This window comes from Neltuma alba, unplaced genomic scaffold (genome assembly GCF_004799145.2).
Source record: "Neltuma alba isolate B1F8T4 unplaced genomic scaffold, ASM479914v2 tig00012712_pilon, whole genome shotgun sequence".
In the NCBI taxonomy this organism is placed as follows: domain Eukaryota; kingdom Viridiplantae; phylum Streptophyta; class Magnoliopsida; order Fabales; family Fabaceae; genus Neltuma; species Neltuma alba.
The window spans coordinates 197,951-269,469 of NW_021637138.1; the positions used below are offsets into that span (position 1 = coordinate 197,951).

General features: G+C 33.8%; 6 protein-coding genes and 2 pseudogenes across 9 annotated transcripts; 2 read left to right on the forward strand and 6 right to left on the reverse strand.

Moving 5' to 3' along the window:
* Positions 1–1,701: 1,701 nt before the first annotated feature.
* On the forward strand, positions 1,702–5,936 carry LOC114730130 (uncharacterized). The gene is made up of 3 exons (XM_028917151.1): positions 1,702–1,744; positions 2,209–2,881; positions 5,768–5,936. The coding sequence occupies exons 2-3, from the start codon at positions 2,216–2,218 to the stop codon at positions 5,831–5,833; spliced, it is 732 nt and encodes a 243-aa protein (XP_028772984.1). The 5' UTR covers positions 1,702–1,744; positions 2,209–2,215; the 3' UTR covers positions 5,834–5,936.
* A 16,033-nt stretch (positions 5,937–21,969) lies between these two features.
* Positions 21,970–27,736, forward strand: LOC114730110 (transcription factor bHLH155-like). The gene is made up of 11 exons (XM_028917133.1): positions 21,970–22,144; positions 22,567–22,955; positions 23,656–23,829; positions 24,316–24,409; positions 24,513–24,554; positions 24,807–24,866; positions 25,235–26,344; positions 26,437–26,538; positions 26,974–27,108; positions 27,228–27,353; positions 27,500–27,736. Exons 2-11 carry the CDS (start codon positions 22,858–22,860, stop codon positions 27,587–27,589), a joined length of 2,031 nt encoding a protein of 676 aa, XP_028772966.1. The 5' UTR covers positions 21,970–22,144; positions 22,567–22,857; the 3' UTR covers positions 27,590–27,736.
* A 6,711-nt stretch (positions 27,737–34,447) lies between these two features.
* On the reverse strand, positions 34,448–41,332 carry LOC114730116 (ultraviolet-B receptor UVR8-like). The gene is made up of 11 exons (XM_028917139.1): positions 41,028–41,332; positions 40,681–40,754; positions 40,505–40,589; positions 39,201–39,332; positions 38,870–39,100; positions 38,460–38,699; positions 38,155–38,198; positions 36,833–37,015; positions 36,194–36,284; positions 35,239–35,282; positions 34,448–34,884 (listed from the first exon to the last, which is right to left on the reverse strand). Exons 1-11 carry the CDS (start codon positions 41,233–41,235, stop codon positions 34,762–34,764), a joined length of 1,455 nt encoding a protein of 484 aa, XP_028772972.1. The 5' UTR covers positions 41,236–41,332; the 3' UTR covers positions 34,448–34,761.
* A 5,356-nt stretch (positions 41,333–46,688) lies between these two features.
* Positions 46,689–49,059, reverse strand: LOC114730117 (tropinone reductase homolog At5g06060-like). Of its 2 annotated transcripts, none has more exons than XM_028917140.1 (6): positions 48,963–49,059; positions 48,463–48,731; positions 48,013–48,220; positions 47,718–47,934; positions 47,430–47,542; positions 46,689–47,009 (listed from the first exon to the last, which is right to left on the reverse strand). In XM_028917140.1, exons 2-6 carry the CDS (start codon positions 48,549–48,551, stop codon positions 46,833–46,835), a joined length of 804 nt encoding a protein of 267 aa, XP_028772973.1. In that variant the 5' UTR covers positions 48,552–48,731; positions 48,963–49,059; the 3' UTR covers positions 46,689–46,832. The 2 variants fall into 2 exon arrangements, with proteins under 2 accessions (XP_028772973.1, XP_028772974.1); XM_028917141.1 differs by having other exon boundaries at positions 48,967–49,052.
* A 10,566-nt stretch (positions 49,060–59,625) lies between these two features.
* On the reverse strand, positions 59,626–62,412 carry LOC114730114 (tropinone reductase 1-like; annotated as a pseudogene).
* A 221-nt stretch (positions 62,413–62,633) lies between these two features.
* Positions 62,634–64,547, reverse strand: LOC114730111 (tropinone reductase homolog). The gene is made up of 5 exons (XM_028917134.1): positions 64,390–64,547; positions 64,083–64,290; positions 63,702–63,918; positions 63,482–63,594; positions 62,634–63,022 (listed from the first exon to the last, which is right to left on the reverse strand). The coding sequence occupies exons 1-5, from the start codon at positions 64,470–64,472 to the stop codon at positions 62,852–62,854; spliced, it is 792 nt and encodes a 263-aa protein (XP_028772967.1). The 5' UTR covers positions 64,473–64,547; the 3' UTR covers positions 62,634–62,851.
* A 1,393-nt stretch (positions 64,548–65,940) lies between these two features.
* LOC114730113 (uncharacterized) lies at positions 65,941–67,706 on the reverse strand. 3 transcript variants are annotated; one of them, XM_028917137.1, is made up of 4 exons: positions 67,599–67,706; positions 67,159–67,302; positions 66,892–67,040; positions 65,941–66,652 (listed from the first exon to the last, which is right to left on the reverse strand). In XM_028917137.1, exons 2-4 carry the CDS (start codon positions 67,282–67,284, stop codon positions 66,535–66,537), a joined length of 393 nt encoding a protein of 130 aa, XP_028772970.1. In that variant the 5' UTR covers positions 67,285–67,302; positions 67,599–67,706; the 3' UTR covers positions 65,941–66,534. The 3 variants fall into 3 exon arrangements, with proteins under 3 accessions (XP_028772970.1, XP_028772971.1, XP_028772969.1); XM_028917138.1 differs by having other exon boundaries at positions 65,941–66,380; positions 67,159–67,349; XM_028917136.1 differs by having other exon boundaries at positions 67,159–67,349.
* Positions 67,707–70,103: 2,397 nt separating this feature from the next.
* LOC114730112 (tropinone reductase homolog) overlaps positions 70,104–71,519 on the reverse strand; it is a 2,527-nt pseudogene continuing 1,111 nt past the window's right edge.

A 71,519-nucleotide genomic window follows, 5' to 3' on the forward strand; every position in this document is an offset into this window, starting at 1 on the left:
ACTAACATCTAAGAACTACAAAACTCCAACTTGACACTCTCTGAAAATTAGTGTCAAAATAATAATTAAAATCTTCAAATCTCTCTGTTTTTTTTTTTCCTTATTTGGTATGATGCGATTGGGTCATCAATGACCTAACAAAGACTTGAAATTATAAAATAAGTCAATAATTTAAATTGTTCACCATTGACCCAAGTTTTATAATTGCACTTTGATATTACATTACAGAAAAAAACGTCAACTGCTAATCATAAAGAAAATACTATTAAATTAAATCATATCAAATACATATGCAGCTTACTGCATGAAGATTAGTTTGTACATGTAAGTTTGATGTCATTAGCATCTTCGTCTGACTCAGAACTTCGCTGTCTATAGTTTCTGGTTCCTTTCATTGCAGAGTGGTCGGTTTGCTTTTATTAATTACTAAACGCATTAATGAAACTGCATTATGATAATTAAGCAGTATTATGATCTAACTACCGTAACTTTTTATTAGCATAATTTTGTATTTTTGTGTTAATGACACGTAAGTTTTTTAATCATTTTATTTTTAAAAAAACCTCTTTTTCATTTTGTACTTTTATAGCAATTTATTACATCTCATTTAATCAGCATTCACATCAGTTTTAATTAATATATTACAAGAATAGAGATTGATGCCTGTAATTGAAGAAACTGTAACAGCCCAATATCATTAAAAGAAAAGCCACAAGAACTTTAATTAGAAATTCTATGAAATTATAAAAACTTATAAATTAATTTCTCCTGTTATTTATGATTTATAACTAGCACGGCTTTCCATAATTTGAAAGTTAAATGGTACTAGCTTTCATTCCGTGCCTATGTGGCAGGACTTTCGTTGAATATTAACATTACTACTTTTGCTCATAAATATAAGAGTTAGATAATATGTTTATTTTGATTTAGATAATATATTTATTTTGATCTTAAATATAATATTTAAATTCATTTCGCTTTTCAAATTTATAATTTTTGCCCACAATTTCTTTGTTAATTGCTTATGTTAAGAGATTCCCAAATAGAGAGTAGTTCTAATGTACATAATTAAAAATAATAGTTTAAAAAAATCAAGATATATTTATTATAAATAACTAACATACTTAACAAATGAGAAAGATATTTCCTGAAGAATATACGTAACCCATGAAGATCTCCTTGTTGGGTGATACTATTCTGAAGCATTTGGAAGAATAATGAAAGGGTTAATACAAATTTTGGTCCCTCAAATTTAAGCCCAATTTGGTTTTAGTCCCTGAAATTTAAAACGTGTGGTATTGGTCCCTCAAATTATGTCCGCTTATGTCCGTTGGTCCCTGGCTTCTTGGCACCGTTAAATCCTGCTGATATGGAATTAACACCATTATGTGCTGAGTTGGACCACATGACCTGGTAATGAACCGCTGAGCTGGCATCCTGGTGTCATGTTAGCTAGAGATGGACCGAAAAAAGAAAAAAAAAGGGGGAATCAGAGGCAAAACGCAGGGGCCGACAAACATAACGACAAACACAGTTTGTGGAGGAAAAAAAAAGGGGAAAGTGCTAGGTCAAGAGGACCCACTCGTCGTCGGCGATTACTGACGTGGGCGTCACCGGAAAAGTGCTTTTACCGGCGGCCGTCGTGGTAAGAAGGTTTATAACTGATATTCATTTGCTTTTGTCCATTGAAAGGCAAGGAAGACATTGTTGATTACCATTGTGTTCGCATCGCTGTTGTCAAAGGGTAAGTGCTACAAATATGAACCTTTAAATATATTGATTGAAAATCCCGTCCTGTTCATCTTGCAATCTGTTTGAAATAGTGTTGACATTGAAGTTGCATTGTGCATTTGAGTTCAACTAACTCAAAGTCCCATCTTGTTCATCATGCAATCTGTGGTCAGTGTCTATGGGTGCTCTGTTTTGATTTGTGTTAGTTGAACCCATTGGTGCTCTATTTTGATAAGTGTCTGTGGGCAGTGTTAAACAAAACCAGAGCACAATCATGTATAATTTGTTTATGTTGCTGTTCATTTCGATGATATGGTCTGTGGGTACAATGTTGTTGCCGAACAATGGGTGTGGTTCATGCATTGCTTACATTGTGCTCTGTTTATTGTTAAATTAATTTTGATATCATGTTGACTGATGTTATGTAATGTTTTGTTTCATCTTGTCGTGGTTTAGTTTACTATTTTGCCATGACAGGTTAAATATGGATAGGGAGGAAGGGAAAAGTGATAGATGTGATACTGGTGGGGAGGAAGGGAGCGAAACAAACTCAGGGTCTGTGTTCTCAGACTTTGAGAACAGTGAAGAGGAGGAAATTGATGATGATGATTTTTCAGAATATGTAGATGTGGGAGTAAATGATGTGTTAGAAGAAGTTGTAGAGAGTTCAGAATTTTGGAGAGCCGAACCTGATGGTAGAGGACAAAATAATGTTGTTGAGGCAAGGGAGGAAGATATATTGGGCTTGTTATCTGATCATGAGTCAGAGGGAATTGATGAAAGTGCAAGATCAAGTGAAGAAGACGATGAAGGAGAAGGCAACGTTAACAGAGTAAGATATAATCCGGTAGAGATGTGTAAAGAGTTTAAATTTGTATTAGGTATGGAGTTTACTTCCATTGGTCAGTTTAAAGATGCAGTTAGAGAGTATGCCTTACTCCATGGATATGAAATCAAATTTGTGAAGAATGATAAGGTGAGGTGTAGGGTCAAATGTGCACATGTTGAATGCAAGTGGTTAATGTTTGTGAGCCAAGTGAGAGGTGAGTTAACATATCGGTTGAAGACATTACACTCAAAACATACATGTGGGGTATCCTTAAAAGGGAAGAATGCTAGCTACAAGTGGATTGCAGAAAAGATAGTTCACATCATGAAGAGAAACAAAAACATCAAGTTGGCAGATATAATTGCGTCAGTGAGAGAACACTACATGGTTGATGTTTCTGTGTGGAAGGCCTACATGGCTAGAAAAAAGGCTAAGGCTTTGATTGATGGTGACTATAAGGAGCAATATCATAAATTAAGAGATTATTGTAATGAAGTGAGGAAATGTAACTTAGGAACAACATTTGCATTACTTACTGATCAGCCTTGCGTAAATCATCCTCCTGTTTTCAAGAGATTATATGAGTGCATAGGTGCTGTGAAGCGAGGTTTTGTAGCGGGTTGTAGACTGATCATTGGGTTAGATGGGTGTTTCTTAAAGGGTCCATATGGAGGGATATTACTTGTGGCTGTGGGACGTGATGCTAATGACCAGTACTTTCCATTAGCATGGGCCGTGGTTGAGTCAGAAAGTAGAGACTCATGGACATGGTTTTTGAAAAATCTGTTCGATGACATTGGGAGTATGCAGGAAAGGAGATGGGTATTTATATCAGACCAACAAAAAGTAAGTTTTTTTTTGTATTATTTGTATCTTTCCATTAGCTTTTGATATTTTGACCGAGCATGCTTTCAGTCGTTCATCACCCTTTTTTTTATTTTTCTTTCCCAACACGTGGCAAGAGGGGTTCACATTCAGATTCAAATATATTAGGTCATCAAGGTTAGTATCTAGCTGTCACTCACACGTGGTAAAAAGGGTTCACATTCATATTCAAATTTTTTTGGATCCGGACTGGTTTAGTATGAAGCTGTCATTTTCATAGAAGGTGTGGAATATACTTACGGTTTGTGTTGTGCAGATTCATAGTTGTGGCTTGTGTTGCGCAGGGTCTTGTGCCAACATTTGAAGAATTATTAGAAGGTGCGGAACACAGATTCTGTGTGCGCCATTTGTATTCTAATATCAAGGTCAAATATGGAGGAGGCACTCTTATTCGTGACTTAGTTCTCCATGCTGCAAAGGCAACCGTGCAATCTAATTGGAGAGACCGTATGAATGAGTTGAAGGCTATTTATAGTGGAGCTCATGATCATTTGATGGCAATCCCTCCAAGTTGTTGGAGCAGGTCTCATTTTGATGCATACAGTAAATGCGATACGATCACAAACAATATCACGGAGTCTTTCAATGGAAGATTACTGGAGGCACGAGAACTTCCAATTATTAGTTTGCTTGATTGGATCCGGACATATCTCATGACTCGGTTTGCAGAAAATCGTGTCAAAGCCGATAAGTACCGTGACAAGGGTATTGTGTGTCTGCGACCTCGCAAGCGATTGGACAAAGAAGTTGCAGAATGTCGAAAATGGGAGGCTAGATATGCGGGAAACAACCGGTATGAAGTGTCATTCAATACTCACAAGTTCAAGGTTGATCTCACCGCCAAAACTTGCAGTTGTTATTGGTGGCAACTAAATGGAATCCCGTGCAGGTAAAATTATATATGCTTGCTATCTATATTTCACAATAAATCTGTTTTTTTCCCTCTATTGCTTGAATTCTAAGCATTAATTATGTTACAGACATGCAGCTGCTTGTATTTATGCCAAGAGGGAGGATCCACATGATTATGTGGACAAGTATTTAACATTGCAATCATTTGTTGCGTGTTACTCACCTGTTATTGAGCCAATCAATGGTGAAGCATTGTGGGAGAAAGCTGATGGTGAGCCCATTGAACCTCCCGTATATCACAAGCGTCCTGGGAGGCCAACAAAAAAACGAAAGAAAGGATTGGACGAACAACAATCAGCTGAGACAGAACATGAGAAGCGATAATATCGCACCTTCTTATGCTCTAATTGTGGAAAACAAGGACACAATCGGCAGACTTGCAAGCAACCCACCAGACCTAACAAGCTTCCAATCAAGAGAAAGCAATCATCTTCTACTCAAGAGTCAATTGTTGCAACTCCTCCGGGTAGCAGTCAACCTTGACATTAAAAATTGCAATGGGAAGCATATACACAGCAACCACCCCCTCCACCTTCATAGCAACCACCCAATTCTACTTTACCCTCCCAACAGTCGACAAATCATTTAAGACTATGTATTTGACTATTTTGTACTATGTATTTCGTTACTTGGATTATAGTTACCTTATTGCCTTTTACATGGGATTATCACTTCCTAGGTCTATATTTTGGTGAACCAATGCTTAGTCTTTCAGATGGATGCCTTCTTATTTTGCAAGTCCTATGTGATGTAACTCTTTTCGCAACATTAGTGGCATGTACAAATGTCCATTATAATTAATTAAGGTTATTATCTTATGTTACATCTTCAGTTCCTCATTATTAATTAGGTTACCTTTACATCTTATTTAATTCATATGTTCTTCTATTCTATTATTTCAATTAACATTATTGCCATCAAAATTACCACCCTTGTTATATAATTGTTGGATCAGTAATTGCTTCACCACGTGAATAATTCTTGAGAGAAGACCAAAGATCAGTTCTCGAATATGTATTGAAGAAGACCAGTTCTCAAATACATATTCGAGAAGACCAAAGATCAGTTCTCGAATATGTATTCAAGAAGACCAGTTCTCAAATACATATTCGAGAAGACCATTTCTCTAATATATATATTCAAGAATATATTTAAGAATATATTCGAGTAGTTTATCGATAAGTTCATTTATCAAACAGCTTATCGATAAATATATTGTTATTTATTCTCGAATATATTCTTGAATATATTCTTGAGAAATGGTCTTCTTTTTCCCATCCTTCTAGCCACAGTCGACGATGATGAGTTCCTGCTTGACCCCATTCCACCTGACTACAACCTAAGTTGAATCAGATGTTGAAGACGAGATGGAGAGATATGATATTGCAAAAATTGAAAACCCATATCAACAACCTACCAAACACCAGTCATCCTTACCTGCGTTTGCCGAATGTTCGTCGCCTTCAGCGGATCTAGGTCGCGTTTGCTGACTCTTTGTCGCCTTCACGGATCTTTGTTGCCTTCGCCTTCACCGGATCTTGGTTTCCTTTCTCCACTCGTCCAGATTCTATCTAAACTCTTTCCCCTTTGTTTTTTCTTCCACTGTTGTCCCCTGCGTTTTGCCTCTGATTCCCCTTTTTTTTTTCTTTTTTCGGTCCATCTCTAGCTAACATGACACCAGGATGCCAACTCAGCGGTTCATTACCAGGTCATGTGGTCCAACTCAGCACATAACGGTGTTAATTCCATATCAGCAGGATTTAACGATGCCAAGAAGTTAGGGACCAACGGACATAAACGGATATAATTTGAGGGACCAATACCACACGTTTTAAATTTCAGGGACTAAAACCAAATTGGGCTTAAATCTGAGGGACCAAAATTTGTATTAACCCATAATGAAATTATGAGAATGGGAAAGAGATGTAAACTCGCTGTGATTTTGCTTTGGGAAAAGTAAAAAGACACAGGCGACTAGGCGAGAGAGATATATATGTATATGCATGCGTGGTGATTGCCTGCTCAATTAGGAAAGCATGTTTCTGATTTACGCTTTTAGTTGTTTTTCTACTTAGGTCGAATAATACATTTTATTTCTGTTATATATGTATTTATTTATTATTCATTCTTGATGCCTTCATCTTCTTCTTCTTGGTTTTTTCTATACCCGCATGGACCGTGCATGGACCAACCCTATCGATCGAAGTCATTTTCGCTTCGATTTCAAGCTTGTTTCTATGGAATAATTTCACTCATAAAGTATATTTAATACTCCTCTGGTCCTAATTATAAGACCCAATTGACTTATTTGAGGAGATTAAAGAAGTAAGTTAAGTTGGTTATTTATAATAAATAAGTGTTGTCATTCCTAAAATATTCTTGCTAATTAAGTATATTGGCTAAAACTATCATTATTAGAAGGATTATCTTGGAAAAAAATGCATAAATATAAGAGACAAAATGGATTGGGTCTTATAATTAGGACCAAATAAAAAGTCAAATTGGGTCTTATAATAAGGACCGGAGGAGTAACTTGAAAACTTTTACTCCATCGACCACTTTCTAGAATCTAGCTACGAAAATTGTTTCCTTCAATTTTCTTTCTTTTAATTTTCGGCATTTATAATAATGCTTTTAGCCAAAGCAAAACGGTGGATTGCTTTCTTTATAAATCAGTTTTTTTTTTGGTCGTATTTTTCATCCAACCCAAAAGAAGAAACTCAGGCACCCATCACATTTATGAAGGGATAAATACGCAGCCTAATACTTAAGTAAAATTCAACAATGTGCTAAGTATCACTTGAGCCAAACAATTTTGACATTTTATAAATAAGTTTACTGTTTATAAACAATGAATTACAAAATTCTTCTATATATTATATGTTTTCGTGGTTGTTTGAAAGAGATGGTAAAGATAATATGCTTTTCGGAATGCTGTAGGTTTTGAATTTTAATCTGCTCTATAGAACTCAGAGCCAAGGCTCAACTTAGAGGGGGATTTCTAAGCTTTTTATCTTAGTCACTGTATTAATAATAGAACTCAGAGCCAAGGCTCAACTTAGAGGGGGATTTCTAAGCTTTTATCTTAGTCACTGTATTAATAATATTACATACTCTTCCTATTCTTAATATAAAACTTAATTATTAAATTAATTTTGGTATTAAATATAAGACCTATTTTTTATATTTATCAATTTTTTTAAAATTATCCCTGTATATACTTCCTCAATAATAATCAAATAAATGAGAGAGGGAGGATATTAAGAAAGATAATTATGGTATTTTAGAAAAAATATGTCATATTTTTTATAATTAATTAACTTACCTAATTTTTTTAATCTAATCAAATTAGTTAAATAGATTTTATATTAAAAACTGATGGAATCTCTAGTTTTTGGTGTTAGGAGAGCCATTCATTAGCAAGGATTATTACTCATTTGCTCGAAAAGTCACTTGGGAGCCTACCCTACACAGGAAATCCAAGGAGTTCACGAAACTTCAAGAAAAACAAGTTTATAATTTTAAAAGTGAAGGGTATTGTCATATTTTAAGGGATTACCATTAATTTTTAAAGAAAGCTTTGTTTTTAAAATATTTTTTTTTAACATTTTCAAAACTGAATCTGTCAGGTTTTTAAAGCTCCTGTGAAACTTAATAATAACAACTTTATTTCTAAGAAATAATTACAAAATCTTGTATATCAATTAAATTACTTATAATTTATTTTAAATAAAAAAATTTAGATGGGTTGAGTTTTTTTTTTTTTGGCCAACAGATGGGTTGAGCTTCTAAAGCATGCGCGTACTATAAAGATTTGTTGATTAAAAACCTTCATTCCAAGATATTTCACTCATTTTGAAGATTATTTTTGATAATTTAAAATAAATATTTAATTATTAATGGGTTGGATTTAGTAGAAAGAATTAGTTTTTTTAACGAATTAATTATGACTGGCAAATGGGAAGGAATAATAGTTAGGCGAGATTTTAACAAGAAGTGGTGGAATCACAAGTGAGAAAGTGGGTAACACATGATGAGGCAGAAGAAGACAGATTGTGGGGGCCGGCAGAGTGGATGGTCCGGAAAGGATAATGGTGGACCCAAGGGAGGAACAGCGAGGGAAGGAGGCGCGTGAGGGGCACGAGAGGGGAGGGCGAGAGGGAGGGAAGGGGAAGGGGCAGGGGCCATCAAGTGGGCTCTAATTCTGTTGCGAGTGACTTATGTTGCAAACAAACAGAGATCAAATGATAATATGACAGAGAAGGAGAAGGAAGGGTCTCTCTCCAATAATACTGTCACCGTCTCTCTCTCCATTCATAATTCCCTCACTCCCAACACTTTGGTCTCCCTCCGTACGCTACACAACCTGCCCCTTTCTGTTCCCCTCTCATTCCTCCTTTTTCAGCAAACAAAAAATAAATAGATAAAAAGAAAAATCTCAAACTGATTCAAAATTTTAAAATTTTAAAATATTTTTTGAGAATTCTTTCAAAATAAAAAACCAAACACCTTCATTATAATTGATTTAACTGGCATGAAATATAATTGAAGTCATACTAATAAAAAATAAACGAGTAAAAGAGCATCATACTTTAAAAATGGACAAAACTTAGGTCCAGTTAATTAGGTCCATTAGGTCTAGTTAGCCAATGAGATTTTACCACGTGTACGAGTTTAACATATCACCGCTCCACTCCACCCCACCGTTAAACCGTCGTTAGTGAGGGTGCGAGGTTTGGACAACTGTGCAAGGAGAGGACGGCCAGACTGCAAGTCGACTTGCGGTCAAGGAATTTTACGAGTTATTTGATTTTTTTGAATGCTGAAAATCAAATGTTTTCTCTGATTTTTTGTATGAGAATGCTCCATTTCGATTGGGTCTAAAATTGGGGTCTAAGTTTGTGCCATCTAAAACTCTGTACACTACAGTATGTTCAATTGCGTCACTGTGGAATCCATCTTTTATTTGATTAATTCTCTTCAGACATGAAATTATTATTTATCAATAGGGCACACATCATTCGACTGGGTTTTAAACATTGATTGCTGAAACAATGTTATTCTACTCAAAACATTATCAGAATCTGCTATTGCAATGGCAACTTATTGCAGACTCATTGTCAGCTCAAAGAAGCTCCCCTAATTTTTTTCTCAGAACTAGCGGTGGTTTAACCGAGTTCAGGGTTAAGCCATGGTGTGTTAAATAATCCATGTGGCGAAACCTAATTGATTAACTAGACCTAATGGACTAATTAACTGGACCTAAGTTTTGTCCTTGAAAAATTACAATAAATATTTTATCACATGTCCTGTGATAAGATAAGGAACGGATATATTTCTTTTAAAAGTATTTCATAAAGATGTCACAAAAGACTATATTTCCTCCTGCTCTATTTATTAAGTTTTAAATTTAGGGATATGGTTTGGATTTTTTTCAACATTTAATTTGTTTTTTTTTCAATTTTATTCTCAATTATTTTTTTCACTACTTTATTTCTTATTACGTTTCTCAATATATTTTTTATTTTTTCTCATATATTATAACAGCATGTTTGCAAATAAAAGTATATTTTTTTGTCTATTTATTACTTTTAGTTAATTTTAACTGGTTTTTTAGTAGACATATTTAAAATTTATGCCGAGAAGCTTAGGGAGTATTAATTAATTTTAGAGATCCTGAAATCTAATTAAGGAGTTAGATGTTTGAACATATATAATAATGTTTGTGTTGGATGTCTCATTTTTGAACCTTCAGTTCCTCTCATTGCCATTTTGATGGGAGAGCTTTGACTTTTAATGTTGCGAGATGCTATCATGACATCCATCACCTTCGACAATATTGACTCCTTTCCTCCAGAGCATGCACGGCCTGCTCATTAGAGCTTTTCCTCAGTTCTAATGGGACTTCTTTTTGTCTATTATAAAACTCGTCATATCATCTAAACTTATTATTAAGTCATTAATTTTGTTTAAAATAACATAAATTTTCAATTTCACTCATATTTGTATCACATTTTCTTTCATAATTGTCAATGATTTTAAATAGGAGTGATATTGAAAAAACTTAATTAATTAATACTGCTTAAGACATAATTAACTAATTGAGTAGATTAAGGATGTTAGTTAAATTAGTTAATGTGATATATATTTTTTTTAGAACACCTTGAGCAATCTTTCTTAATTTCCTTCTTTCCTCTCCTACTTGATTATTGTTGAAGAAATATCAATAGGGTTAATTTGAACAAAAATTGATAAACATGTGAAATAAATTTTACATATAGGACCAATATCAACTCTTCAATTAAATCTTATATTAAGAATTGGAGAAGTACAATATTAAGTGAGTTATAATGAGAACCATCCATATCTTTTAGGAAGTGTTTTATAATAAAGATGGGTGGGAATAACTTAGTATATAAACATTATGACGGATCATAATGAAATTATATATACATGTTATGATGCGAATAATACATTCTTCTCGGGCAAAAAAGAAAAATCATAACGAGAAATTTTCCTTTGCTTCCCAAGGTATTTTGGTATATCAATGTCCCAGCCTTGGATATCTCACATTTGACATATATATTACATTGAACTTGACGTTCAGGTTCGACGCCTTATGCACTTTTTATATGTTAACACCATAGTTATTTAAAATTGGTTTGGTTTTTTTCTTTCTATATGTTAGAGCTCGTTTGGTTCAACCCCACTGCAAGCATGCAATAGTAATTCTTATTGCATTACCATAGATGATCTGCTTGGTTGGACTGATAATAAAAATTGTATCAGTAATAAAGATTGCATATTTTTTTGATAATATTTATTCATAAGAAGGACCCTATGAATACTCATTGGAGTCTTGCAATTTTTTACAAAAGGTCAATTTTATCCCTAATAAAAAGACAACACTTATCCCAAAAACAAATCAAGCCGTCACATGAAAATCCCTTACACCATTTTGTTTGCCTCAAAATTTTTTCAAATAAAAAAGTCTTTAGCCCTTTTCATCAAAAAATTCACACTGCAAATCAATAAAAAAATTGCAGCTCTTTCTTGTGCGTGAATTTTCATGGAGAAATCCTAGCATCTGAGTCGTCGTGGTCGTCATCGCAAAACCTGAAACTGAAGCCTCATTTGAAATGTTTATAAAACCTTAGGAAGTCACTAATTTTTCAACAGGTTGAATCATTGGGGAGACAATGTTCAAAATGGGTCTTGCTTGGACATTGAAAAATGAACTCATTATTCAATCCCCTTCATCTTCGTTTTCGTTTTCGTTTTCAATTTCTTTTCCATTCGGTCTCAAATCTGTTTGCCGTGGCTCAAGCAACCATCGAATTGCTTTGAGTCTCCTGTAATTGCTTAATTGGTGAACAATATAAAGTTTCTAGACTTTCTGTTTAGATCTGGGTTTCATCATGTACTATCTATGTAGGGAGTCCGAGGGCTCATTTGAAATTGCTTATAAATAATTTTTTAATCGTGATTTACGAAATACAATATGAGTATATGAGGAGAGTTTTGTCTCGACTTATATGAAATGTGCTTATAAATCATTTCTAATGCCATGCTAAACAAGGCCTGAAACATAAGATGTACTTATGAATAATAATCATGTTATATAGATTCGATATTTGATTATATTAGCCATAAAAAATGAGTGATTATAAAACCATCATTGAAATTTGGCGAGGAAGTTGGACGGATTGCTGTATTATTGCCTTATTTAATCTGTATTATTTTATGTTATATTATATAAAGGTCAATGATGGCGCAATATTTATATGTATATATAGTGGAATCTTTTTTTGAAAAAAGGTCTGATTTTCAACCACTACTGGAGCGAGCATATAACTCAAAATTTGATGAATAATACACCAACTAATTAAGTTACATGAAGAGAAAATTTATCATATATATAATGGTACACAGTGAAACTTAGAATAATAGGAGAACCATTCAATTTGAAGGCCATACATGGGATATGATGCCACTATATCCTACTTGAAAGCATTTTTCTTCCTGTTATATAAATATCTACATAATATAGGAAAATTTGTTAAAATTAAATTTTAAAGTGTCTCGTCTACATTACATGTAATTTTGTATTCGAAAAAACGATAACAGAGATATGTTATGCAAAGTTTCAAAAATAAGTCGAACTATTTATAATTTGTAAGTATGATTTACATTTATAGACTCGGAAAACCATGAAAGCACGTGTTAATTAAAAAAATATAAACACATATAAACAATTGTATGATTTCTTTTGACCGAGATTTATAAAATTAATTGAAATTTGTGAACCTAAGATCTGGACGGACAAAAAACCTGAATGCAAAATAATGCATATTATATTAATGATAAAATAATGTCTGTAATATTTTATATAAGTTCTTGACCTGAGGGTTTCAAATTAATTAATGACAACTACTATGGGTTTTATTCGTTGTAAAATGCTCAAGAAACAATTAAGCATGACTCTTAAATAAATAATACGTTTCGTTAGAATTTTGGCATGATGCTGATGCAAGTGCAGATGAAGTCAATGAATAATTAGCTGCTAGTAAATTATTACTTGCTATTATAATTAATTAGTTAAAACAACCCCTTATATAATTAATTATGTTTGATGTATATGTAACTATTTATTGAAGACATAAAAGAAAATAACTTGGAGTTGAAAACCAATAAAAATATTAATGTGGAGATTCGCGTTGTACCCTCAAAACAGCTGATTCCATGCATGCATTTTAAGTCTCCCCCACATGATTGGATCTCATAAAATAAGCTTGAATCTCAAGTCTGACTAGTTTAAAATACAATTGGACGGTCTAAATTTTGGTATATTTTTATTTTTAAAATTTTATTTTGTTCTTAATATGAACAAAATACAAAATAAAGATAATTCTCTTATTCTCAATTTAAGATAAAAATTTATTATTGTTTATATTGTGGCATCTCAACCCGAAGATCCTTTAATTACATGTTTCTTCTTCTTAAAGAAAGGAAAACTATAAATATTTAAGCAAGTGGATAATAAATAAAGAAGCCTTTGATTCAACCACATAGAGCCTCCACTGTATAGGCGAAATTCTATTATATAAATAGGCACAATCATGTATACATAATAATTTTTTTTAAAGAAAGGATAAAAATAGTAAACAAATTAATGTTTAAGCGCATTAAATACATTATTTTACTATATATTATAGTTAATTTAGACTAATTACTATATGCATGTTGAACTAATAATTAAGAACTTCGCTTTCAATACATAGATATATTACTCTGATTGGAGCAGCTAATTGAATATCTAGTCACTTTCATCGCGAAGTGGCTAGTGATCAGTTTGTCTTCATTAATTAGGTATTAGAAAAATACTCTGTGATAAGGTGGGTCAGATATAATTTATATGATCTCACACTTATAATTATATGAATTTGTTACATATCAGAAGATAAAATTTGTTCATTATCTTAAAAAAAAAACAAGAAGAAGATAACATTTGTTCTACACAAGTTAGGAAAACTTTTTCTCGTGAATTTCCTGTACTGATGAGATCGGGGTCCCATTTCCTCCTTTAATTTAAAACGAAAAAAGATAGGCACTTCACTAGTAGTAGACAATTTTTCCTTTCGCTTCGGTTCCTTTAATGTTGTGTGACTTTCTGATGCATTATTGTTATAAATTATACGCAATAAAGTACACAACCCACTCCCCTACTACTTTAATTTTGGTCTCTAATGAACAAGTTATTAATAGTTGAGGAAAAAAGACTCCAATTGCACAACTTGGGCCACATAGGATCTTGCGATATGGAGATCTCAATTTCCAGTAGCTTTTCTCATTTTGTAATATATTTATTTTATATTTTTTCTGGTCCTTAATATAAGAGTTAACTAATTGATTTGAATTGATTAAAAAATTAATTTAATTAATTATTTGTAACAAATATAAGTTGACCTTTCTAAAGTATCGATTATGATTGCCTTCGGATGGATAAAATGAATTACAAGTTTGAGGAACAAAATAGATTAAGGTCTTATGTTTAGGACCAATTCAATTTTTAATTAATTTTTATATTAAAGACAAGAAGTAGTAGTTAATAGTTAATTATGTCATAACTAGAAAATAGAGCAATTATAATTAAGGACATAAGATGATGAGTCTATTAAATTAAAGAGTTCTATGATGGGTCATGATGGAAGTTTCTCTTTAATCACTATCTCTGGTTTTAATTATAAGACTTCGTTTATAGGTTATAAATGAAATCTTATAAATAAGATCAGAGGTAGCAGTTTAGAGTTTCGGTCTAGTATTTTAAGTTTGATATGGTGAAGCATTTTCAGTCAGCTGCCACTAGAATTAAAGCTTTTTAGTATATATCTTTAGGTATACGTTCTTCGATCCTATATGTTTGTAATATCTATTCTCTCAATCTTTTGTGCAAGATCATTTGTTATAACTTATTTTTAAAATTCCTTATTCCTTTTGCTCTAAGTCTAAAGTATAAACAATGATTTTCCCCTATTTTTAAAGTAATTATGAAAAATTATAAATAAATAAAAAGATAGCAGCTCTTTATAATAAGGATATTATTATTCAGAATGTTTGCCTCAAAAGTTAAAACAATTAATATAGAATACACTAAGAAAAAAGAATATTTTGCAGTGGCTATTTTTATATTTAGAACCGCTATTAAAATGGACGTGATGAAATATACTTTGTATTGATTTTTTATAACCACTACAAATGTGGTCAAACCCACTGCAAAATTTTGTAGCCGTTGTCAAAAACTGCTACAAATATTGCATGTTAGAAACAGCTACAAATGTCAGTTAAAAGTGACAATAAAATATTTAATATGCAGTGTTTTTTTTTCTCAATTTGCAACGGTTCTTGAGAACCGCAAAATATGCTGTCAAAATTTTCATCAAAAAATTGAAAAGTTGGCATTTGTAGCAGTTTTAATTTATTATTTACAGCGATTTTCAAGACAGCTACAAATGAAAATATTTTTTTAAAAAAATTACTGTCAAATTACTATTTATTATTTACCCATTTTGTTACTTATACATCTAATTCTATATTATGATTTATTTATTTAAATATGTTTTACATACAAAAATTATTTAAATGTGTGAGAAATACTTTTTAAGTATATATTTATATAATTGAGTAATAAATGTTCATAAGATAGAAGAAGGAATATTTTGTTTTGTGGTAAGAATCCATAAGAGAGATAAAAAAGTTAGATAATGAAATTTTTATTTTTATTTTACCTCTAATAAACCAATCGAGTAAGAAAGAGAGAGGAATGAAAAGAAGAAAGATAGAGAAGAAGAATGAGAAAGGAAAAGAGCAAATGAAAAGTAGAAGATGGAGTATTTATAATAAGTACGTGACATTAGCAGCAGTTTAGGTATATTCAAAAACCACTGCAAATTATTTGCATTTGCAACAGTTCTTTAGAAAACCACTACAAATATAAGATCTTATTTTGATTGACCCCTCACTGACCGCTACAAAGGTTCTTAACATAACCGCTGCAAATGCATTACATTTGCAGCAGTTCTAACAAGACCCTACAAAGTGGTTCTTAACATAACCGCTGCAAATGCATTACATTTGCAGCAGTTCTAACAAGACCCTACAAAGTGGTTCTTAACATAACCGCTGCAAATGCATTACATTTGCAGCAGTTCTAACAAGACCCTGCAAAGCGGTTCTTAACATAACCTTTGCAAATGCATTACATTTGTATTGGTTCTGATAAAATCTTGCAAACATTTTTGAAATTTAAGTGTGACATTTTGCTACTACAAATATTTTTGAAATTTGTGGCGGTTTATTTAGAATTACTGCAAACGTGCATTGTCTTTTTCTTGGTAGTAGTTTTTTTTTCCTGAACCGCTGTAAAATTTTGTTACAACTGTTTTCACCATGTGGTGTGAAGCTTGCACCTCATAATTTTGTTGCGGTTCTGAAAAAGCCGCTACTAATACGCAATAAACTGCTACTAACATTGTCCTTGCAGTCAAACCATTCCATATTAGAAGCGGGTTTTATAAAACTGCACAAATGCATAATTTGGTAGCGGTTATTTCAAATTGCTGCAAAATAACCACTGCAAAACACTTTTTTTTTTTGGGTAGTGATATGGGTTTTTGGTTTGAAAATGTGAGCAAATCACAACATTTACCCAAGTAATTTTAATTACGTCTAAAAATATCTCAAACAAATGGGTGGACAGTAATTTATGGAACCTCTACAACAGAACCATTTTAAGTTCAAAATTAAGTAGTAATTACACCTTTTGAAAAACTCAAATATATCTTATATTTTTTAAACAGATCATTTAACAAAAGATGTCCTATAATTTTAAATGCTAATAGTATATGTTTCCATGGATTTGTATATATCCTTCTCCTTGTTTTTTTTTTTTGGTGAAAGGTTTTATATTCTATATCTACAGAATACTATCTTTTTGAGAATACAATAATTAAGGATGCCAAAGCCTAAAACCAACTCAACATTGTGCAAAAAGATCACCGACCAGTTATAAAATCACATATAATAATGAACCTAGATGCATTGAAGTTATAAGATGTAAGTAATTACTGCAAATTTCTAAATTTAGTTATAGTTTAGTTATTTTTATTTCTTTTTTATGTCTAGGTTTGTTCTTCATTTAGGAATCCATCAAATTCATCTCATTAATTAGATCATAAGATAATTAAGCATATATCCCTATATGCATTGCGCAAAAGAAAAAAAATAATTGAAAAGAAATATGATTATATAAAAATTGCCACGATCAGTTCAAAATCAAAACAAAAAGTAACTAAATGGTAGTAGGCTTTTTTTTTTCATAAAGAGTTTTTGGCCTAATGAAAGTAATTAAAGAATTAAAAAAAATGAATTTGAATTAGTCTGCATCCTACCCTTTAATTGAAAGAGATTTCTTAGTAAGAAAGAACGAATCTTATTTTAATCACTGCTCAACTCACCACTTCATATTGCGTCTAAGAATATTCCAAGAGAACCCAAAATTATGTTTTCTCCACCAAAATATTGGCGCATCTTGTCGTCAAGGAGCTGTTATATTTATGATTTTATGAAAAGCCCTAATAACTCTTGTAGCTTATAGGACCAAAGAGCCGATTGACCTTTTTCACAAATAAATATGAAAAGTAAAATACTACCTCCGGGCTTTAATTCTTAATATAAGACATTGTTCGACTTTTGTTTTGGTTCTAAATATAAGGCTCCAATTTATTTTGTCTCTCATATTTATATATTTTTTTTAAAGTCACATTTCTAATAATGGTAGTTCTAATTCATACACTTGATTAATAAGAATATTTCAGGAAAGACAACACTTATTTATTACAAATAACTCATTTAACTTATTTTCTTAATCTACTCAAATTAGTGAGCTAGCTCTTACATTTAGGACCTGAGGCAGTATATAACATCACTTGGATATATATCCATGCAAATCCATATAAGATATATTATTTTAATTACATTTTTGGTTTTTAATGCAGGACCTAATGTTAAGTTTATCTTGGTGTTAAATGTAAAGCCTATTCCCATATTTATTAATTTTTTTTCTTAATTACCCTTATTGATACCTCCTCAACCATAATCACGTAGGAGAGAAAGAAATGATATTAAAAAAATAATTATGGTGTTTTTAAAAAAATTATATTTTTTCTATTTAACTAACTTATCTCATTTTTTTTAATTTAATCAAATTAGTTAGATATATATTACATTAATAACTGGAGGAGTATAATAATGAAATCATGTCAAATTGAGTAGATAAAACCATATACATCACTAATAAAACATCTAATTAAATACTACCTCTTCTTGATATAAGAGTTTCTTTTACTTTTATTTTGATCTTAAATATAAGATCCAAATCTACTTTGTCACTCATGTTTATCTATTTTTTTAATATAATCATTATAATAATAATAGTTACGTTTTAGCCAATATATTTTATTAGTAAGGATTTTTTTTAAAAAAATAATACTTATTTATTATAAATAACTAACTTAGTTAATTTGTTTAATGTATTCAAATTAGTTAATTAATTCTTATATTGACAATCGTCTAATTTGCCTTTTAATGGCCCTGGAGTCTAGAAACGTGTTGACTTTTTCCTTCTTACTGCTATCATGGAAACCGTTTTTTTTCCTTCGTTTTTTTGTTTTTCCTGCCAACGTAAACATGGAAGCTTTGCGTGTTGACGTAACGCGGGATGATTTTTGGGGTTCAAGATGATTCAGCCCACGAATATGCTTCGAATTTCAACCCTTTTCTCAGGCCTTATAAAAAAAAAAAGAATTTCAACCCTTTTGACTTCATATTTAATTAGCTAGTTTCCCCACAATATTCTATTTTGCCTATATGTGTGTGTGTGTGTGTGTGACACATGCTTCGCAATGAATTTATGTTAACTAAAATTGAGTAGTCTTGGGTCGGGAAAAATAAAGCGCTGAACTTGATTTGTCAAATAATTTTATATTCTCAGATTCAAGAAATTCAAAAACTCACACAAAATACTACTTTTGGTTTTAATTATAAGAGCTAGTTGACTAATTTGAGGAGATTAAAGAAATAAGTTAAGTTAGTTATTTGTAATAAATATATATTGTCTTTTCTAAAATATTCTTACTAATCAAGTGTATTAGTTAGAACTAATATTATTAGAATGACTATATTGGAAAAAAATGTATAAATATGAGAGACAAAATAGATTAGAATATTATATTTAGGACTAAAATAAAAGCCAAACAAAATTTATAATAAGGATAGGAGGTATTATATCAAAAGCTGGTCAAATCGTACATTAATTTTGTCAAATAACGATAATGCGAAGGGTTGACATTAGTTCTTCTCTCATTAATCATATATCAGCTATAAAAAGTCAAATACATTGTTCTTAAAACACAAAAGTCAAATACATTGTTCTTAAAAAAAGGTCAAATACAAAGGATGGTTAAGTCTTTATTTAGACATGTCATAATCGAATATGCATTGATAAAAACTCATCGGACTTCATTATTCAGCGAACTTTATTAGTCAAATTTTTTTTGTCTGCTTTGGGGAAAATATCCAATAATATCGATATTTGTCCATATAAAGAATGAGGGGATTGGATTTTGTATGATGTTTGAATTAAGTTTTTATCAGAACAATGTTGAGATGAGATTTGCATTTAATGAATTTCTTTACAATGTCAACAACAAATTGGTCTTGCTAGTGAATAATGGTTTTGTTGCTCAATATGAGTGTGCCAACAAAAAATTAAAAAAACGTGGAAATAAAATAAAGCTAGTCTACAAAAGAAAATTATAAGTTATTTTTAAATAATTCACATTAATTAAAAAATAGTTTTATAAACATTTGTCTTCTTCATATCCTTAAATAAATATGCATGGTTAACCTTATTTACAAATGCCATAATCCGCTATAAATGCTACTCCTCCAATCCTTAATATAGGAACTAATTGTTGAGTTGGTTTTGGTCATAAATATGAGACACATTTCTCATATTTATTAATTTTCTCTAAATTACCCTTATGGATACTCTTTCAACCATAATCAAGTAGAAAAGGAAGAGGGGGTATTAAGAAAGATGATTATAGTATTTTAGGAAAAACGTGTCGCATTTCTTATAATTAACTAACTTACTTAATTTCTTTAATCTAATCGAATTAGTTAAATTGATCTTATATTAAAAACTGGAGGAGTATTAAACATGCCTTGTATATAGGAGTATATGTTTATGTATGTGTGTGTATATACATATAAAAAAATGTAGCCTATATTTTGCTTATCATGTTAAGATTTTACAGAGTCTTATGTTGACTACTAACACAATCATCATCCTTTATTTGAGTACACGACCTGCTATGGATTATAGTTTGAGTTAAAAAAGACAGGGAAAAGAAAAGAAAATCATAATAAACATGTAAGAGAGAGTTGTTATGGTCTCTACTAAAGAGAAAATAATAAAAAATGGTTTGAGCTGATTTGGAGGCGTTCGTTCATGGGAAGATAAATTAGAAAATATAATTAGTTGATTAATTTGAATAGATTAAATTTTTTTTTAAATTAACTGTTTGTAATAAATAATTATTATTTTTTCTAAAATACTTTGTGTAATAGTTAGAATTATCATTTGATGAAACTTTTAATATAAACAATTATTACAAGAACTACTTTGAAAAAAAATAAATAAATATGAGAGACAAAATGAATTAGAATTTTATATTTAGAACCAAATTAAATGTTAAACTAGCTCTTATATTAAAGCATGAGGTAGTATAATGCTTAATAAAATTAGTGAACATGACTTTTTAATTAACAATTTATTTAAATAATTAATTACTGATAGATTACAAAAATACTGTGAGAACAACCCTCCTTAGTGTGATGAGGTTTGTGATTTGTGGTTTGTTTTATAGTGTATATTTTGTAACGGTGGGAGTGTTTACTATTTGAGCGTGATTAGCGATTATTACTGCCGCAAGGACACTCCTAGTCTAGGCTCAAGCTTACGCTTAACAACAACGACTAAAACTGTAATTAAATTACACTTTATAAAACCTATTTATATTTTTATCTTAATTTTAAATATAAAATTTTAACTCACTTTATCTATCATATTTATTACTTCCTCCGTTCTTTATTATAAGAGACATTTGATGTTTATGGCATGTTCTTATATATAAGAGACAATTAAAAGTTGTCTCTACTTTTTTGTGTTGATTTTCTATTTTACCCATATTTATTGTCTCCAACTCACACTCTCTCTCCCTCTCACTTCTCTTTCTTTTAATAATTTAATTATTCTCTCTTATGCTCTTTCTCCTTATTAATGAGGGCATTTTTGAAAAAAAGATTATACTTTTTACATATTGATTGTTCTTAACTAATTTTAACTGTTTTTTTTATCAACGTAATTCGGTTATTCGTCTCTTGTAATAAGAAATAGAGGGAGTAGTTTTTTTTCTAAGATAGTTCTTATAATAATAACAGTTATAGTTAATACACTTGGTTAGTAAAAATATATCAGAAAAGACAACATAAATTTATTATAAATAATAATTTAATTTTTTTAATTTATTTAAATTAGTCTATTAGTTCTTATATAAAGATTAAAAGTAGCATAAGACCTAGAAGGCATGGGACGGTTTATATGACTCTACGCATCGAAGCGTTCCTCTGCTGATATTCCCAAAATCGCGTTCTTCCAGTGGAGTGTACAATCAGTAATTCTGCATTTCGACTTTGTTGGTTCTTGGCTTGGCATTTGCCTAATGAATGTAAGGAATGTGAGAGAATCCCGAGGAGAAGATTCACTTGACCACCTAAAATTTATTGTCCCACGCGCTCGCGGCTCCCGAGCTCATGTCCCTGTCCGTGGGACCCGAACTGCACTCTCCTATCAAATCCAGTTTTATATTTTTTTGAAGTCCGCAAAGGAACAACGCATACCCGGGGCGATTGAGTGGTGGGCCGGTAGCAATGGCAAATATTATATATAGATGTTTTGTTGTTGGCATTGAAGTTCAAGTCTTTTCTGGTTCTAGATTAGTGAGTGGAAAAGACAAAGCGGCATTCTCTTCTTTTTCCGCCTTTTCTTTTCTTTTTTGCTTCTTTGATTTTGGACTGTCCACTAATGAGTGCGGGAATTCACTGAGTAACTTGTACGTTTATGGACTTTCGTGTATGGTGAAGTTCTTTGGTTGTTCATGTGTGCTGGTGGGTAAGTAGTACAGACTAGTCTCAATTCAAATGTCTCTGTATTGTAGCTGAGAAAATGATACAAAAGTTTTGATCATTCTTTTTTCCTTTTGGTTTTTAACCCTTGCTCTGGCTTGACTAATCTTACTGGCTTTAGTGGGTTTTATTGTTTGGTGAGCATCCCACTCTACGATCCTAGTTTCTGCCACATTTCTTCCCTATCAGCGTCTCTGTTCAGTTGCTGGGAACATCATACAAATTTTGATTCTTGTGTTGGTTCTCTTGCCATGGCTTAATGAGCTTGGGTCTTATTTGTCGCTCTTTAAACTGCTCTCCAGTACCACTTTCCCTTCACATTTTCGTTTTCCATCTAATTCTCAGTAACCAAACCTGCTGTATAAGCTTCTGTTATCTGATTATTAGTGCTTTGATTCTTGCAGGCTCTTCCGTGGCAGTTTACTTGGAAATTGATTAAATGATAAGGAATGTGAAAGCCATTGACAGTTCTAGTCGTTAATTGATAATCACAGGACGGCTTTTTTCGTTTATTTCCTCATAATCTTGAGTTGGGGACAAGCTATGGTGGTATTTTTACTTCTTGGTGCCACAGGACCACCGATTAAAAGAAGAAAGGGTTTAAGAATCAAGCAAGCTGGTCGAGGTTCATATAGGGGAAGCTAGTTGCAGCTTTCCAGTTTCTGCCGTAATATTTTGCCTGCGAAGGTCCATCGATGGAAGCCACTTCTATGACGAAGTTGCTGAAGAGCTTTTGTGATCACTCACATTGGAATTATGCTGTATTTTGGAGGCTTAACTACCATTTTCCAATGTAAGATCTTTCAATCTATGATTATTGAGACGCTTCGTTGTGTCTCATTTGCTGTATTATTGGAAACTCAGTTGAATTCGTCTTGGAATAACATTTCCTTTTCATTTAATAAATATCTTTTAAGATGTTTATTCAATCTGAACTTTTTTTCACTTCAATTATGGTGTTGCTTCGAGGTCACTTTGTAGGACTAGTCTCTTTACATTTACTGCTTTGATGTAAGAAGCATGGACACAGACGTTGCAAAACCCATAAAACTCGAGTGTTAGCGCTTTGTAACATACAAACATTGACACGGATTATAGCTGGAGGACTGTGCTTGATAAGCTTTGATTTTATGGAGCGGAGTTCTTAGATGGCTTTTGGATCTCTCCATGGAGAAAATTAACTTGTTGGTTGTGATTTGTTGTTGCATGTGTTCAGTGAAGTTCTGGGTCATACGAGTCATCTTCAATAGATTTTTTGTTTGTGGATGCATTTTGTTGGACACAATGTAACTTGAGGTCAAAGTCCTTTTTAGTCAGATTGGAAGCTAACTGCATTAGAATTACTAGCCTGTTGTTTATCATGAATCTGATTAGGAAGCATTCATGTAATATATATTTAGCTGACTTGAGTTTTCTGCGTTACATCAAAATAATAAGCAAGGATTTTAAAGTTTTACATATGATGTCTTTGACACATCTTGTTATTGCCTAAGGACTTTGACCTGGGAAGATGGATACTATGGTGATTTGAAAACCAACGACGCTGTGGAAAGTGCGTGGACGGAGGTGGCTTCTTCAAGCTGTGAAAGTACCCATGGTTCTGAAGAGAATTCTGTTAGATTACTCATGACTGATATGTCTCGCCTGAAGTACATATTGGGAGAGGGGTAAAAGCCTATGCTTTAAATAGTAGTAATTACAAACCATGTATTTATTAATATTTTTTTTCATACTATTAAATATACATAGATATATATGCATAAAGAGAATGTCTTATCAGAAATACGACAATGTGTGTGTGTGTGTGTGTGTGTGTGGTGAAAAATTCTATGCAGATGAATCTTGGATGGAGCGAGAATTTTATGAGGTCGAATGGTTCAGCATTTTTTCTGCCTATCTGATTGAACCGGCAGGATTGACATTGTAGTTATACACATTCCATCAATATTGAAGCAATGGACTGCATGGTGCTTCCTTTTTGCATTGTAATAAAAAATATCACCTATCTAGGCTCTGTTAGGAAATAATAAGCAGCTGTAATGCATGCACTCATGTATACCAGGCAAAAAAAAAAAAAAAAAAAGGACTTGTGTTCTTTGATTGTGAAAGCATCTGGAAGCTCACATTAACCTTACTTGTGATTACTGTGTCAGGGTTATTGGCAAAGTAGCTCTTACGGGGGATCATTGTTGGATTTTAGTTGAAGATATTTTAACTGGTAAATTCCAGACTAAGTTGGTTGATGAGGTGAGATTCTGATGATATAAGTTCTATCTGAAAACTACAGAGTATTGCTATTAATTTTTTTCTTCCTTTATTGATATATATGCTTAATCTTTTCCTCCTGCAGTGTCCATATGAATGGCTTCTTCAATTTGCATCAGCTATCAAGGTTTTAATTTCCAGTCTTGATGATTTTTTTTGATTTTTTTTTTTACTTCATGCCATGATAGAAGGTCTGATTTCCAGGTCTAATGCCTGGATGAATGATTCAGCATTTCCCATGTATGCTGCTTAGTTTACTATCCTACTCTGTGGATACATAATTGCCTACTTGAAGAAACATTAATTTGCATGCCATTTTCATAACGATGTAATACCTGATAAATGACAATCCTTTTTCTCCCTTCAAATCATTTTTCAGACTATTGTACTGGTACCGGTTCCTCCACATGGAGTTTTGCAATTCGGCTCATTCGAAGCGGTGTGTATTTGTTCTATACTTTGGACCTGAATGCCAACCTAAACCAGCAGTGGGTTTTCAAATGATAGGGTGACATCATGTCAGTAGCAGCACAAATTGAATGAGAATATCTAAATTTTGTTGTTTTCCTTCTTGCTCTCTCTCTCTCTCTCTCTCTATATGTCTATATATATATATAAATCAGCATGCAAATAGGATCAAATCAGCACAACTGGTTTACGTGTCATAATCTATTAGTGCATTTCTGCATGTTTAAAAGTGTGCGATATCCATTGGCTGAAATGAGAGCATATGGGTCAAATTATGTATGCTTTATGTTGATGTCTGTTTTGCTCACGTGGATGTTTTGTTTCCTGTCAAGATTATAGGTTGCTGAGGACCTGGCATTTGCTGCCAATGTGAAGGAGAAATTCAATTTCTTTCACTGTGTAACGGCAAATACTCCGCCTTTGAGCTCAGATGAAAATATTCAGGATTGGTCATTCTCAGCTCTGATAGATTATCCTCTGGATAATTCAGATGTATCATCTGTTACAAATAATATCCTGACACATGAACTTTTTGGTGGCAATTCACTTAATATAAATGATTTGAGGTTGAATCCAACTGCCCCATCATTTATTCCGGCTGAAGGTTCCATGTCCAGAAAAAATGAGACCAGTCCTCCATCAACTGCGGTGTCAAATGACAATGGTCATGTGGAAGTCAAATCAAACCAAATGGAAGAAGTGATAACCAGTTCTCCGTGGGTCAATAATATGGGAGCATTTGGAGAGACATCTGAGGGATTATTTTCTTGTTCTCGTAAGGATATGGCCAAACAATTTGAAGGCACTGGCACTGACCATGACGATTGTAATAAGGTCAATAGTTTCTGCGGTTTTCCGTTGGATTCTGAATTACACAAAGCACTAGGACCTATTGCTAATAGACAAACTTGTGAACCTCAGTCCGAATATTCCTCTTTTAAAGATATGTGTCGTACTAGCTCCACGTTGATAGCTCGGGAAAAAGAGCATGGTCATGTGGGTTTTCAATTTTCCGACAGACACAAATCAGAATATCTTTTGGATGCAGTTGTCCGCAATTTATGCAGTGCCTCTGATGATTCTTCATCGACGTTGCCAATAGTATTAACTACTTCCATTCATCCACAAAGTCATTCTGAGGGCAGCACTTTGATGGTAAATAATGCTGATTCAAGTAGCCACCTTACGTCGGCATTTGGGGGCAACATAGATGATTGTACTGATCTTCTTACATTGGCATCTTTGGATGACAATTCAAGCATATTGCTTGATGGGGCAAAGCAAGAATCTGTTCATGTTCATAAGCAGCCTAAGAGTGGGCCAAAACTTTCTAGTATGGGCAAGAAAAGAGGCCGTGCAGGAAATATGCCAAGGCCAAGACCAAGGGACAGGCAGTTGATTATGGACCGGATGAAGGAGCTGAGGGAACTTGTCCCAGATGGTGCCAAGGTAAGTTGATGTTTCTCCAGGACCAAAGTTGAACATTTTAGAGTTCCTATGCAAACCTTTTAATTTTGTCTCTGATGTTCTTTGATTTCCAGTGTAGCATTGACAACCTCTTAGATCGGACCATAAAGCACATGCTGTACTTGAAAGAAATAACAAACCTGGCTGAGAAATTGAAACAATTTGAGCATAAGGAGGTAAAGCTGTGTCCAAATAAATTGGATTTATTTTAGCAATTAAAGACGTGTGGCCTTACCTTTCATTCCAGTCAAGCTACATATATTATCTTTAAATCAAATTCACCACTTCTGAAGAGTTGCAAACTTAACCCCTCATTATTTACTTTATCCTAGAATCTCTCTTGAAGTTGATTAAACTTCACACACGCTCCTCCAGCTTTAAATATGACAACCTCCAATTTTGCAAGGTTTTTCATAAGCGTTAAACTTGGCATTTTGTTGATTTGTGCTGCACTGAATCAGTCTCTCGTGGGAGTTCTCTAGGAGGAAAAATGCATGAATTATCCATTAACAATATTGAAACTGGGAGGATGAAGAAGCAATATAAAATCTTTTGGAAGGACTGCTTCATATATATTGGCTACTGACTCTGGACAATCTGACTTGATGTAGGTGCCAGAGTTCAAGAAGCAGAAAATCAATGGCAATTATACTGGGAGGAGCTGTGCAATTGACTTTGGCAGTGAACTCCAAGTATGCCCTATAGTTATAGAAGATCTTGAATGCCCAGGCCACATGCTTATAGAGGTACTCTTGAATCCACACATACACGCCCTTTGCACTAATTAATGACGAGTTCTCAAGTTTACCAGACCAGACAAACTTGAAGTGAATATTAAATGAATGGCTTTCCACTTATGTTGCAGGTGATATGTAGTGAGCATGGACTTTTCTTGGAGATTGCGCAAGTGATTCGACAGTTGGAGCTTACTATATTGAAAGGTGTTTTAGAAAGCAGTGCAAGCAATGCCTGGGCCCGTTTCATTGTTAAGGTATGATGCCCTGCCGAGTTTGATTAAATGTGAAATTTTTATTTGATTGTTCATAATTCACAGTTAGTCTACTTCATCTTTGTGTGATTGTTTGTGATAATGAATGGAACTTAGTTCTGAGATATGGTTCTATTTTAATGGATCAGGTTCCCAGAGGCTTTCACAGGATGGATGTTCTATGTCCTTTGCTGCATCTTTTGCAGACTGGAAGAAGCCTTGTCTCAAGTAGAATTTGATTTGTTCATCTACACACAACTGAGAACAGTCTCAAGTTTGAGATGGCAGAGATCTTGTAGCATATTGTATATATATCAACTGCTTAGTCAAGTGGGTATGATTGCGCTACTCTAATTGTTGCATAATTCTACCCAAGCACAATGGAAGTAAAAGTATAACTGGTTGAATGTGAAAAACCTTCTTGGTGACCTACGGAGGAGTCTGTGCTAAGAAACCACGTTCGTGCCCTGCATGGAGAACATATTTCGTTGATCAGGTTGAGCAGATCGTTATTGTCTACCTCGATTAATTATTAGCTTCATGAATTCTTGAAGGATCTCGATTTTATGTGGTATGATTATAATAAGGTTGGATATCTCACCATCAGGACAGTTACTTTTAGCTTCGAAGCGCCATTTATTTCCTGATTATTGGGGCTGTTTATGCGTGATTCATCTTGTTCTACCTTTCTTCCTAGGCCCTCCCAAGGTGCTAAGCCTTGATTATGTTCTTCAGCAATGTCAAAAAAGAATTTCAAATTGATAAAAATAGTCAAACCCATTGCAAGAATAATCTGCATCATCTATTCATCGTTTTGAACTTCAGGTTTTTTTTTTTTTTGTTTTTTTTTCCTGGTTTTTTAATTCGTTCAGTAATTGTAGCGCTATAATAATTAATTTTTGTTAAATGAAAGATTTAACCAGTATTTTTTACCAGTGGGTGAAATCAAATTTGGGCGAGGCGATCATCAAAAGATTGTCATATTATGAACAAACAACACAAGAAGGCCACCTTTAGTTCTTCACCAATCGACAAATGAGGAAATCTACTATGAGAAAAACTGTAATGAAATTGTTTATAATTTAATTAGGGTGAAAGTATATCCAGCATCACGAAATATTTTCTTGAGTACATCCAGCATCTTAAAGTGTTTTGTGATGTATCTAACATCCAGAAATATTTTTTTAGATGCGTCCAGTAAAATACTTTTTGGTGCATCCAGGATCTCAAAATATTTTTTTTAGATACATCCAGCAGCTAAAAACATTTTTTGGTACCAAAGCAAAAAAAAAAAACACTTCAGGATGGTGAGCACCCCTAAGAATACACCCAAAAATATAAGGGAAAATGACATTGAGGTCCCACAGAACCAAAAATACAGCAAAAAGGTCCCCTGAAATCCCATAATTTTTCTGAAGTCCCAAAGGGACTTAGATGCAATTTTCAGAATCTGGAAATTACCCTCTTGCCCTTGCTTATGAGATTCGAAAATGCTGAAAGGAGATTAGAGCCTCTGTTTTTTGTTTGACCGGAAGAAAGCTGAAACCCTGTTGTGCTTTTGTGCTGCTGGAAATCTGGTGAAAACCCATCGCGATGCTCAAATTCCCCTCACAACCCGTCGAAAATCGTGAGCCTTCGTGCTGGTTGGTGTGTGTTGTGATTTAAGTTGGGTGTGTAGAATGATAATGGGTGCTCTGTTTTTGGGTTGTTTTTGGGTGGTTTTCCTCTGTTCTGACGTTGGTTTAGTGGCAAAGGAAGAAAAAGATGAAGGTTAGTGAGGGTAGAAACCCTTAGCACGAAATGGGACTGTGTTGTCAATCAGGCCGCGATTGTTGTCAATGTGTGCCGCTACACTTGTCAATGTAGCTCTTTAAGTTGTCAATGACAGTTGCGTGCTTCTTGATGCAGGTTTAAGTTACTGATGGTTTTTCAAAGCTTTTGTTGTTGGTTTAGGATTCAGAAGTTAATGAATGGAAAAGCTGTGTTTTTGGTTGGTGTGTGTTGTGATTTAAGTTGGGTGTGTAGAATGATAATGGATGCTCTGTTTTTGGGTGGTTTTCCTCTGTTTTGACGTTAGTTTAGTGGCAAAGGAAGAAAAAGATGAAGGTTAGTGAGGCTAGAAAACCTTAGCACGAAATGGGATTGTGTTGTCAATCAGGCCGCGATTGTTGTCAATGTGTGCCGCTACACTTGTCAATGTAGCTCCTTAAGTTGTCAATGACAGTTGCGTGATTCTTGATGCAGGTTTAAGTTACTGATGGCAAGTACGTCTGAAAACATCTATTTTGCTTTGTTCACATAAGGGGAAAGTTTATAAATGATGGAGAAGATAATATGAGATATGTGGGAGGTAGTGTAAGAACAACCAATGTAAAGGAGGGCACAAGTTATGAAGAATTGAAGGAAATTATATCATCAATTGTTGAAAAAGAAAGCAACTCATTTCTTCTGAAATTCTCAGTTGTGTTTGATAAAAAAACTTTTGTGGAGTTGGTAGATGATGATGGGGTGGAACATTTGATAAAGTTCAATGAAGAAAGTGGTCATGTGTATGTCGAAGAAAATGAAAATGAGGACCACATAGAAGCAACAAGGGATAATATATACAATGGAGGAGCAAGATGTGTAAGTATAGTTGAACAAAACTGTAAATGGGTGTGAAGGGAATTTTTTGTAAATGGATACACACCAATAGTTAGTTTCTCGTAATTACATGCAACCCCTGTGTTTTTTTGGAATGGGTTGTGAAATAGGTGTAGTTTCATGTATATGAAGGTGTAAATGAAAGTTGACTATGAATTGGCATGTTAGATTCTGCTGTCATTTAAGTTGTCATACCTGCACTCTGTATTGTCATTAGACCTGTTATGACTTATCAATAGAGCACTGTCACTTGTCAATTAATTTGCTGATGTAAGTTGTCAACAATATGAATTCAAGTTACATAACTTGTTTTAGTAACATATGATATTTTCAATCACTCTGTCATATTATATTTTTGGTTATTTGTCATATATAATCATTATTAATGAAGTGTCAATGGTGGCACTGTGACTTGTCAATGGTGGCATAGTGACTTGTCAATCATGTCCTTAAGACTTGTTAATGGTGGCGCTGTGACTTGTCAATGGTGGCACTGTGACTTGTCATTGGTGGCACTGTGACTTGCCAATGGTGGCACACTGACTTGTCGTTGGTGGCACTATGACTTGTCAATGGTGGCACACGGACTTGTCATTGGTGGCAATTTGACTTGTCAATGATGGCACACGGACTTGTCATTGGTGGCAATGTGACTTGTCAATGGTGGCACTGTGACTTGCCAATGGTGGCATACTGAGTGGATTTTGAGCACCACGGTGGATTGTTAAAGTTACAAAAATGAGGTTGAATAGTTGATATGTCTTGCTTGGAGTTCAAAGTATTCGTGAAGATTGTATGCTCTGTAGTGGTTACTATATTCCTTTGTGGGGATTTCTATTTCCATATTGATGATTGCGTCTGAAAAAGAGGACGAATAAAGGGCACTTCAATCCCAAACACTTTATGGCAACACAGACTGTGTGTATTTATTTGCTGCTGTTATACTTGTCAATGACTACTCTTATAGTTGTCACTAGCAGCCTGCGTAGTTGTCACTGCATGCTCTGTTAGTTGTCACTGGATGCGGTGTTAGTTGTCATCACATGCTCTGTTAGTTGTCAGTGGATGCTTAGTTGACTAGATGCTGTGTTAGTTGTCACTACATGCTATGTTAGTTGTCACTGCATGCTCTGTTAGTTGTCACTGCATGCTCTGTTACTTGTCACTGGATGCTGTTACTTCACACTGGATGCTCTGTCATTTCTCACTGGATGCTCTGTCATTTCTCAGTGGATGCTCTGTTAGTTGTTAGTGGATGCTGTTTTTTGTTACTGGATGCTCTGTCCCTTGTCACTGGATGCTATGTTACTTGTCACAATATGCTCTGTCCCTTGTCACTGGATGCTGTGTTGTTAGTAAAACCTTTTGATTATGTGTTTTTTTTTTGCAGATGAACTGTTTCCATACGATGTTGCGTGCTGTTAAGCCAGAGTTGTTTGCCAATGAGGACAAAATTGGCAACGAAGTGAAATGGGCTAAAGTTTATGTGCAGAATGATACGTGAGTGTAGTTGTTCTGTTTGATTGTGTTATGTTGTGTTTGTTCACAATAAAAATTGCATGCTGCTTACATATTGAATTTGCTTGGCAGTGATTCATGTGGAGTTCATGTCCTCTCTTGGCTACAAGAGTGGGATGGCACTGTTCGTGATGCTGCAGGATATACCATGCCACGATACTCCAATGATGAATTGCAAGAGTTGAAGGTTGGCTGTTTGTGGTGGTTGGTTACCCATCCACAAAATGAACATAGGGATGAAGTGATGTCAATGCTATTGGACTTCAACAAGAGCAAGAGGAGGAGATAGAGGAGTCCATTAATTTTTTGTTCTGTTATGCCAGGATGTGTTATGAGATGATTGGCACCTAAGGGTGTGAGCCATGAGGGCAATAGCTTAATGGTCAATAGGTCCTTTTGTAACAAACTGATCAAATTATGTTTATAATATTATTATCTTTGTTATCAGATGTTATGATACCAATTTCTTGGGGACAACTCACATTTTTATTTTTGTTGTTTTATATCTTTATTGATATCGACAAATTTATGTAATATTAATAAGTAATATAACATGAGTTAATGACAAGTGATATAACAAATGAATATGTGGATATTAACAATTGATATTCAAAATTTTTACAACTGAAGGTGTTATTTATTTGTAATGTTAAGTAATATTTATATTAAAATATAATTAATCAGAAGGTGTTACTCAGAGTTATGTTCAATTAACAAGTCACTCTGCTCTATTGGTAAGTCACAGTGCTACCAGTGACAAGTCACAGTGCTCTATTGGCAAGTCACAGTGCCACCATTGATAAGTCACGGTGCGACGATTGACAAGTCAAATTGCCACCAATGACAAGTCCGTGTGCCACCATTGACAAGTCATAGTGCCACCAACGACAAGTCAGTGTGCCACCATTGGCAAGTCACAGTGCCACCAACGACAAGTCACAGTGCCACCATTGACAAGTCACAGCGCCACCATTAACAAGTCTTAAGGACATGATTGACAAGTCACTATGCCACCATTGACAAGTCACAGTGCCACCATTGACACTTCATTAATAATGATTATATATGACAAATAACCAAAAATATAATATGACAGAGTGATTGAAAATATCATATGTTACTAAAACAAGTTATGTAACTTGAATTCATATTGTTGACAACTTACATCAGCAAATTAATTGACAAGTGACAGTGCTCTATTGATAAGTCATAACAGGTCTAATGACAATACAGAGTGCAGGTATGACAACTTAAATGACAGCAGAATCTAACATGCCAATTCATAGTCAACTTTCATTTACACCTTCATATACATGAAACTACACCTATTTCACAACCCATTCCAAAAAAACACAGGGGTTGCATGTAATTACGAGAAACTAACTATTGGTGTGTATCCATTTACAAAAAATTCCCTTCACACCCATTTACAGTTTTGTTCAACTATACTTACACATCTTGCTCCTCCATTGTATATATTATCCCTTGTTGCTTCTATGTGGTCCTCATTTTCATTTTCTTCGACATACACATGACCACTTTCTTCATTGAACTTTATCAAATGTTCCACCCCATCATCATCTACCAACTCCACAAAAGTTTTTTTATCAAACACAACTGAGAATTTCAGAAGAAATGAGTTGCTTTCTTTTCCAACAATTGATGATATAATTTCCTTCAATTCTTCATAACTTGTGCCCTCCTTTACATTGGTTGTTCTTACACTACCTCCCACATATCTCATATTATCTTCTCCATCATTTATAAACTTTCCCCTTATGTGAACAAAGCAAAATAGATGTTTTTCAGACGTACTTGCCATCAGTAACGTAAACCTGCATCAAGAATCACGCAACTGTCATTGACAACTTAAGGAGCTACATTGACAAGTGTAGCGGCACACATTGACAACAATCGCGGCCTGATTGACAACACAATCCCATTTCGTGCTAAGGGTTTCTAGCCTCACTAACCTTCATCTTTTTCTTCCTTTGCCACTAAACTAACGTCAAAACAGAGGAAAACCACCCAAAAACAGAGCATCCATTATCATTCTACACACCCAACTTAAATCACAACACACACCAACCAAAAACACAGCTTTTCCATTCATTAACTTCTGAATCCTAAACCAAAAACAAAAGCTTTGAAAAACCATCAGTAACTTAAACCTGCATCAAGAAGCACGCAACTGTCATTGACAACTTAAAGAGCTACATTGACAAGTGTAGCGGCACACATTGACAACAATCGCGGCCTGATTGACAACACAGTCCCATTTCGTGCTAAGGGTTTCTACCCTCACTAACCTTCATCTTTTTCTTCCTTTGCCACTAAACCAACGTCAGAACAGAGGAAAACCACCCAAAAACAACCCAAAAACAGAGCACCCATTATCATTCTACACACCCAACTTAAATCACAACACACACCAACCAGCACGAAGGCTCACGATTTTCGACGGGTTGTGAGGGGAATTTGAGCATCGCGATGGGTTTTCACCAGATTTCCAGCAGCACAAAAGCACAACAGGGTTTCAGCTTTCTTCCGGTCAAACAAAAAACAGAGGCTCTAATCTCCTTTCAGCATTTTCGAATCTCATAAGCAAGGGCAAGAGGGTAATTTCCAGATTCTGAAAATTGCATCTAAGTCCCTTTGGGACTTCAGAAAAATTATGGGATTTCAGGGGACCTTTTTGCTGTATTTTTGGTTCTGTGGGACCTCAATGTCATTTTCCCAAAATATAATTTAGAGTACTGAAAACACCTCAACCCATTTAATTATGATGGTTTTTTTTTTGGATTAATTTTTAATAAACGTACAATATAAAGTGAAAGTAATAAAAAGGTTAAGATTTATAATTAATGACTGAAAATATGGTAAACACTCTGAACTGAAACGAAGCACAGCCAAGGATTAGCACAAATTCCGCAGCATTTTCCTCATATCTAAAACTTGTTCCATTAGAAATCAGAATAAACTGAACAGTCACTGATATTTATTGTGCGTAAGCAAACCAATAGAAATCTCGTATCTCATTGTCAATGCCTGCCAAGTCTACAATCTCTACCAAGGAAAGAGCTAGACAGCGAAATCAGGAAATAAGAAATAAATTAAGGTGAAGAAACATGCTGCATGATTCTGGACACATCTACGTTCCATTAATGATATGTCGCCTACTGATTTACCAAATTCCTATCAAAACTGTGCCACTTTCTTCTCTTGATTGCGATATCTGACAAATTTGGAATCACACAGGTTTATCCGCCAGCAGCAGCGTGTGCCACCAACCACAGGCTACATTTCGTGGCCTACAATCACCAATAGATACTTGACAAGGGATGTTTCTGTCCAGAGAGTCCCCCAGCCCAAGCTGTGCACAAGAGACAATAATCAATTAGTCGAGGAGAAAATGAAGGGTATTTAGATTGAGTAGTATGAACAGGGAAGAGAAATTTCCAACTTAAATATTCTATACAGTTTCTTTTTCTTAATCATTCATTCTCTTCCATCCAAGCATACACATAAAACGGGGAAATCGATGTTTAAACATATAAAAACAAATCTTGATGAAAATTTTACTTCATTCCCAATGTAGTGAAAATATGGAGTCAAGTAGTATATAATTGGATGTTTCAACAAATTTCCTCAACATATTATGTGACTCAGTTGATAATAAACAATTTATTTCGCTCCTATTTATCCGCTAACTCAAGATATAGAGTACCTGGCCATATTTGTTCCATCCCCAAGTGAAAAACTGACCATCGTCTTCAACATGCAAACATAACAGTCATTGTAAGAATAAGCGGAATAATATCAAGAATGTCACTGAAAAGTTTAAGATGTAAAAAGAAATTACTAATCAGCTTTAAAGAGTGATTATATTCAAGAACGGAAGATATCAAGCTAAGGCGCAACGCATTAAAGGCATCGAGTTTAGAAATGATGGAATTTTTTAAAACACACGTGGCCTGAGTAGCAAAACCTTACAACCTGTCGATACAACTCATAAACATTAAGCATTTCAAAAGCTGGAAGTGCTTTTGGAACTGCCTACCGGGACAGTTTCAGAGCTTCTGCTCCCAAACAATTATTATTGACTCAAAAATCTTCATACCTCTAAACAGTGAATAATGTCATTTCTAAATTTCAACCTATTTATTCAACTTCATTAGGCCTTAAGTAAATTCAAATACTAGCAACAATTATTTCTCAAACATAGTTGTCATTGAATACGCAATGCACACATCTTTTGTCGTATTTCTACCAAATAATGTTCTAAATATTCTCAAGAACAAGAACCCCTTTTCACTAACGATTGCATAACAATAGCTTTTGTCAAGCCATAACAATTCCAAAGGAGTATTTAACCAGTGCATGAGCCACCATGGAGTTACTTGAATTACAAAGTATTGAGGAAGTCGTGGTAACCATCTGCCAAAAGTTTATTATTTTCAGCGTACCATGTCGAGCTCATGATTGACTTGAAATGGTACGGTAAGTTGTTACTCACCAGTCATGTTTTGATAAATAAAATGATTCTTCTGCACAAGCAACTCCTCAATTATCCCCCCCCCCAAGTGATAATAAAAATGATAAATGGGTCATAATTTCAGTCCACATGGACACGCTAAATGGTTCTTGAACGTTTCCTCCGGCATGTAGTTTTGAACACGTACCTGTTAGTACAGCACTGTGACGAGCCCCGCAAGAAATTATACTAGAGTGCTTATTCTCCAAACATGAAGCATCCAAGAGTCTAGGTGAAGCCTGAAACAGATACAAATAGTGTAAGTGAACAAGGGCAAAATAATTATCCCCTAACTAGCCTGATACAATTCTCAAGCTAACAGTCAAACAGATCAATATTTATATTTCTTCAAATATAACCACATAAAAAAATTATTCCGTAGGCTAAATCTCGGAATATATCTGTAGGTGAGCTTTCATTTCATTAATTGCAAAGACTGAAGTTTTAGTCATTGACTGAAAATTTAGGGTTCATTTGACACATTTAGGTTGGAAGCTCTGGTCTTAATTTATTCTCATCAATCGATATCAGATTCTCCTCGATAACACCATAACTGATTCCCAGGAGAATAGAATAATAATTTATCGGTACGTATTAAGAGAGTGCTGCTGTTCAGAAAGATGTTATTATCCCAACACATTTTTGAGAAAATGATACTTTTTCCTCAGAGATGACAAACGATCATACTAAATATCAATGAGCTGGTTGATGTAAGGTTGGTCCAAACTTTTACTATTTTATAAAAACAAATTGTAAAAATAGAGAATCAATCGTGCCTTGAAAGTACCTCAAGATGGTCAGAACCGGTACCCAACTGTCCAAACTGGTTCCCGCCAAATGAATAAAGATGACCATCTACAGTAACACACAGTGTATGCCATAGTCCTGCAGCAGCTTTTTCCACTTTAGTTCCCAATAAAGAAGGTACACATGTTGGTCTCAGCTGATCAGCAGTACTCCCTTGCCCGCACTGGACAAAATTTGAATAGAAGAAGATATAAGGGAATCTCAGATAGGCCACTTAATTATTATTTATTTATAATAAAGTGCACCACCAAATGGCAAATCCTCTCACTTCACAGCAATGTTTATTGACTAGTACTTAAAAATTTGAAATCATGACATTTGGAGGAAGCAGTAAGGACGGGGTCAGTAACGGCGAGTTCATTATAAACCTCAAAGCATGTCTCCATTCATGTCTTCAGTAATTCTGGAGGGCAGATACGTCCAAATCGCAACACCTTTAAACAGACTTTTTGGAACAAGAAAAAGATTTGTCACTTCACACATGCATGCCACAAATGTAAAACACATTCCAGAGATATCTCCCAGCAATTGGTGAAATAGTTATTTTAATATCTCTATCTGTACCATTTGCTAAAATTACTAGTATTTCGTTTTGTACATGTAGAGTGTTAGTGTCATGTGTCCAGAGTAAAGGAAATGAATAATTGTGATCGTTACTTCAATATGGTCATTGCGCATTTTCAAATATAAGTTAGGGATGGCTTTATAAATCCCGAGAGCAACTTTTTTTGGGTTAATAATTACAAAGTTATGCTTCTAACTTTCAAAGCACTTATCTTTATTTTACCAATACCAACAACCTGTACATAATTAATCTTATCTGCTGGGTTTCTTTAGCTTTTTTCCAGACCAGAAAACAAAAGCCATTTTCCAAGCATGACATTTTTTTGTTGTAATTGGTTCCAGCAGTTATCACAATTAATTCATGACAATTGCTTCCAATTACTTGCCCCTTTCCTCCTCTTCTGGGAGCAGACTACTCAAAATTTACCTTTTGCCGTTTTCACTTTCTCAAACCCAAATTTTGCGAAGAGCAGAACTCACAAAAACATACAACATGAAACAATCAAGTTGACATGTCAAACTTCAAGAAAATATGAAAACACGCGTGTGCATACATATTATCTTCACATGTCTCATTAACCACTTCAAGATAGCCTTTTGTTTCCCTGACAATAATATTACCTATACATTTGCATTAGTTCCAACTTATTAGTGGCCAAATAAACTAAGTTCCTTCCCTCCATACCCAAATGAAAACACATCGGGAAAAAAATAATAATCTGACAACCATAGCAATACCTGTCCATAGAGGCCCCAGCCAAAAGTAAGTAGCGCCCCCACATCTGCAAGAGGAAGAAATAAAGCTACTTAGAGGTATGCACATATTAACCACTTACTCACATATCCCTTCAATTACATAGTGGACAAAATATTTGGCACTTGATCGATAGACTTTCAAACTTAATTCAGCAATAGTGGCTTTAGACACTAGATTTTGTTGTAGGCATGTGGCTTGTAATAAATTCCAAAAACTGTAATGGCAATTTCATTAATAATCTTGAGCACTTGAGACATCCGGACAACAAGACATCTGATATGCTGACCTGTTATTACTGCACTATGCCGCCCTCCACAAGCAATTTCCTTCACGTAAGTTCCAGGGACTTTCGAAGCTTGAGTTATAGCACCCATACTTCCTTGATGAATTGCTGATGCCTTATCCTTCTGAGAAGTCGATGGTTCAATACAAGGTATGAGATGAGGAGAAGATACCATCTTCACTCGAGAACCCAAACCTAGCTGTCCTTCGCCTCCATAGCCCCAACCCCAGACCTGTCCCACATCTGAAAACTTTGGTAAAAATATGGTGCATCAGGGGTCTTTCTTTATATAAAAATCTCCCATACCTTTGTATTTCATAGAACCTTAAAATCCACACACAGTGACCACAATGAATATTCAACTACAATTACAAGGTCATAGCCACTTGTCCAGATAGACACAAAGCAATTACCAGACAGTGCCAATGTATGCCTCCCACCAGCTGCTACAGTGGTAATTTTCACCCCATGACCAACAGTAACTAGTGAAGGAGATACAGTAAAAAATTCATCTCCAGATGATGGACTGTCAGATTCTAGCCTGGCCGGTGATATCTTCCTACGTTTCACTGTTTCCTCTCCAACTTTCTTGTTGTCAAGTTGTGAATCTGACCCACTACTCGTGTTCGAGCCTTGTGGGCTTCCTGTTTAATGTCTGAATTCCATTAGCTCCCTGAAATGAAGTCGAGAAATCTCTATGCTTTGTTAATTATTCTGTTGCATGTATAAGCAATGTTTGGCCACCTTGTTCAGCTATTGAAGAGCCCTGTTTCCCGGCAGCATCTTTTTGAAGGCTTCTACCAATGAGGAAATCACCAACAATTTTTCCAGAAGGCACACATTCTTTCCATCCCCACGCATATACTTCACCTTTTTCTGCACATAAATTTCTTAACTTTAGTCAAACAATGTGGAAGGGCATAACCATTGAAAGAACACAAGCTTCAATAAGCAAACAGTCTTAAATAACATTCTGTCTTTTGCACTTCGGAACAAAAACAACATATACACTCTATTAAAAATTGGATTACAGAAAGAAATAGGCTATCAGCCTGAAACAAATAGCACAAGTACCCTTTTAAATCGATTTGCACTAACATTATGAACTCAAACATAGAATTGGACATGTGTTAAAATTAAATGTTGCGTCCTTGCATGAGTGCTTAAGCATTTAGGTCATGTGCTTCTTTGACCTATTAAAAGAGGGAATAAAAAGCCTAAAATTCAATCACCCACACACAAAGTCTTTTACGTTCTATTTGGTACAAGGGAAACAGAGGGAAGGAAAGGGGAAGAAAAATCTTAATGAGCCCAATTTTAAAAATTGGAGAAGTGGAATTAAAAACTTTAAGATAATTTTGCTTGCTCTTTTATCTTATATCTTCCTTTTATCAAAATTTTATAACCTTACTTCTCTAATTTTTTAAATCGAGCTCGTTAAAATTTTCCCTCCCTTCCCTCGTACCAAATATAAGGTTAGTGACAAACAGAATTCAAGATAGTGTTCAGTGTTACTTTATGATATTTCACCACATCTCCAGTCCATCAGATTTCCAAATCATACGACATGAACAAGTTAAACTTTAGATCGATTGCTTAAAAACATCTAGATCGATTGCTTAAAAACTTCTAGACCGGTCCATTCAATGACGTGAAAAACTTCAAATATCGGCTTGCCATAATTAAAAAAACGAAAAGAAAAAGAAAAAAAGAGCAGTGAGATCAGTGGCCAAAGGCAACTTGTGCACAAAAAATCTCTCTACCCTTCTCTCGAAAGAAGAAAAAAGAACGAACGAAAGAGAGAGAGAAAAAATCAACGGTGCCACAAATACGGTCAATCTAAGGAAAAAATTCCCGTGAAACAAAAGATATCGTTCGATTGTCAGTGGTCAGTCTCAGGTCCTCTTGAAAGTATTTAAACTCCTCCAATCACAATATTCGTCACCATTACATCAAGCATCCAAACAGTGAGAATCCCTCAAGAAATTCATTGCTAATTTGCTATATATGGTTCATATAAAAATTATTATGACGCCAAGATGCATTACCAGTGACTGCGACGCAATGCGCCCAGCCAGCAGCAGCCTTCACCACCGAAGCTTCAGTAGGCACCGGAAAAGGTTCTGGTGTCTCCTTCAAAACACGCAGGGAGAAGAAGTAGCAAAATAAATTGAAGAAAATGCACTGCAAAAGCAAGTTCAACATTAGAAGAATATTGCATTACCCCATGTTTTCCTGATGTCAAGTAGCTTTGACTCTCATCATCCGTGGAGCCCCACGTGATGAGCTTCCCATTCTCTGAAATGCACAGTACAAAAATCGGAAACTTAGATAGCAACATCCCATCACCACGGGCAAAAAATTTAAAGAAAGAAGAAGAAGAAGAAGATATAACATAAAAGAACAAAATTATAAATTGCAAAACCACAGAAAAACAGAATCCGCTATTCGAACTTTAGCAATACAAATCAGTTTGTCCAAGACAGATCTAAGTTTCCACTTGATAAATAACTATTCGATCTGAACTTAGTTTATAAAAGTGGCAGTAGACAGAAAGATCCCAGAGTGAACCTGAGATGGCCATGGCGAATCCACAACCACCTCCATACACGTCCATCCACGAATCTCCGGCTAGAACCGGATCCGAAAGCATGACAGGAACTGGAGACAATATGGGAGCTTTCTCCGGCAAAGCTCCAGGAAGGTATCCCCACATGTAGACTAATTTCTCCGGGAGCTTGTCCATTTTCTCATTTTCAATTGCTTCATTTCCATTCATGGCGATAGAGAAATTGAATCCAACAGAAACGAACACTCCTGCACGGCCGATCTCAAAGAGGAAGAAGGAGAAGAAGGGACTACAGAAAGCGAAATGAAGAAAAAACTAAGACTTTACAATACAAGAACGGGCGGGGCGTATCAATTACAGGGATATAGGACCGCCACGTCGGATGCTGACATGGTGATAGGGACACGTGGAAAGATCTGAACCGCAGTTGCGGATTTTAAATTTGAAGTCACGAGCTGGCTGGAACCTTCTGGAAGATGAGGGACAATTCGTCGCGTTCGAGGTGCCTCGTTTGCGGGACACGTGGACCAAGCACTTATTACGATAATACTAAAATAATGATTAATCATTGTTTAATACAATCATTAGTGTCTTTAGTGGGTTTTTATAATAAGTTTACGAAGTTTACCATTTGAGCACAGTCACTTTAGAATGTACCAGAAGTTCTTAAAAAGATGGCAGATGCACAGGACCTGTGAATAAAAGTGGTCCTTTCTGCAGATCTTCACTTATTTACCCTTATAGGGTTCCCGTTTGATGTTGTCATCTCGTTCCTAGATACATAAACTAATTAAATGTTTCAGATATAAGAATTTAATTAATTTTATCTTTTAAATTTATAATGTATTTTCTAAAATGTTTTTAAAGTATTTCCACCAGAAGGTACTCCCTCCATCTTTTATTATAAAATTTTTTTAATTAAATTAAGCGGTTTAAAAAAACAGTTTAAAATTAGTTAAAAACAATAAATACGTAGCAAATATAATTTTTTTTCAAATATACCTGTATATATAAATGGGTAAATATGAGATAGTAATAGTGAGATAAACAAAGAAAGAGAATGTATTAAATATATTAAATTAAAGGTAAAATATATAATAATACATTAAATGTTCAGACAAACTCAAAGAAGATTTTATAAAAAGGGACAGACACATTCAAAAGATTGAATCTTATAATAAGGAACGGAGGGAGTAGTTATTAAGGGTAATTTAGAAAATTTAACACATTTTTTATAAATAACTAGCTTAACTAATTTTTTTAATCTCTTCAAATTAGTTATCTAACCCTTATATTAAATATCATTATTTTTTAACATTATCATCAAAGTATATGCAATAAGTCTGCGTCATTTATAAATTAAAAAAAGTGAAGAACAAATATTCAATATCAATTCTTAAAGATAGCAGACAACATGTCTCTCTTGGATAAGAAGGAGGCATAAAAAATGTTTGAATCTAAGCCCTATGGCTTTTGTGTGCCCCTTTCCATCAACTAATAAGGTTTTCAACCGAACATTAAACTTATTAATTACAATTATAAAAAAAGGATTAATGGTCTCTCAAGTTTCAGTTGCAAAGAACACATGCACGATTTTGCACATTCTGATCATTCCGTCTTCAGTGGACAATCGGTCATGAAAATGCCTAGCTTCGTGTGTCACGTGGCATGTAATACTCCTATGATCCTTAATATAAGATCCATATAACTAACTTGATTAGATTTAAAAAGTTAGGTAAGTTAGTTAATTATAAGAAAAGTGACACATTTTTCCTAAAATACTATAATCATCTTTCTTAATACCTCATATCCCTCTTTTACTTGATTGTGGTTGAAGAGTATCCATAAGGGTAATTTAGAGAAAATTGATAAACATAAAAATAAGTCTTATATTTAGGACCAAAACCAACTCAACAATTAAGTCTTATATTAAAGACCGAAGGAGTATTGTTTAAGGATCTGTTTGACTCAATCAGAAAGAGGGGAGGGATGGGATTTTAATGAAAGGAATAAAAGGTAAAAGGACGAGAAAGATTTTAATATTATTTCGTTCGGATTGATCACAATGGAGGGGAAAGAATAGATACTAATGTTATCTTGTTTGGTTTAGGAGGAGAAGAGAGGAAAAATATTTTTATAAGAACAAATTTATACTTGTTCTATTTAATATATAAAATTATAATTTTATGATTACTAAAATTGAATAAATATAATTATTATATCCATTAACAATAAAAAAAAAACAATAACATCACTGTGGGTAGCAACAACAAAAAAAATCCAGCAATATTTGGCAACTATTTGTTTTTCAAGTTGGAAAAAAAATCCAACATGTTGAAGTAGAAATCCAATCAGAGCTGTAATTAAGTTGAAGAAAAGTAACATCATTGTGGATGGCAACCAAAAATTGATGCCTTGTCAAAACGGAGGAGTCGTGCTGGTGAAAGGATGAATTGTCACAGTCAAGTCGAATATGAAGATAGAGGATGGAAAAGAAGGGGAGACAGTGGAGATAAAGATGCAAGATGAAGGAGGCACAGAGATTGAAGTTGAGTGTCAACGGTTGGAGATGGAGAAGGAGAAGATGAAGTAGGCGAAGGAGGAGAGCTCCGATTCTTGGGAGATGAAGAAGCAGCGGCGGGGTCATGGTGGAAGACGAAGGAGAGGGGGGAGCCAAAGACTGCCTAGCGTGAGGGTGTAAAAAAGGGTAACTTGGAATAATAAATATACTTACAGGTACAAAGTCCTAGAACAATTTATAAGTAGCTTTTTAATAATAATTTATAAAATATGAGACAAATATATAAGAGAAATTTTGTCTCGATTTACGTAAAACATGCTTATAAATAATTTTTTAAATCCTTCCAAACAAGCCCATAATAGATAGAATAAGACAAAATATTGTTTGTCCTCTCTAACCGTCCTCTCAGTTTTTGAGGGAAGGGTTATGGGAGAAGACGTGGAAAATTTTTGCTTCTCTCCTACAAATTTTGGGAAGCCAAATAAAAGGACGGAGCAAGATCACTCTTTTTCCCTTCCCTTTCCTTGCCCCCTGCCAAACACACGTCAAGTTAAATCACATGGCTGTTGATATCTGTAATTGAGCGCAAGCATTTTCACACCACTGTACTTTGTTTAGTAGCTGATGGCCGGCTTTTAATGAAAGTACTGCTATAATGAGCATGAGTCAAAGTAATAGTTAGTTGCTGGGAGGCGAAGAATCTAAGATCCTGCGTGATATGTGTTTATTATAGAATCTAATTATTAAGTTAATTTTGGTCGTAAATATAAAACTTATTTATCATATTTATCAATTTTTTTAAATTATACTTATTAATACCCTTTCAACCATAATCAAGTAGGACAGAAGATAAGAATATTAAGAAAGATGATTATGATATTTTAGAAAAACATGTCATATTTTTTATAATTAACTAATCTATCTAATCTCTTTAATCTAATCAAATTATTTAAATATGTCTTATACTACCTCCGGTTCTATTTATAAGATTTCGTTTGTAAACTACAAATAAAGTTTTATAAATAGGATAGGAGATAGTATTAAAAGGAGTATTAAGAATGAGAGGTGAGTATTGAGATTAGAATTGAGAAAAATTTATTAAAAAGTGTTTAGTATATGGGATTGACTTGTTTTATGCCAAAAGGGGGAGGTCTTACAAGGCGCTCAAGGTAACCATTTTGATATGAGATTCATGATGCTACCTCCACTTTTTAATATAAGATCTCATTTAATTTTTATTTTAATTCTAAATCTAAGACTTCAATCTTTTTTATCTTTCATATTTATACATTTTTTTTCTAAGATAATCCTTCTAATAAGAATAATTCTAACCAATACATTTGATTAGCGAGGATATTTTAGAAAAAACAATACCTATTTATTACAAATAACTAACTTAACTTATTTTTTTAATCTACTCAAATTAGTTAATTAGTTCTTATATTTATGATAGGGGTAGTATATACTTCATTGATATAATTTGTGAGAATTTTTGCTTTTAACTTTTTTATCTGCCGCCTGTCCAAATCTAAATGAAGTTGCATCCGTCAATATAAAATCGAAATTATAATCTTCCTGAAAGAACATGAAATGTTTCATTGTTTTGTATTTCGCCCAATTACCTAAGATTTTTCCCCCCCAATTTTCTGCTTAAACTTTTCAACGTGATCAAAGAAATACATGCTCGATTCAATTTAATACCTATTTGGGAGGGTTTAAAAAATCCCCTATAAACACATTTCACATAAACCGAGATAAAATTTCTCTCACATACTTACCTAGTATTTCACAAATCATTATTAAAAAGTTACTTATAAGCTACTCCTCCGGTTCTTATTATAAGACCCAATTTGACTTTTTATTTGGTCCTAATTATAAGACCCAATCCATTTTGTCTCTTATATTTATGTATTTTTTTCCAAGATAATCCTTCTAATAATGATAGTTTTAGCTAATATACTTAATTAGCAAGGATATTTTAGGAATGACAACACTTATTTATTATAAATAACCAACTTAACTGACTTTCTTAATCTCCTCAAATAAGTCAATTGGGTCTTATAATTAGGACCGGAGGAGTATTTATAAACTGTTTCAAACAGGCTCTTAACAGTGAGCAGGAACATCCGAAGATGTCTCTGACAACGAAGACGGAATTCCTGCAGAAATGACCCAACAAAACAAAACGGGGTGGTTGGGGGTTGGCTCTTTATCAATTTGGTTGTGTTTGTGGAATGAATATGGACAAGATTGGGGAATATAGTAGCAGCAAGCTTGATGTTCTCCCACTAGCCTTAGTTCTAACTAATTAATTAATATTTAATGCAGGGTCATTTTTATGATGTTATCTACTACCATTCCCACTCTTTTTAAGTGCGTATTTGTTGTACTCAGCTAATTAAATTTTAATTTTTGTATAATGCATCGCTAGAATGCCTTAAAAGAGACTCCAAGTAGACTTATTTTATTCAAGTTTGCTGGTGAGCACATTTTCAATCATAAAGATAATCAGACTAGAGTCGGGCCAAACCTCATAAGCCTGTCTAAAAAGCCCAAAAATTCACTTAATATAAGACTGCAAAATCAAATACTACCTCTGATCCTTAATATAAGATTTTGTTTGACTTTTATTTTGATTCTAAATATAAAACCCCAATCCACTTTATCTCTCATATTTATACATTTTTTTCTAAGGTAATCCTAAGACTTTGTTTAATAATGGTAATTTTAGCCAATACACTTAATTAACAAGAATATCTTAAGAAAGACAACATATATTTATTATAAATAACTAACTTAACTTCTTTTCTTAATCTCTTCAAATTAGTCAATTAGCTTTTATAATTAAGACGGGAGGTAGTATTAAAATATCCTAATCAAGTAATCACAACATTGCATTATCAATGCCAATATCACTGATTTAAAATAATTTTCCAATTAATGTGTAATTTCATGACTAATACTTCCATGAGCTCATCAAAATATCATTTTCTATGAATTATATGCTTTTCAAGGATCATATTTATTTCAATAGTTTTTCCCCGCCTAAATAATTAATAAAACTAAAACCTTTAAAATGATTTACCGTATCAACAGTCACGTGTGTGTGTGTATATATATATTTATTTATTTTAAGCCGTGATAACAGGAAAAGTGCAACAAGGGTTTTATTTGGGTTCGGGACATAAAAGACAATTTTTCTGAGGCCCAAGGCAAAGACCTTACTTAATTGCCTATAGGCAAACACGGCCCTAACATTTTGTCTTCATAGGATCATCAAAACCATTCAAACTGTGTAACCTCCATCAGCACAAATGATCTGACCGGTGATGTACGAAGCAGCAGGAAGGCAGAGGAAAGCAACTATTGCTGAAATCTCCTTAGGCTTTCCCATGCGGCCTATGGGTATCTGAGACAATATAGAACTTACTGCATTTGTTGCCTTTTCCCCTCTTGATTTGTTCTGTCAGAAGATCAATTTTATTGCTGAATGATAAGATTTAATATGCAGCAAAATCAACAACTGAAAAAGGAATAGCAGATATACTATTTAACAACACCCTGAGCAGTTTAAATGCAGCAGCCTGTAGGGACTTCAGTTTTAATGCAATGCTTTCCAAAACAGATTAAAAAGTTAGTGCAGATTCTTAACAAAACTTCTATCCCATGCAATTATCCTCTTCAAAACTACTATAACCTGGTTCAATGCAGTGGTAATCACCAAAAGGCTCAATTAATGTTAATGAAAATGTAAAACAAGGGAGGTAAGTGTAGCTTTTTTAAATCTAGTGGGGGAGAGTGCACGTTTTTTGCAAGTTTCAGGCGAGCTGTATAATATCGAAAAACATCAAGGAGATGAATGTAGTTGGTCAAATATTTATACCGTGTTAGACTCTGAAATTGCAGTCATCACAGGTCCTGGTGCCACTGTATTTACACGAATGTTATCTTTTGCCCATTCCATTGCCAAGTTCTTTGTGACTTGGTTTATAGCTCCTGAATGAAATCATGCAGATTAATTACCTTCAATTTTGACTTATGATCTAAGAAGCATCCATTTTGAAGCACAACAATTTTAGATATAGTGTTTTAATTGAGCTTGAAGTATTGCATCAATGCATCATATCTCAGCTTTCTGAGTAAAGTGTGATGAGGAATAGCAAAAAAATACCTTTAGATGCTGCATAGGCAGACAAGAGAGGCAAAGCTTTCACACCAGAAACAGAGGAGATAAAAACCATGCTACCATATCCTGTTGCTTTTAGAAGTGGGTGAGAAAGTTGGCTCAAATGATAAGCAGACTCAAAATTTGTGCTCATAATTGTTGATACATCTTCAGCAGTGTAATCTGTAGTTTCCTTAATAAGATATTTTCCAACGTTGTTTACCTGAGAATGTACAACTAAATAAAGTCAACTCAAACACAACCAGTTCAGGGAAGAAGCATGATCAAACCGGAATCTTACTAAAATGTTAAGCTTTCCTTGGAAGATGGAGGCAACAATTTCCATTAGATTTTCTCTTTGCTCACGAAATTGTACATCACAAACTGATCCGGTCACACTAAACCCTTTGCTTTTCCAATCGTTCAAACATTTGTCAATCTCTGCTTGGTTACGTGAACATATATGCACAGCTGCTCCAAATTCTGCTAATTCTTCTACTATGGCATAACTAATTTCAAATCATTCAAGACTAATCAATAGCAGAAAGCTAAGAAACAAGGAAACCAATATAAATATTGGCCACATCACAGCAAGGAACAAGAACTCAACAACACAACAAAATATAATATTTTTCAAGTGAATAGACGGGAGACATAATATCTCAAGTTTCAGGACCAACAACTTTGGTATACAGAGAAAGTTAAAACTAGAGATGGGATAAGCTTGGAAAGGAATTGAATAAAAGCTTACCCTATGCCTCTGGTTCCCCCTGTCACTAGAGCAGTCATTCCACTGAGTGACCATCTTTTGTCCTTGAAGCTGAACTTAGCTTCTCCCATTTTTGTTGCTTTGCTCGATGGTGGATTATGGGATCCTCAGAATTGAAGAACATACCGCTTTAATTCCTCAAGAAAAGCAAGGTATTTGGTACCCACTGGTACCAAATATGGACCAGAGTTGAGCAGCTTTAAATGCTTGTGTTGATCTTACCATATAAGGACAGCGACGCCCCTTGAAATCTAACAAACAGGACATCATATTTCTCAAATCTCAACGGCACACCAATAAGAGAAATAAATTCTTCTAGAATATAGCAGAAATCATTATTTGAGCTGTAATGAAGCATTGAAATAAAAGGTATCTTTGAATTTACACTAATCTATACTACAGGTGTGTGATTGAAACAGAATCTATCAAGAATCCAATGCGATTGGTCTTTAAGAGAAGAATGGAAGAAGAAGAAAAGATACCAACTTGGGGCCTCTTTGTTGAACTCCACTTGAGTTTAGTGGAAGAAGAGAAAAGGAAGATAAGATCGACAGGGAGAGTGCTGTGAGTGTCAGTCACAGGGCAAATCCCAAGCTCCCAAAAGCAGGAGAGATTGCTCGAAGTGGCAGTATCGTTGCAAAACAAAAATTTAACAGAAGATAAATAAAATAAAAATAACTTTAAACTTTATCGGTGCCATGAGATGCACGATAGCCATTTGATTATGATATATATTTAAATTAAATTTATTTTTAATATATTTAATTCTTTATGAGAAAATAAATTGTAATATTCCAATTCATAAGAGGTTAAAATTTCAAGAGAAGAAGCTGTGCTTGATCTGTTATTTTGCAAATAACTAAAATATTTTTATATAATTTTTTTTAAAAAAAGGCTATCAAATTTATCATTGTCAATATATTTCATGTCATTAGTTGTTTAATACTTATCATTATCAGTTCACAACTTATTAATAAATAACTTATCATTACTAATATATTTCTTATCATTTGCTATTCAACATTAGTTATTGTCAGTTTAGAACTTGTTAATAAACTTTTTGATATAAGAACATTTTATCGTTTAACTACATTTGCAAAATATCAAATTAGACATCACTTTCTTTTATGTGATTTTGACATCTGAGACTCCTAAATTAGAATATTGTAATTTTTAACTTGTTTTATGCATTTTTTCATTCTTTATTAACATATTCAGAATATAATATTTTCACTTTTATATTTTTTTAAATAATTAGATAAACCATATATATATATATTTATCATTCTTCATTTAGCAGTTTAGATGGTCAAGCTTGCAACTTTTGACTTAAAGAGATACTTGGTGTGAGTTAAACCAAATGACTTAAATGATAAAATGCATTATACTCCTCCAATCCTAAATATAAGATTCTTATACGAATAATATAGCATTCTTATACATATTAGTATAAGGATCTTATATTTAGAATCGGAAGAGTATTATGGTATAAAAATATCCATTAGTAGAATATGTTTACTAGTTAGATAACTATTAGAATTTGAGCATTTGACGGATTGCCAATATTTTAATTATCGACCTTAACGAACTCATGGCGGAATCAAATATCAAAAATGAGTGCTGTAAGCCTATAACGTACTTTAAAAAAGAAGTTGTAAAAAAAAGTATTAAATTAAATTAAATAACATTTTATTATTTAAAAAAAAACACCTAGCTTTCTACTGAATTCGGTGGGAAGGATGGGTATTTAATGAAGAACAAAGAAAAAATGGGGAGAAGTATTAATTGCAGAGGGAAAAAGAAAAAAGGACGGATGGAGGTGGAAAAAATTGGGTGGAAAGGATGGGTATTTAATGAAGAACAAAGAAAAAATGGGGGGAAGTATTAATTGCAGAAGGAAAATGGGTGGAGTAGTTAAAAATAGTTGAAAAACAATGAAGGAGTAGTAAATAAAGAAGGAAAAAAAAAGTGTGGGTAATTGGAAGGTGAAGGAAAATAGAATAAAAGAGAGTAGGGAGACGAAAGAGAGTGAGAGAGCACAAGAGAAAGGGGGAGCGGGAGGCAGAAGGAGAAAGCGAGAAGCTGAGCTGCAATACGTGATCTGAAAGTTAGGACAAGATTTGAAAATCATTTAGGTATACAAATATACTTCTTGTTATCAAATTTTCATTATACATATTTCTTATATATTTAGAGCTTTATATTATTAGCTTCATTATAATGTTTAAAGAAAATTTTACCGTTTGGATGTGGAGTAAATATAGAGTTTTGACAATATATAACCATAAAAATTTAAAAATACATTATTAAAAAATTTTAATCAGTTTATATTTGTTCAATGATTGTTTTGAGAATTTTAAATTAAAATTTTAGTTGAAAAATTTGTTATTCAAAGATAAAGAATGTTTTTACGATTAAATTTAAGTTAAATAATTTATTTGAGTTATTTAATGCATTTTTGAGGTCTTAATTGGTTTGAATATTGAATAGGTTAAAAATATATTGTTGAAATAATTTTTGAAAGCTTAAAGAATTGTAAAGGAAAAATGACAAATAAAGACCCCCAATATGTAAAATTATGATTTGGGACCCTTAATTCAAAAAATAGCAAATAAAGACCCTGTTCCATATTGCAAATATGAAATCTTAGTGAAATGTCTGAAACTCTCCTCAGCCAAATAACAAGTTGCCTCTGGGAAATGATAATTTCACTTTAACAAATGACAACTTCAGTAGACCAAATCATAATTTGGCTGAAGATATGCCAAATGACAAAGTTGACTATGGAAAATGACAAGTTTACTTTATTGAATGATAATTTCAATAGACCAAAGGGGTATTTCAGACATTTCACCAAGATTTCATATTTACAATATGGGACCATGTCTTTATTTGCTATTTTTCAAATTGAGGGTCCCAAATCACAATTTCACATATTGAGAGCCTTTATTTGCAATTTTTCTAATTATAAATTGAGAATTTTATGAAATTAAATAAGGTTTAGGTTTGTTTATAATTCAAAGAAGTTGTTTGATTTGAGAAAAAATTTTAAATGAGACAATAATAAATAATTGAGATTTTAATGTGAAATATTTAAATTTTGGATAATAAAAATATATTTATTTGTTATTAAATTTAAATAGTTTTATATGTAAATTATATTTTCAAAATAATAGTATATCTATTATAAATAGCTAGATTTGTGAGAGTTAATGTATTTTTGTAATTTTAGTTCAGAGGGTAGTTTTAGAATTTTAAAGTAATTTTGGAATAGTCTTGAGTTTTATATTAATAAATATTTATGTGTAATTTTGTAGACTCTTGAGAATTTTGAAGTAATCTTTGTGTGAATATTTGTAAGCTAAAGAGTACCAGGCAACTCTAAAAATTCTTTCATGTACAAGTGAATTGTGTATGAATTATATTATGGATTTACCAATTTTTATATCATACTGAAATATAATATTATGATTTTTCAAACAAATGTTTTGATATGTTACTTAATTTTGTTAAGATCTATTGCTATTAATTATGATCAATATTTAAATATATTGATAACTATGGAATTATCATGAGTTGCTGTTAAATGGTATATAAGTTTTATTGCTATCTTATTTTTAATAATATATTTGAGGACGTATTTATGATGTAACATTATTTGCATATGATGCATTGTTAGGCTAAGGATAGAAGGAGATTTGCATGGATATAAAATTACCACGTGGTATGTCATCACTCGGTGCATAGTGGATGTCACTTCTCAGGATTCCTTTTTTCATGTTTTCTTTTGGCCGAGAATTAATTGGAGCTTTGGGATATGTGATGCCTTCTTATTTTATTTACAAAGGAGGGGAGCCATAGTCTGACCTTGAGCTTTATATCTTTGGCCGGATATGTCTCTAGTATCAGTGAGTTTGGAATAATTCAGTAAAATAGATTAGTTGCTATTAGAATATATGTTAGTCTATGGTTCCAGTCAGCAATATAAGGGTGGACGGTGATATAAGGGAGGCCGCATTGTATTATTTTTGGATATATTAGAAAAATGACATTGGTGTATTGTTGAATCAAAAATAAATTTGAGTTGAATGTATAAATCCGTGATTTTCATACATAAATATGTATACACACAAATAAACGGATTTTTGTTTATCATATATGGTTTGCTTGTATAGGTTAGAATTTTAGTAGTTACTGAGACGTTTGATCTCATTCCTTAGATTAACATTTTCAGGTAAAGGATTTAGTAGGAATTAAGGGAAGGCATCGATAGAGTGAGCCGTAAAGGCTTCTGTGCTCCTCAAGCACATATTATGTTATATTTTTATTTGCTAGGACTATAAGACTTCAATAGTTTATTTTGTTAAGTTATGTTAGAAATATTTTGAAATTATGACCTGTTGAAGTGTTAGAAATATGTATGAACTTTTAAATAAAGTATTTTGTCGTGTATGTGGATATAATTATATGAGGTATTACATTTTTTATATCAGAGCTACAACGTTCCATGGCTTTTTATTTGATTTTTGTGTGAAATATTATTTCCAAAAAAAAAGGTTTGGAAAAAAAAAAAGAATTCTAGAGGTCATGATAATTTAAATATAATAACATTTGCACTTCTTTTTAGTTTTTAGATTAAAAGTTTATTTTAGTAATGCTGTTTAGTTTGTCCTTCTGCTGTTCTACATAAGAGTGGAGAATGGTGAACACTCGAAGGACTAACTCTACCCCAGTTCCCAATCAAGATGTTCCTTCTCATCAAGATAATAATACTATTTTGTGAGAATTACAAGACTATGTTGTGAGCATTGATCAGAGAGTGAAGAGACATGAGGACGAGCTGGTGGCAATCCAAGGTCAGCGTGATAGTCATCAAGAAGGAAATGGCCATGTTGATGATGAAACTCCTAGTGACCACTAGTCAATAAGGGATTGTAGCTCTGGTATCATTGACCTCTCGTGAGCCTTCCTCACAGAATCTAAAAGTGTGGCCCGGTTTCCTGCACTTGAAGCAGATGATGCAATTTCCTTGATGCACCTTCTCACAGTTGGCACACTTTTGACTATTGGTAGTGCTAGTGATAGGAGCTGTAAAACCCCTGTAGGAGCTCTGTCCCCTACTGATCTGACTCCTTGGAGGTCCATTGAATTGACTCCTCGAAGGTCCACTCGATTGATTTCTGGAGGGTTGATGTAACTGCTTCTTTGACCTGTTGAAGCTGTTCTCGTAGGTCTCATGAATGGAAGAGACCTTGTATAAGAGTCCTTTCTTTTCTCAGCTTCCTCCTCTCTCATTCTTTTAGCAATGATATGCAATTTGGTGCACATCTTTTCAAAATTATTAATCTCCAAGGGTGCTAAAGCTGTTCTTTATTCTGGCCTGGCCTTTTCCAATAGCCTATCAGCCATCCATTTCGAGTTATGTTGCATTTGTGGATTAGTAGTGTATTTGACTAACTAGAGGAATCGAGTGATAAAGTCTTCCTCATTTAAGTTTCCCTGCTTGAAGGCATAGAATTCTGCTTCTTGGTCAGCTCTAAGGGCACTAGGAAAATAATGCTGGAAGAATTTCTTCTTGAACCTTTACCAAGTTATCTCTGCACTCTCAAAAGGCTTGATGCTGTCCCACTACTAGTGACCACCAATCAATAAGCGATACCCTTAGAGGTACTAAATCGAAAGGTGATAGCAGTGCACATTCTCAATGCAACCTCATGATTATCACACTGCTTTAGGAAAGTTTTAGGAAGTTTGATCTTCCTAAATTTAAGGGTAGGTTGAATCCATCTGAAGCTGAAGAATGGATAGAATAGTTGGAAACTATATTCAGAATAGTAGTCTGCATCTCACAGGAAAAAGTGCAAGTTGCTGAGCAGCTATTACAAAAGGCAGCAAGAAAGTGGTGGGTAGCGTCAAGCCTTTTGAGAGTGCAGAGATAACTTGGGAAGGTTCAAGAAGAAATTCTTCCAGCATTATCTTCCTAATGCCCTTAGAGCTGACCAAGAAGCATATTTCTATGCCTTTAAGCAGGGAAACTTAAATGAGGAAGACTCCATCACTCGCTTCCTCCGGTTAGTCAAATACACTACTTATCTGTAGATGCAATATAACTCAAAATGGATAGCTGATAGGCTACTGGAAAAGGCCAAGTTAGAATTAAGAACGGCTTTAGCACTTTTGGAGATTGATGATTTTGAAAAGATGTGCACCAAATTGCCTATCATTACTAGAAGAATGAGAGAGGAGGAAGCTGAGAAGAGAAAGGACTCTTATTGTGACAACTGTTCTTTCAAAACCATTTTAGATTCAATCCAACAATTTATTTGAATGATTAACCATGATAAAAAAAAAAACCTTAAAATTTTAAAATCGCTATCATGGTTAAAAGAAATAAATTTATATTACGAGCAACATCGATCATTAACTTGGGCTTAGACTACCAAAATCCAGAAATATCATTCAACCATTAGCCCAAACCAAACTTATACTTTCAAACATACGAATTGATAAATCATTTTAATACAAGTCATGGAGCCCATTAATCAAAAGTCAACACTATAAAAAAAGAGTAACACACAAAGTCTTAAATATCTCTGGCCTTCCAATGACTCCCATATCAGATAGTAGTAATTAAAAGTATTAGTTTATAGTATTAGAGTATATGGGTCCTATGTGGCAATATATAACAAACCATCACATATAACAAAAGTCGAGAGGCTATACAAGCTATAATAGCACACTATACCTCTGGAGCCTTTCATTATGGGTCACCACCTGAACTATCACCTGAAGATAGTAAAAACCACAGAGTGAGACAAACGCCTCAGTAACCAATTTTCCAACTTATCATACATACTAACACGTGCTCGTGAGGTGTCAAGTGGAACAATTATTAATTCTCGAAAACATAGATATGTAATTTCAATCATCCAAACCCTTACTATGGGGGCTAACACACAAGCCACATAAGTTTATTCCTCACTATGGGGGATTAATCAGACATATAGGCTTATCCCTCACTCTAGGGGACGAATAAGAAGCCACAAAGGCCTATCCCTCACTATGAGGGACGAAGGAAGAAACTAACCAATATGCATCAATAGCGGCCTTATCACGTGGTAAGATAGAGCTCAATCAAAAATTCCAAATAACAACCAATCATTCACAATATAACAAAAATATCTCAATCTTTTTTCAGTGTAATCCATAAGACATAAATCATATATCTTTTCCAAACTTCTCAATCACAATTCCAAAAATTCCACAAGGCAATTTTCGTAGCTTAAAAGGTATAATATATCTACTCTAGTTTCAAACAACACATCATTATTCTAAAATAACAAAATACTCATGAATAACATATTAGCATATATGACAAGTGGAAAATGGTTACCTCTCGCCAAAACAATAAAAAGGATTATCACAAGGTCAATCCTTTACTCAACCAATAATTAATCTACACAATTAATAACAACATATTAATATAAGCTAGCTAATTAATTAATTAAGCTTATATATATTAATTAGATTTCTAATTTAATTTACAACGTCCAAATTATTTACCTTAATAAAAAGGATTCTCCAAAATTTCTAAATATAAAATTATTATGTTCTAAGTTCTAAAAATCTCATTTTAAATTTAAACTTCAAAATCAAACCATCAAAAATTCAATAGCACCTCAAATATTTATAAATAACTAATCTAATCATAATTTTAATATATATATATATTTTCATAAGTAATAAAATTTTTAGTTAAAATAATTATTTTAAAAACCTTCAGTCACCTAATAAATAAAACTAAACCAATTAAAATTTCAATAATATATTACAGTACCCAAATAAATTATTTAGTTTAATTTTAATTGGTAAAATATGATATAAATCATATATAACATATTTTTCAACTAGGAATATTAATTTAAGTACTAAAAACTAACAAATGGACAAAACTAAACCGATTAAAATTAACAACTTATTTACCTCTAAATTTCTATAATTATCTATTACCCAAACTCAAAACTTATCCCATATATAGGTTTCAAAATTTTCTCTAATCATTATAGTAATACTACTATTAGGAAGCATAAAATATATAAGAAATATTCATGAAGAAAGTTTGATAAAAAGAACTATATTTGTGTACCTAGATAATCCCCAAAGCTTGTATTATCCTTCAAAATGCCAGAACTTCTCTACTTCTCTCTCGTTCTCTCTTTCTCTTATTCTCTCTCTTTCTCTCCGCATATGCCTCATCTTCTGCGTCCACTCTCCCTTTTATCTCTAACATTCACTTGCTCCTCTATTTTTTTCTTCACGCATTAACTCATCCTAAAGTCTTCTTTCCCCTTTCCACACGCTATCCCCATTTTCCACTCTCTCCCAACTTTTCATACCTCATTTTCCATGGTTCAATTTTTCAACGGAAGTGTGGAAAGTTGCTTCCTTCTTTTTTTTTTGTATTAAAATATTATTATTTTATCTTTCTTTTTTTAATTAAAATATTAAGATATTACACTTATACAAGGTCCGTTCCATTCATAAGACCTATGAGAAGAATCAGTGAGAAGAATATTTACAACTTCAACAGTTCAAAGAAGTAGTTTAATTAGCCCTCCAAAAATCAATTTGGTGGACCTTCGGGGAGTCAATTCAATGGACCTCTACGGAGTCAGATCAGTGGGGAAAGAGCTCCTATAGGGGTTCTACAACTCCTATCACTAACACTGCCAATAGTTAAAAGTGTGCCAAGTGTGAGAAGGTGCATCAAGAAAATTGCATTGTCTGCACATCCTATGTTATATTTTTATTTGCCATGACTATAAGACTTCAATAATTTGTTTTGTTAAGTTATGTCAAAAATATTTTGAAATTATGACCTGTTGAAGTGTTAGAAACACGTATGGACTTTTAAATGAAGTATCTTATCGCGTATGTGGATATAACTATGTGAGGTGTTACAAGTGCTATTTCACTGAGCAAAAATATATTTTCTCATATGAAACTAAATACTCCTCTATTTTTAATGTAAAACCTATTTAACTAATTTGATTATACTAAAAAAGTTCAATAAGTTAGTTAATTATACGAAATATGATATATTTTTTCTAAAACATCATAATTATCTTCTTTAATATCTTCCCTCTCTCTTCTACTTGATTATAGTTAAGAGAGTATTAATAAAAATAATTTTAAAAAATTAATAAATATGAAAAATATACTTATATTTAAAACTAAAATTAACTCAGCAATTAGGATATTCATTAAGTATTGGAGCATTATATTTTAGTTGCTGTTGTTTGGGCATTAAGCCTCTTTCTTTGCCCAAAAAAAAAAAAGTTAAAAGCTCATGTCATCAGTCTCCCAAAATCAATCTAACTCTACACTGTACCCAATGCATTCAATATAAAGCAGCGATACCCACTAACAATAATCAACCACGGGTTTCCGAGGAATTGCTTTCCAGCGAGGATTATACAAATTCCTCTTATCAGTTTGTTTGGTGTTGTGTGGTTCAGGACAGGATCGAAGTTGGAAGATGTTCAGGATAGGATCGAAGTTGGAAGATCTTTAGTTGCATGTATTTCCGTTTTCTTCCTGCAGTTTGTTTTTCAATTTTTTTAGTTGTGAAAAAAATTATGAGTTGAGTCCTGAAGGCTCACTGGACTCGAGGTATACTTTAAGACGAAGAGAATACTTATAGATCACCCACCAACACATTATATATATATATTTTTTTTTGCTAGAGCATAGGTATTCTCCTATTGAAAACAATCATATTCGAGGTACTGTCGGACACTAAATGTGGATATCTATTCTAGTGGGAATTCAAAGCTTAGTTCATTATATTATAAGAGACTAGCCCCTTCTGCTAACCGAATTCCTGATCCTCGTTACATTTCGTTAGTTGTGTTTATTCGCTGCCTTTCCTTTCAATTATAGCGGGACTAACTTTTTTGGTTTGGTTGGGCTTTATTCAAATTAAGTAATTGTAGTGAGCTGGCTTTTTAAGTTGTAATCATTCTACTTGTTTTATAGAAGTGTCTGTTGATTTTTTTTTTTAAAAAGAAGATAACAATAATGGCAACATGCTAGCAAAACAAATCAATTAACAATAATCAACCCAAGGATAAGAGAGCAACATAATACCTTTATCATAGGCCTTTTCTATACCAGTCCCTCCCAACGAACCCTCATGAACACAAACTTCATTCAACTAAACAGGATAGATGAGACAAGGTGCACAACTCAATGAAGACCTGCTAAGCAAACCATGTAAATCAAAGAATTGATATGTAATTCTCACATAGGAGGGAATTTATATGTAATTTTCACACAACGAGGATCCCTGTATGCAAGTTTCACACCATTTTAGTTAGCAATGAATCATTAATGCCCAGGGGACTGCTAAACCAAGATTTATGTGATTAACATGATCTCCAAGACACAGTTTTCTACCAGAAAACTTTCAGGACAGAAATTAAATTTTATCCAACCAAGCCACGCAATGATATGGTTAGCTCTTGATAGCGGTTACAAAAATTTATCATATGAAAATGAATTTTACACATACATTCATTACAGAAAGCTTATGATAACTGTTTAACCAGCTATCTTTTCCGAAACATCATTACTATGTTGTTCTTGCTCATCAAAGCTCCAATAAATTATTGGGAAGCTGGGAACGTGTGTAATTTTAAAGGAATTTGCAAATAAGTCAACCAAATACACTCAGTCCACAAATCCTGTTCTTATTCCCATGTAAATAGTCAAGATTCCTGCGACTATACATTGATCTTACTCCATCACATCGCATTCATATTCTCATTTCTATTTCTAAGAAATATTTCACCGCCCCTTAAAATTAAGATCCAAAGATGTCAGACTCATTCTACACGTTGCCAGTTGCCTTGTTCAAAGGTAGTTGTAGATTGTGGAATGGGAATGAGACGTGTGGTCATCATACCAGAGGAGCACTACCCATAACTTAACCTGTTGTTGATCTTTGTAGTGCCTTATTCTCATCCATAGCTTTAACAGACAGAAAATCCAAGAGAAGACAAGCTGAAAAATTCGGTGTTTCCCACTTGGTGAAGTAATTGAAGATTAAACTTAGTGTGGAACTTTCTGCTGGGATGGATGAAATGTTAGGAAAGAAAGATCATAATCTGATGAATTCAAACGTCTGTTGAGTGACAGGTACAAACAACAACCACACACACATTCCAATAACATGTCACTAATTTGGAGTTTCTCATAGCTGGCTTCAATCGTAGAAATTTACAGGGTAACCCGGCAGTGACAAAACCGGCTTTTTTCCTTTTTTTACAATGTGGAACCTCCATCTGCAAATACAATTTGTTCTGTTATGTATGAAGCAGCTGGTAAACATAGAAAAGCAACCAGTGCTGAAATCTCCTTAGGCTCTTCTACACGATATTCGACAGGAGTGTCTGACGCTTTATTATTCACATCTTTCCCTTTAGATACATTCTGTGAGAAGAACAGTTAGAATTAATGCAGATTACATAAATACTTAGCATAGCATCCAGTACCATTTGATAACATGAGGAATGTGATTCAAATATAGTAGTAGATAATGGAAAAATTATTCAAGATTTCTTTGTTTTCCATAACGATATTCAAGTTGAAAGCTTGTATCTGCTACTGTACTTGAAAATAGACAAGTGATATGACTCATGAGATACATAAACAATTTGGACATATTTTCTGGTGTGTATACCATAAAATATTCCAATAGCACAGTCTTCACAGGTCCTGGTGCTACAACATTCACACGAATGTTATCTTTAGCCCATTCAAATGCCAAGTTCTTGGAGACTTGATTCATAGCTCCTGAATAAAATTATGCAGATGGGTAAAGGTCAAATAACTCTCAGGTGAAGCTGATGATTAATGAGGAAAAGAAAAGATACCTTTAGATGCTGCATAGACTGAAACACTTGAGGAGGATTTCACGCCTAAAGTAGAGGATGTGTTTACTATGCTACCACATCCTGATGCCTTTAGAAGTGGGTATGCAAGTTGACTCAAATGGTAAGCTGACTCAAAATTGGTTCCCATTATTGTTGACATATCTTCAGCAGTCCCATCTTTGGCTTCCTTATATATTAGTGTCCCAGCATTACTAATCTGAGAAAAAACAATTTACAGTTTGAAACTCAACCGGTTTAGTAAAGAAGTATCATGATCATGTCTGAAGGCTAATCAATGAAGCCCTAGCATGATATTGAGCTTTCATGAAAGATGGAGGCAACTGTTTCCATTAGATTCTCACGTTGGTTGTGAGATAGTACATCGCAAGCTGATCCTGTTACACTATATCCTTTGCTTTCCCACTCTTTTAGGCATTTATCAATGTCTTCTTGGTTACGTGAACATATATGCACAGCTGCTCCAAATTCTGCTAATTCTTCCACTATGGCATACCTAATTTTGAATCGACAGAAAAAATTAATCCAAAGCAGAAAGTAAAGATCAATAAAGAATAACTATTAATTAACTTTAAGTAATAACTAACCCAATGCCTCGGGTTCCTCCTGTCACAAGAGCAGTCATACCACTCAGTGACCACCCTTTGTCTTTGCAGAGCAACTTTGGTTTGCTCATTTCTCTTGTCGCCAAACAATGGAATCCTAAGAGTTGTGGTGTATAGCAGAAAAAAAACTTGCACTTTCTTTGAGCTGGTTGTGATGTTGAAAGAGGAAATCAACACGTCCACTTGTTTACAAAGATCATAGCATCTGGTAGTTGTAATATTATTGATGGAAACATGTGGTGACGATTAAATGCTTGCTTGTGAATCATAATCACTTGGATTTGGAAGTTAGCAACATAGTGAAAGATCATAGGACCATAGTCCAGAGATAAAAATGGACTCTTATGATATTGGACGTGATGTCAGCTTTATATAATCAAATAGATTCCTAAGAGCACACAGAGACCTAAGAAAATCGAAGTACTTTCTCTCTTGTATCTATTTCTTTTGGAACTAATTCAGAATGCCAATGAGCTGGAATTTGAGAATGTGTATTAGCCCAAGAATCAAACAAAAGAAGCCATTAAAAGTAGTCGATAGGTGAGGGGTGTGAACAAAGATCAGTTAAAGTCTGGAAGTACAAACCAAGTGATAGATTGCTCTCAAAATTATAAGTGACAACTTACTTAGGCCTCACCGCTTCCCACTCTGTAACTGCCTTTCGTCTTTGAAGTTGATCTTTGCACTAGAGCACAGGAGGGGAGCGGGGGAGAAAGAAAGAGACCAGCAGTTTCTGTTTGAATGGCTTTATGAGTTATGAATTGGATTATAGTTGAGTTGGAAATGTTTGGACTAAATGGGTATGTTTAGACAGGTCCAGTGAGATGAGCTTCATGCATGCTTTGTTTTAGTGAGATTATGGTGAGTTATTGTATTGTGTCTCGAACATGCCCTAGCCTACTTTTGACATACTTTGAATTACGTTGAATCTTTTCTATCATGTTTAAATCTTTTTTACCATGATAGTGTGTTGTGGAGTTTCGCAATCACAAGTCATTTTTTATTCATAGCAGTAAATATTGAGTTTTGTTATTTTCTATTGTGGCCAACAGTTTGAAATTGTTTTTCAAACTTTTTACCATGAAAATCATTGTTGTTTGGGTTTTAAATTCTTTATTACCATGATAGAATACTTGAATAATGATTGACATGTGATTATAAATAGTAGAGTGTTCCATGGTTGTTTACAGTTACTTAACCGTATGATGTGTCTCTCCAAAGATAGTGACAGTGAAATTCAAACAACATATTTCTCAGACAATGCAAATAAACTCTTCTAACATTGATTATGATTAGGAACATATTATGGAATGAAACCAATCACCTCATAGCAGATTTTGGATTGTTAGGTTTCACAGCCAGCAGTGCATTGTTTTATCATCGTTGATTTAGAAGGCGATAAAAGTTAAAATATAAATCCCCTTTAGAGAGATGAAAGAATGACTCAAACTGCTACACTTTTCTTTAATACATCGAACCTTTAAAGGATACTTAAGTCACTGGAACAAATTATTTGCCATTTGACACTGAAGACAAGTCTTTCTCAATTTGGTTAGGTTGTAGTATGTTTATAATCTTTAAGCTAAGAAAGGTTCATGTGAATAAGGATATTAGGGCTATACATTTTCATTAAACAAAGAAGAGGTCTGGATACTAAAGTCATTACTGAAGAAATATAAATTCAAACGCTGTCAACATAACAAAACAGCAGCTTTCTAATGTGAACTTGACTGAGCATGGCCAGCTCCTACATATGATATGTGGTAGGAGTTTCTGGCTGACTTGAAGCAACTACAAATGAGGCTAAACTACTTAAAGAGTGAAACCTCCATCTACACATATAACTTGTCCAGTGATATATGAGGCAGCAGGAAGGCAAAGAAAAGCAGCCATTCCTGAAATCTCTTTAGGCTCTCCTATTCGGCCAGCAGGAATTTGGGACGCAAAAGCATTTGCTGCATTTTCTCCCATTGGTGATTTTTCCTGAGAAAACAAGTTAAAACGGGAATCATAAGCAGTACCAAGTCTCATTGGATAACATAATTTAACATGCAGAAGAGAGGATTTAAATTTATAAAGAAGAAGACCCTTGAATCTAATGCCTTAGAGTTCAAACCCAATTAGGATCTCTTTGACAGGTAATGTTCTCTCAAGTCCCAACATGACAATATTAGAATAATATACAAGCTTTCATGAAATAATAGGAAACACAAATGCAAAGTGTTTGTAGTCTATAAAGGGAAGTTTTATGTGGTTCCAAACTCATTTACATGCATACTCTTGAAATCAAGTGAAACATAATGCCTAAAATAATCTCCTCAGCATGTATGCTCTCTCAAGTCCCAACATGAGAATACTAAAATATAATTGTAGATACCGCAACATGCAAGCTTCCGTGAAATAATAGAGGACCATAAGTGCAGGAAACTGGTATGCTTATACCATGCAAAACTCTAAAAGTACGGTCATCACAGTTCCAGCTGCTATTGCGTTGACACGAATATTATCTTTGGCCCATTCCTTTGCCATGTACTTGGTGATTTGATTTATGGCTCCTGTATCAAATTAAATTTGCAGGTGTCGTATCAAAGTATTCAGGTAATTAGGTTATCAGTCAGAGGTGAAGCAGACGATTGATGAGAGAAAAAGAAGGTATATTTACCTTTGGAAGCTGCATAGGCTGAAACAAGAGGCAGCACTTTGGCACTGGAAATGGAGGAGATATTTACAATAGCACCATCTCCTGATGCTTTTAGAAGAGGGTGTGCTAGTTGGCTTAAATGGTAAGTAGCCTCAAAATTGGTGCTCATCATAGTTGATATATCTTCAGCTTTGTTATCCAGGCTTTCCTTAACATCACTTGTCCCGGCATTGTTTATCTAAAACGAAATCACTGGATGAAATCCACTAAAACATGATCATGTCTCAAAGATAAGGATAACTAGTAGAGACTAAAGTCAATTCCCCACTTATAAAAATAACTAAATATATCTTTTTCTGCTACGCATAGAAGAAAACATGATTTCATAGATATATAACTCACGAGGATGTTGAGCTTTCCATGAAAAACGGCACCAACAGTTTCCATTAAATTTTGACGTTGGTCGCGAGACTGCACATCACAGACTGATCCAGTAACACTAAATCCTTTGCTTTTCCATTCTTTCAAACACATATCGATGTCTGCTTGGTTACGTGAACATATATGCACAGCTGCTCCAAATTCTGCCAATTCTTCCACTATGGCATGTCTGTTTCCAACTCAACAAACATAAATCAGTATCAGAAAAAGCACAGACCAAATCAAATAGAAAAAACTTTGAATCAAATGCAAGTAACTAATAACTAACCCGATGCCTCTGGTTGCTCCGGTGACAAGAGCAGTCATCCCACTCAGCGACCATCTCTTGTCTTTGAGTACCGCTTCTGCCATTTATGTTTATTTCTCTGCTAATCAATGCAAACCTTGGAGGGGGTGATAAACCAACAAGTGTCTGTGAGGTGTTTGTGGTATTCATATTTAGATGAACAAACATAAGATGCATATATGTGGTTATAAATGAATGCTTGAAAGTGACTAAAATTAAGTGGACAAGTTGCAAAAAAGTTGACGTGGTGGTTGGAACGAGCCTTACTGCACTTGCCCTATTCGCTAAACTATAGTGAAACAGTGAAGCTTTTTTCTTTTTTTGGGTGGACAACGGTGAATCTTGACAAAACAATACAATACAATGGCTTCCAAGAGCAGGACCACCGTGATAGTGTTATTGATGCTGATCAGTAGATTCGGATCTCCAAGTGATTGGACGACAGTGGAGAATGTATTAGGACCGCATAAGTTATCCTAGAAGAGTAAGATACTTCGTAAATCAACATCGATGGAAGAAATCTTCAAGTTCAAACTTATTTCTCATTAGTTCTAACATCAAATTTTCTTAAACTCTAGCATCCTTCCCTGATTTAATTATTTTATTTATATACTAGATATGCTTCATATTATTTATAATTTATTACTAATGCCTTTTACAAAGCATTCACCACTTTCTATATGTTTGATGATATTCGAAGAACACAGTGTGAATATAAAACACTTTTTTGTCATATAAATTTTCATATCGATTGTATGCCGTCAGGCTAGGATTTAATTTGAAAAAAAAAAAATTATACCAGACCATGGTAAGACAGTGATAGTGAAAGCTTGGCTAACCGAAACATTATGAGTCACGAAATGCAAGTGCAGGCCGATTATAGAAAGAAACAAACTCTTGTAAAGTCTTTGGTGATGTTATATGATATGATGCCTTGGATCTTTGGAAACGCCACGGCCCAGCTTTTCTGGCTATAATAATACGAAGGATTTCTTTGATTCGGAAAATTCTGGAATTTATCTCCTCAATATCTACAAAGGATTTCTCTCATTCAGAACATTTTGGAATTTATCTCCTCAACATCTACAATTAGTTTTAGACCCCATAGACTTTTATTTTGGGCGAAATACTCCATCAATTAATTTTTTTGTTTTCTTGTCCAAAATTGGCTAGTTGGGCTAAGCGAGGCCAGAACAAAAAAAAGACAGTTGCTTGTAACAATTAGAACCAACTACCTTTCTGTGGCAAAAAAAAAAAGAACCAACTATCTTTGATGCATATATCTAGGCAAAAGAATTCTTTGGCAGATGCTCTGGCATGGGTTCTCCTCCACCAACCTTTGGGTCTCACGTCCACAGAACCTTCGATCGCTGGTGGATAAAGAAGCTCTTGGTCCGAGTTCCTCTATAGGGTAGTCTCTTAGTTTGTTTTAGGCCTTAAGTAAGCCCTCGTTTGAATAAAAAAAAAAAACAACAACTATCTATTTCCAGTGTATGAAGAAGCACTCGGCGTAAGAAAATTTAACACCGAAAAAATTACAACGGGTCCTCATTGAGGAAGTTAAATTAGAGTAGGAGAGATGGAGATTGAGATCGTGTTAATAAGCCATACCTTGAGGAAATCAATACATAAACAGAAATATGTTCAATCATGACAGTACGATACTGCAGACAATAGTGTGAACATCTTCCTCGGTAAACTAATCTAACGTAAAGAATTTGGTGCATAATGAAGGTTTGTCCAACATCGGAGCTTGGTGCTTCCTTAATCCTTAAACAGAAACAGTGAAAATATCAAAATAGAGTCTTCATGGCATAGGAATAGGCAACAGGTAACTGAGTAGGGATAAACTTTCAAGTTAAAGGCAAGTCACTCACTTAGAAAATCACCGTCCACTGGAACATAAAACAATGCAGCATGTCTAAACGGATCAATCGTAGCCCTTTCCTAGACAGTTTAGACAGCGTTGCACCCTGCAATACCATGTATAACCATTGGAAAACAAAAACAGTTTATATAACAAAGGATGGTGCAGAACACATTAATCTCAAATTCATCGACAGAATCAACAGAAAGCATAGCTTTCAAGTTAACTGAATTCTAAGCGTTCGGAGAGTCAGTTTATATTCATAAATCAGTTATCAGGGAACAGGAGTCTAAGTAATGTCCACAAGGAGTTAGCTTTGCCATGAGGTCACTGATAATATTTAGACAAATTTTATAACTCAGCATCCCACCGTTAACTCTTCCACGAGAAGAAGATTATATCATCACTTTCTATAATTCTAATCAATTTGACACCAAATAATTGGATTGCGTCGAAGTACTTTCGATATGAAATGATCTGTTTCTTACGTTACAGAACTCAGCAAGTATAGTGAGACATGGAGGAAATTCTTTCCCCAGTATTCAACATAGGAATAAGCAAATTTGCATATCAAGGAGAAGCAAAAGAAAAGGGAATCAGGAAATTAAAGAGCTAACCTATTTCCCTCGCAAGTAGGACAAAGGCAAGGATTAATGGCAATAGGGTCATACAAAGGGGACCATTCAATGGTGGAATTTCCTTTGCACAGCTTGCATATATAAAACCCCTTCCCTCTACAAGCCATGCAAGGCAAAGCAACCTTTTTCTGCACAAAACCCACATTCTCAAACGTCTCATTTGTGAAGGGAACAAAAGCAAATCAAAACCGGAGGGGGAACAGTTAGAAAAACTCCCGAAAGACATGAATCTTAGCTAGTTTTTACCCGTTTTTTCTCAGATACAAGATGAAGGGTCTTGAGAGTAACAGTAGAAGCCAGGTTGAGAGTAAGAATCCCACCCAAGATGACTCCAGTTCCCATAACCAACGTTTGCAATGACCTAGGATTCATATCGTCGAATATGTGTGCCTATCAAATGCAATTTCTCAAACAATATAGACCATCCATCCAAATTCCTGCGTTCAGTTAGCAATAGGGATTGACTCGACTCGACTCTGCAGGGCCAAATTTCAAGTGCTCGCTTAAAAGAAAATAAAATAAGGGCCCGTTTGATCCATAGCGGGCTTATTTAATAATGCAATGCCAAAAAAGAAACTTGATCGCGAAAAATATAAAGAAATGCATCTAAGATCAATTCAGTAGGGGGTAAAAAAAACCAAAGCCGAGAAGTGTCATTTTTCTAATCTACAATGACTTTGTTGGACCTTAATTTCTTATTGCGATTTCATTGCAGGTGAGCCTTGCTGCCTCTTGAAAGCGCCTTCTTCTGACAACACCACTGCTAATCCTGGAAGACAAGAAGCTGCGTCGCCTCGTTACTAAGGATTTTGAAGATTCTATATTTATAATATCTTGAACTTCCGGTGGAAGCAAGCCTATCAAGTTTTTAGCTCTCTCCGTCTCTGATTCTACAGCGGCAGGAAGAGAAGTTAATGGTACCTTTTCTGCAGTCAGCAATCTAACGAGGGAATTGGAACAGAGAAGACAGACTTCGCTGGAGCCTAGGGAGGAGGTTGATGATCGTGGGTAGGGGTGAAATAGGCCAGGCGGCCTGTCAGGGGCCTATAGCTTGACCTGTATTTAGCCTAGCCTGGTTTGGCCTGTTTTTCAAAAAAGACAGGCTCAGGCCTGTTTGAAGGCCTGTTTAGTTAAATAGGCTAGGTTTAGGCTTTTTAAAAAGCCTGTTAAGCCTGTTAGGCCGGCCTGGACCTGTCAGGAATTTATAATCATAATATAAAAAAATTAATTAATACTATTATTGTTAATGTGCTCTTTAATTTATTTTTTAATTTATATATAGTTAATAGCTTGATCTTTTCTTAAATTTTGAAGTTTAGATGACAAGTGAATAAAAATATAATTTAAAATAATAATATCAATAAATAATGTGATTTTTAAATCTAAAAAATAAAGAAAATAGGAAAGAAAAATTTGGTTCCAAGAATGATAAATTAACTAACTTACGTATTATTTAATTTAGTATGATACCCTCTTTATTCATTATAAAATTAGTATTTTTTTCCTCTTTATTATTTGTCTTAATTTTAATTTTTTGTGTGTACTTAAACGTAGTCTTATTCCAAATTTTAACATATAATTACAATTAGTTTTCAATAATATTCTTATAAATTATAATTAAGATTTAAAATAGTACTTATGATACTAAAATTTAAATAAAAGATAAGACTAAAAATTAAATTATTATATACGTTTTTTTTTTATCTTAGCTTTTTTTAAAAATAAATTATTATAATTTGAATTTTTTAAAAATACAGCATTTTAACAGGCTTCAGGCCAGGCCAGGCCTTTATACAGGCCAGGCTCAGGCTGAAAAGTAAGCCTGTAACAGGCCACAGGCCAGGCTCAGGCCAATAGGCTTCAAAACAGGCATGGCCTGTTAAGAGCAAAGCCTGGCCTGACCTGGCCTATTTCCACCCCTAATCGTGGGGGAGATGAAGAGGGAAGAGGCAGCGGTGAGGCCCAGATGGAGATGCGGGTGACCGCCGGTGGTGTTGTTGCTAAGCCCAACGTTGTCAGGGAAAAAATTAAAAAACAAACAATTTTACAAATTTAATTAGTAAATAGTTTTTAGGGTGATTGATTGCACAAAAAAGGTAAATTATATAAAGAGAAAATAATTTGTTAAAACTATTTGGATATAATGAATTGGTGTATATAAGGAAGACAACTTGCACATAAGAGAACTTTATTTACACAAAAAAAAATTGAGTTACATATCGCACAAAGGAAGATTATTGCACCCAAAAAAAATTGCACATAAAGAAAGTTAAATTGCAAACAATAAAAATTAAGTTACCAAAGTACTTACATCCTATTTGTCAATTAAATTTTTAATGAGAAATTTATCTCCAATTTTCCCTTCTATAAATCTTGACATATAATTCATGATCATTTTTGTACCAAATTGAGTTTTGGGTTAGTAAATTTTCTTAATTAGTACTCATATGCATGAAGAAGATATATGTGGTTTCTAAATCATACTTCTCTTGTGAATAAATGACTTGATTTGAGAGTTATGTAAGTACTACATGTAAAACTTATTTCAGATGTTTACTATTTTTTTCTAGATTAACCCTCTTGATATTCCCTCCATAATAATCAAGTAGGAAAAAAGGAGAGAATTAAGGAAGATAATTAGGGTGTTTTAAAAAAACATATCATATCAAATAATTTAACTAATCTCTTTAATCTATTCAAATTAATTAATTAAATCTTATATTAACGATACGAGTAGTATCATTAATAATCATTTAGGATCATAGTAGTATCAACTATTTAACTAGCATCCTTAATCTATTCAAATTAGTTAATTAAGTCTTCCATTAAGTATTTGAGTAGTAATAAGAGGGAAATCAATTATAACCAAAAAGAAATATAAATATCACAGAAGTGCATAAATTCCATTATTTTCAACTGCATACTAAATTCTGTTATCAAGTGGGAAATGATGCTGCTCATGTTCTCCACTCTCAGCATATTCCTGCGCCGCAATTGAAGGTTCTTCTTTTTCGGGTCAATTATTGTTCCTGTGATTGGAGTTCACATCTCAGAACAATCCTCACACTTTCCTCAAAGACCCATCCGTGTGAGACAAAGTGGTTTCATTCCATGTACGTCCCTTAAAGCATTCTGGCTTGATAGGGATGAACGGATAATAAATTAATAATGCAGAAAAAAGAAAATTAATGAAAATTCTTCATCCATGAGTCGGCTTAAAACAACTTAGTCAACGAAAATCTCCAAATCAGTAACAGAGAGATAAGGGTTGAAGACTGAAAAACAGACAATTTTATTCTGGCTGACATGTGACCAGAATACTAAACTTCTTAAACTGTTTGGCCTCCATCCGCACTTATGACTTGTCCAGTGATGTATGAGGCAGCAGGCAGACAAAGAAATGCAACTATAGCTGAAATGTCCTTAGGTTCTCCAATTCGACCAACAGGAATTTCCGATGCTATCACATCTGCTGCATTCTCTCCTCTTGATTTTTCCTAAAAGACAAATTACAATGCACATTACAAGCAGTTCCAAGTCTCACTAATTAATACTATGACCTGATATATAAATACGTGGCAAAGTACATATAAATGTAGTAGTATATATATATAGCAGTATGCAAGAAATCCAAAGTAAATGAGGAATGCAAGTGCAGGAAACTGATTTGCCTGATGCTTATACAGGTTTGCGTTTAATGTTTATACCATGCAAGCCTCTAAAAGTAAGGTCATCACGGCTCCGGGTGCTATTGCATTGACACGAATATTATCCTTTGCCCATTCCAAAGCCAAGTTCTTGGTGACTTGATTTATGGCTCCTGAATCAAATTATTATGTGTGCGCAGATTTTGTATCAGTCAAAATATCCAATTATCTGATAGAATTGGATTACCTCTCAGATGATTGATGGGAGAAAAGAAGATTTACCTTTAGATGCTGCGTAGACTGAAACATTAGGAAAAGCTTTCAAACCCGCAAGAGAGGAAATATTTACTATGGCACCATATCCTGATGCTTTTAAAAGGGGATGAGCAAGTTGGCTCGAATGGTAAGTTGACTCGAAATTGGTTTGCATTATAGTTGATACATCTTCAGCAGTATATCTGTGCTTTCTTTGGCTATCACTGTGGCAGCATTGTTTATCTAACAGAAAACATCTTAACGAAGTCCAATGGAAAATGGTTCATTCAGGAAAGAATATGATCTTGTAAACGACCGATTGAAACTTTGAAAATGTTAACGAATCAACATAGCTCTTGTAGTCTGTTTTTATAAAAATCCATTCACAGAACTCCATTACAGAAGCATAGAAGTAGTGCTGAAACTCAAAAAATGTTTAAGCTTGGGCTGAAACTTCACCTTAAAATTTTCTCTGGGTCAAATTTAGGCGAGAAAAGAATTTTGAATGTTAGAGTCCAATGTTAGGGGTAGTACAAATTAGTTATTTTTAATCTTCAGTTTTGGGTGGTTTTATATTTCAGTTATCCTTTCAGACTACTACCTCCTGTCCTTAATAGAAGATCTTGTTTGATTTTTATTTTAGTCCTAAATATAAAACCTAGTTCACTTTGTCTCTTATATTTATGTATTTTTTTCTAAGATAGT

Coding starts and splice junctions, on each gene's coding strand:
- LOC114730130 (XM_028917151.1), top strand. CDS start 2,216: ATGGATAGGGAGGAAGGGAAAAGTGATAGATGTGATACTGGTGGGGAG. Junction 2,882..5,767: donor TTGCAGAAAAGATAGTTCAC/ATCATGAAGAGA, acceptor ACCCATATCAAC/AACCTACCAAACACCAGTCA.
- LOC114730110 (XM_028917133.1), top strand. CDS start 22,858: ATGGAAGCCACTTCTATGACGAAGTTGCTGAAGAGCTTTTGTGATCAC. Junction 26,345..26,436: donor TTGTCCCAGATGGTGCCAAG/GTAAGTTGATGT, acceptor TTTGATTTCCAG/TGTAGCATTGACAACCTCTT. Junction 27,109..27,227: donor CAGGCCACATGCTTATAGAG/GTACTCTTGAAT, acceptor CTTATGTTGCAG/GTGATATGTAGTGAGCATGG.
- LOC114730113 (XM_028917137.1), bottom strand. CDS start 67,284: ATGAATCCTAGGTCATTGCAAACGTTGGTTATGGGAACTGGAGTCATC. Junction 67,041..67,158: donor TTGTATCTGAGAAAAAACGG/GTAAAAACTAGC, acceptor GGTTTTGTGCAG/AAAAAGGTTGCTTTGCCTTG. Junction 66,653..66,891: donor CCTACTTGCGAGGGAAATAG/GTTAGCTCTTTA, acceptor TTCTCGTGGAAG/AGTTAACGGTGGGATGCTGA.
- LOC114730117 (XM_028917140.1), bottom strand. CDS start 48,551: ATGGGAGAAGCTAAGTTCAGCTTCAAGGACAAAAGATGGTCACTCAGT. Junction 47,935..48,012: donor AAGGAAAGCTTAACATTTTA/GTAAGATTCCGG, acceptor GTACATTCTCAG/GTAAACAACGTTGGAAAATA. Junction 47,010..47,429: donor CAATTTCAGAGTCTAACACG/GTATAAATATTT, acceptor ATCTTCTGACAG/AACAAATCAAGAGGGGAAAA.
- LOC114730116 (XM_028917139.1), bottom strand. CDS start 41,235: ATGAATGGAAATGAAGCAATTGAAAATGAGAAAATGGACAAGCTCCCG. Junction 37,016..38,154: donor GCTGGGGCCTCTATGGACAG/GTATTGCTATGG, acceptor AATTTTGTCCAG/TGCGGGCAAGGGAGTACTGC. Junction 34,885..35,238: donor GATGGAACAAATATGGCCAG/GTACTCTATATC, acceptor TCTTGTGCACAG/CTTGGGCTGGGGGACTCTCT.
- LOC114730111 (XM_028917134.1), bottom strand. CDS start 64,472: ATGGCAGAAGCGGTACTCAAAGACAAGAGATGGTCGCTGAGTGGGATG. Junction 64,291..64,389: donor GGAGCAACCAGAGGCATCGG/GTTAGTTATTAG, acceptor AGTTGGAAACAG/ACATGCCATAGTGGAAGAAT. Junction 63,919..64,082: donor ATGGAAAGCTCAACATCCTC/GTGAGTTATATA, acceptor ATTTCGTTTTAG/ATAAACAATGCCGGGACAAG.